This window comes from Leopardus geoffroyi, chromosome E2 (assembly GCF_018350155.1).
Source record: "Leopardus geoffroyi isolate Oge1 chromosome E2, O.geoffroyi_Oge1_pat1.0, whole genome shotgun sequence".
NCBI classification, from domain to species: domain Eukaryota; kingdom Metazoa; phylum Chordata; class Mammalia; order Carnivora; family Felidae; genus Leopardus; species Leopardus geoffroyi.
The window spans coordinates 55,582,836-55,654,924 of NC_059335.1; the positions used below are offsets into that span (position 1 = coordinate 55,582,836).

Genomic DNA, 72,089 nt, shown 5'->3' on the forward strand with positions numbered 1-72,089 from the left:
AAATAATAAGAGGGGACAGAACATTTTCCCTCTCAGGACAGCTGTGAATGGACAATTGAAGAAAAACACAAGGAAGCAGAGACTGGATACTGAGCAGGTAATGCCTAGCATCATGATTTGTATGCAGGAAAGGGAAAGTGGAAGATGTAACTGATCTCTGTATCTTGATGTCCTGTGACTTCTGCTTCATCGTTAATCAACAATGAAATTCCTGCCTTGCTGAGAGATGGGAGACAACTCCACTCTGGTAGATTCTGAAACAACAGCAATGGGTAAGCAGCTGTGGGAGGTAGGAGTGGATCCAAAGTAAAGAAGACAGCCTCTGTCTTCCCAGAAATCACTGTGTAGTAGACAGGAATATATCAAGACTTTCCCTGGAGTTATGAGGGTCAGTGATCACAAAGACATTGAAAATGAGAGAGGGGCACCCGGGTGGCTCAGCCAGTTGTGTGTCCAACTCTTGATTTTGGTTCAGGTCATGATCTCAGGGTTTATGGGATAAAGCCCCACGTTGGGCTCACACTGAATATGGAGTCTGCTTGAGATTCTGTCTCTCTCCCCCTCTGACCCCTCGCCCACTCATGTGCATGCACTCTCTCTAAAATAAATTTTTAAAAAAAGGGAAAAAAAAAGAAAATGAGTGTCAACATGAGGAATATCCTAACATCGAAAGCAAGATGATTAAAAAAATACTGTGCACATACTAATCAAAAGTAGCTTTTTTTTTTTTTTATTAGTAATAGTAGCTATGCTAATACCAGACAAATTAAACTCTAGGGGAAGAAGCATTTCATACATTATCTGTCCACGCATCCCAACTGGAGCCCAAACGTTTCTCCTCTGTGACTCCTGGGGGCTCTGACTTCTCTCACGTGCCCAGTCTACTTTGTTCACCCAACCCACACCGTGAACAGGAGGGAGTCGTGATTCAACCCCAAACCCTAGGTTTCCTCTCTCAGGTCTCACCCACTGCATTAGCAGCTCCTCCTTTTCAAGTTTCTCCTGAGCTCCTACCTTGTGTCAGGCATGGTGTGAGGCATGGGGGGAGTATCTGGGAACAGATGGATCCCTGTCGTCCTGGAAAGTAACAGTATAATGGGGGAGACAAACACGCAGCAAGTAAATGAATAGTTGTTTGATGCAAATGTGTGATCGGAGCTATTAAGTGTGAGTGTCCAGGGAGCTCCAAACACCTATTGCAAAGCGTTCTTGATTTTAGCTGTTTCCTATCAGGGCTCTAACCACCAAGCCAAGCACCACTGACTCTTATGAAAAGAAGCCCATAAAGGATACAACCCTTGACAGTGGGGCCCAGGAGATGGGAGAGGGTAACAGCTCTTCCCTGAATAACTGCCTGACATTTCAGGCTGCCCGAGTCACTCTAACTCAGATGTCTGCTGCTCCTAGACCCTCAAGAAGTGACTCTAATTCCTATCTGCCACCTGTTGGGGATACATGATGCTGCCCAGCTTGATCTCAAAGCCAGCATCGGTGTAGGGGCTCAGCACCCAGGTCCACAAGCCCTGGGCTGCAGGTATGTGCCTGTGTTCTGGCCTGAGGCAAGAAGCCAAGATCAGTTCCATCCAGGAATTGGTTTTGTAGTCCCAAGACGCAAGCCAGGTAGCAGAGGGCCAAGAAGGGGTGAGGGCATCTCTGACCAAAGCTGGGTGGATGATGGAACTTGGGCAGCAGGGGCTGTGACTGGTTTTACACTTTGCTGAACATGAGATAAGAGGCCTCTCTGAAAACCGGCTCATGCCTTTAGGCTGCCTTCTTTGAAGCCTACTCAGGGAAGCCTGTAGAACTTTGCCATCACCTTCTGGGACCTCAGGACCCTTAATCCAGTCAAAGCCGGTGTCCCTTCCTGTCATCCCCAGGCTAAGTTTCAGGGTGGATACTGGCCTCTATGGGGGCCTTTTATAAATTAGTAAACAATCTAACATTGGCTCCTAGATAGACACAGTCCCAAGAAGCCATAGCTTGTTGAAGGGACTGAAGGTTGGATGTCAGGACCCTATTACTGTCTTAGCAGGACATACTGTGAAATGCACAACCTGCATAGGCATGCATGGTAGCCTTGCCCAGCTTGATGCTCTCCAAGGACAGTTTCCAGCCATTCCTTCCTTAGAATGCATCCTGCAATGCCCCAGTTAGTATCAGACTCAAGAGGATGAGCAAGTGGCAGCTGGAGAAGACAATGCAGCAATCAGCTTTGACTCTACCTCCCTGTAAGGTCATCTGCTCTCAGGGCAGCAAAAATGATTTCAGATAGTGAACAGCAATTCATCAGGTAAGGAATAACTGCACAGACTCTGGTGAGACACCCAGAAGGCAGGACAAGCAAGTCTGGGGATTCTAAAGCCCAAACTAACAGCCAAGAGTGTTTGCTCTTACCTCTTGCCTTGCTACCCTCAACATCTTGCAAGAGGCAGCCTGGTGAGCATTTCCGGTAAAAAAGGACAAGGAGATGGGGATGGGAAGACAAGGTGAGAATGAGTGGAGCAAGGTGCTGGGGGTGCTTGGAGGGTATGGGGCAAACATCGAGGGGAAGGGGCTCAGTGAGGATAGAAGCGCGAGCGGGCATGGCGGCTGCAGGGGGTTGCAGAGCAGGGGGACAAGGACTTGTGGCCGGGCAACATTATACTCTTTGCAACTTGAAGTCAGCACAATCCAGAATGCTAAATGGGCTGAAGGTCTAGAGTGGTTATGGAGAACCTTTCTGAGGAGGAATCATTTGGGCTGAGAACAAATGTTGAAGAGGAATTACATGTGATCATTTCTAACAGAGATTTTAAAAATTGAGTGTTTTGTGTATGATGAACACACACACACACGCATATGGTTCAATGAATTTTGAGAAATGAACACATCTGTGTAGCCTGCACTAACGAGTGTAGGACTCAAGATTCACTTTCATCCATATGGGTGGATATCCCAACGTTCCCACACCATTTGTTGAAATGGCTTTACCTTCCCCACAGAATTGCTGTGACACCTTTGTAAGAAAATCATTGACCATATAGATACGGGTCTATTCCTGGACTCTCTTCTATTCCATTGATCTATTTTTCTAACCTGTGCCAATGCTATACAATTTTTCTTTCTTTTTAAAATATTTATTTATTTATTTATTTATTTATTTATTTATTTATTTTCACTGCTTTATTTTTTGAGAGAGGGAGAGAGAGAGACCGTAAGCAGGGGAGGGGCAGAGAGAGGGGGACAGAGGATCTGAAGCCGGCTCCATGCTGACAGGGTGATAGCAGCAAGCCTGATGTGGAGTTCAAACTCACGAACCATGAGATCACCACTGGAGCCGAAGTTGGCTGCTCAACTAACTGAACCACCCGGGAGTCCCTTTTTTTTTTTAATTTTTAAAAATTTTTATTGTTTATTTATTTATTTATTTGAGAGAGACAGAGAGAGAGAGAGAGGGAGAGAGAGAGAGAGTTCACATGAGTGGGGGAGGGGCCCAGCAAGTGAGGGAGAGAGAATCCCAAGCAGGCTCTGCACTGTCAATGCAGAGAGACTGACACAGGGCTCGATTCCACAAACTGTGAGATCATGGCCTGAACTGAATCCTAGAGTCAGATGCTTAACTGACTGAGCCACCCAGGTGCCCCTAGTTTTTATTTATTTTTCTTTTTTGCTTCTTATTGGACTGTTTTCTTTTTTTACCTGTTTTTAACAGGACTATATTCTATTTCAATTCCTTCGACGGTTACTTAAAATTTTATCATGTACACTTAATGTTCTATTAAAAACATAATATTTACATGAATTTGTATTTCTAGTTTTTTTCTCGAATAAGATAAGGATCTTAGCATAATTTAACTTTCCTAAAAATGTTGCCTTCCAATTTTTCACGCTATTTTTTTCTATAAAAACCAGATAATTAGACTTTTTCAATCAATGCATTTTTAAATTTTATAAATAATTACACAACTTACAATCAATGCATATTTATATTTTCTAATGAATTTTTGCTGATTTTTGTCCTCACAAATTCTTCTTGCATGACAACAACTTTGTCTTCATTTTCCTAAGTTCATTCCTTAATATTTCTTTCATGGATGGTCTGTGAAGAATAATAGCTCTTCATTTCTAGGTATGTGAAAAAAAATTTCAATCCAGAATTGTATACCTAAATGAATGTCATCAAGAGTGATTCCATTTCTTCTTCTTCTTTTTTTTTTTTTTTAATTTTTAAAATTTTTTGAGAAGGGGGAGAGGGGCAGAAGCAGAGGGAGAGAGACAATCTTGAGCAGGCTTCACATACAGTATAGAGCCTGACATGGGGTTTGATCTCATAACCATGAGATCATGACCTGAGCCAAAATCAAGAGTTGGATACTTAACCGACTGAGACACCCAGGTGCCCAAGTGTGATTCCATTTCTAAACTTGAGTTCAAAGTCTACCTCCCAGAGGATTCATCTTGTCCAGATCCTCACATGAACTACAGTTTTTTTTTGTGTGTGTGTTTTTGAAGACATTCTTTTTTTCTTTAGAGAAGTTTTAGGTTCACAGCAAAATTGAAGGAAAGGCACAGAGATTTCATATATGTCCCTCTTTTCCATATTTGCACAGTGTCTCCCTCTATCAACATTCTCCTCTAGAGGGGAATATTTTTCACAGTTGATGAACCTGCATTGACACATCATAATCACCTGAAGTCCACAGTTGACTTTAGGGTTCACTCTTGGTGTTGTACATTCTGTAGGTTTGGAAAATATCTAATGACATGTAGCTATCACTGTCATATCATACATTGTCTCTGCCCTAAAAATCTCCTGTGTCCCATCAATTTGTTCCTTGCCTCCTCCCCCAAACCACTGATCTTTTTATTGTCCCCATAGTTGTGCCTTTTCTAGATTGTAATATAGATGGAATACAGTATGTAGCCTTTCCAGGCTTTCCTTCTTACACTTAGAAATATGCATTTAAGTTTCCTCTATGTATTTTCATGGCGTCATTGCTCATTTCTTTTTAACGCTGGATAGTATTCCATTGTCTGGCTGTACCCCAGTTTATTTATCCATTCAACTACTGAGGGACACCTTGGCTACTTCCAAATTTTGGAAATTATGAATAAAATGCCTATAAACATCCACGTGGAGGTTTATATGTGGACATGTTTTCAACTCTTTCGGGTAAATACCAAGGAGTGTGATTGCTGGATCATACAGTAAGAGTATGTTTAATCTTAAAAAATTTTTTATTCTTTGAGTATACTGACACACAATGTTACGTTAGTTTCAGGTGTACAACATACTGATTCAACATCTCTATATGTTACCATATGCTCACCACAGGTGTAGCTACCATCTATCACCATACAACCCTATTACAATACAGAGTAAGTTTAATTTTATAAGAAGGTGCCAAGCCATCTTCCAAGGTGGCCATACCATTTTGCATTCCTGGGCCACATGGTTTTGATTTCTGCTTATTACTGAGGCTAAGTTCCCCTAGTGGCCACTGGAACATTTCACCTCTTGTTTTTAGGTTTGGCTATATGTTTTTAAACTTGGGGGAATATCCTGTATCTGTTTAGTCCTCCATCTTGAGCAGACATGTTTATAGAGTTGGGAACAAGCACCACGCAGGCAGAGAAAACAGCATGTACATAAACCCTACTTGGGGAAAAAGGAGAGGCAGAACTCATGAGGTGAGATCCAGCATCAGGTCCAGATTACACAGGGCCAGGATAAGGACTTTGGGGTTTATTCTCGGTGTAATGGGAAGCCATAGAAACATTTTCAACTCAAACATGATCAATTCCCAGATTTAAAAATTAATTTGGCATTTATTGCTGGCTTTCTTGTTCACTTTACTTATCCAGCTTCTGAGTGCCCTTGATTTTACTTTCATATACATATGTGTGCTTCCACAACCTCCAAGCATTTACATTTTGAGAATGCCTTGCACAATATAAATAAAAGTTTCCAGCACTAGTCTGCAAAAAGAAACCATATCAAAGCACTGCCTTAATTCTGGGTTACAGATTGCATGACTCATAGGAAGTGAAAATGTAATTTGCATTAGATTTGACCAAGTTTTGTTAAAGTCATTATTCCACAAATGCATTGTGAGCAAAAGAGGGAGATGGAGTAGGGAACCTACAGATTAAAAGAAATTTAAAGAAGTATCAACCAGTCACAATATATAGACTTATCTATCAGCCATCTAGCATCTATCAGCCATCTATCATCTATCAGCCATCTATCAATCATCTGTTTGTCTGCCTGCCTGTGTATCTATACCTACATCATCAGTAACACTTTAATTTTCAAATGCTGGTTCAGAGATGCTATCTTAGTTTGAGTTCCCCAGAAGCAGACCCTTGGATGAGGATTCAAGTGCAAGCAGTTTATTTTGGGGGTGCAGGAAAATCTTGTAGGGGAGTGAAGAGAAAGCAAAACAGCCAATAAGTTGCCTTATCAAGCAAGTCAGCACTGAGGACAACTGGAGCTAACGTTCTGGGAAAATTCTCCAAAATGGTGTTAAACACATACCTCACTTACTTCCACATGGTGCCTCCTAAGTGGTGATGGGGTGTCTTGATACTAACTCTGATCAGTGGTTAGTTGAGGCTGCTCCCGAAGGAAGCAAAGTCTGAACTCTCCAGCACAGTACTTCCGTGCTGTGCCCAGGCAGAATGCGGAAGGACATTTTCCTACAACTTTGGGAATGGTTTGGCACAGAGATATGGAACGTGCAGTTGGAAGCTGGCTGGGGCACCATGACATGAGGACTTGAGGGAAAGGGGCAGGGCCCAGTTTGCTCCTTATACCACTCGGACCTGCTTGTGCTCTGCATTAATTCCCTCCATCACGTCAATGCTTCTTCACGGTGGTGGCCAGTCACAGTGTACAGAATGAAAACTTTCAGTCGGAGGATTAGTGAAACTAATTATAGTCCTTGCTGCTGCAGTTGGGTCTGATGTTCTAATAAACATTCATTATTTCCCTCCTCCACCAACCGTTCTAGATTCCCCTCTCACTTGGCAGTGCTTCTGGTGATCTAGGTCGCTTTTCTAGCGAGGTAACAGAGACCTTCATCTCTGAAAATTGCAAACCTTTGCTTATCGTGCCCTTGTTGGGTAACAGTGCATGCAGTTCCCGTTTATGGTTTTCCAGGGACATGGAGGTACCATGAAGAGCCCCCAGTGAATTCCTGGGGTACCGTACATACTGCCTGTCCCCATTCTGCAGCAGCAACCTTAGAAGGATCTCGTGGGATAGTCCGTATGAATTACTCCTGCTGGTAGAGTGACTCTTTCCTTAGCCCGCTGGCATTATGCTGTACCTCACTCTTCTCCTGATGGTGTGAGATGACACGCCTACGCAATGAGACGGAGTGAGCAGAGGCATTGTGGTTTAGTATTAGGTTCCTACTGACCTTCTGACTACACGTCAGAAGGATCATCTGCTTCCAGACTGCTGACGACAACAGGTAACAGAGAAGGGGCACCACTGGACCTCTGTATAGACTACAATGATCTGTTTTACCTGCCGACAGCGTGTCAAACAAAAACCTATATGGTGAAGAATTGGTCCCAAACTTTTAAGGGAGCTATTTTTAGAATCTTCAACTTGAAGCTAATCTCTTCCTGGGCCCCTTCTCAGGAAGTTCAGTGAAGAAAGAGCTTTCCATTTTCCCTCCTCCCTCTCTTTCTTATGAAAGTATTTACTCTTCATCAAGGAAATGAAGAGTGAGTTTATACTGGAATTTTTATACTCAGAGTGGATTTAATATGAACTGGAGTTTTGAGAATAAGACAATTCTTTTTTTTTTTTTTAACTTTTTATTTTATCTTCAAGCCCAACGCAAAGCTCGAATTCACAACCTCAAGATCAAAAGTCACACGTTCCACCAACTGACCCAGTCGGGTGTCCCAAGACAGTACTAATTTTAATACTTTTAAGTATTAAAGCCAATAAACGTTTGGTGTGCATAATTCATATTCACGAGAGAGCTTCTCTTAGCTTCCTAATTATTAGTCATTCCACCTTTGGAATTATTGGTTATTTATTTTAGTGACTTTGTATGTTGGAATCACTTCATCTATGAGAAGCAAGCCCAGGGAGACTTCAGGCATTGCTTAGTTTTGCTCTTCTGTTCTCAGGTATAAACTTGGGCAACACTGAAATTGTGATTTGCAAATTGCTGTCAATTCATAAGTGCTGGAGGTTGTTTTGAAGCCCTCTGCTGTCATCCAACTCTTAGGCTCCAGCCTTTTTTTTCCCATTGAGGCTGCTGACCTAGTGGTCTCCTGCCCCATTCTTCCTGGAGGCCCTGGGGTACTTCTGCCACTTTTGGTAGAGACAACAGTAGCAACCACAGAATTGTGGATCAAGGGATCCAGGCCATAATCGGTGGAGAAATTTTTCTGAAAGAGGCTGCAGCGTTACCACAGTCCCCGTGTGAGGATGGGCCAGCCAGCAGCCCAACATTCTGGGATTATTTTCTTCCCAGAAAATTCCTCTCCAGAAATATCTACATTGTAATTTATCCCATTTACCAGATTTCTCCTGGCTAGGTCACAGAAACGTTGCCCCCCACCCCCACCCCAAACCTTGTCATCCAATTCACAAGGGTGGGGTGGGCAGGAGGGAATCACGGGTATTCAAGAAAAGCTTCTCAGCCACACTAGCAGCCAGAGAAATGCAGATAAGACAGAGATGCCACAAAGGTGCACGTGAAGATTGGCAAACGTTTTACAGCTGGTATTTGTTACATATTGCTACATAACGAACTACCCCCAAACGTAGTGACGGTGCCCTTAAAATTCTGGGAATCCCTCTTATAACAAAGCGGGTCTAGGAGACACCCTCCTGACCTCTTATGACACCTCAAAATCAGAAAATGGTCTCACAGCTATACCCTTGAGGGATTCCCTCAAAATTTATCCTGAGACCAAATTTTACTGACAACACTGCAGATTTGATCTTTGCAACTTCTTACTTGGAGAACCTTCTGCTTGCTAGAAAGACCAGCCTGGCTGTCAACATTTCTTTAAACTGTGCTGTAGAACTAATCAGTTCCTTCTGTCATTTATCTTGATCTTGTAATTCAACAGAGGCAGCCAGAAGCAGCCATCTGTCCCTTTTAACATTCTGCCTGGAACTTTCCTGGCCAGATCTTCCTAGATGTGGTGGGTCTTGGAGTTCATTTCTGGGAAGAACCAGCCTCAGATGCCTTGTATCTTACATTTGCCAGAAGTGAGTAGAATGTGGTACCTGGATTAAATAAGGGAGCAAGCGGTACATCAGAAACTGTTTTAGATTTAGGACCTGCTAGGGAAAATAGTGAATTCTACTTCATTACTCTTGAGGCTTGAAGATTGTGAGCTTGCAAACATATGCTTGCAGATAGAATTATCTTGCAAAAAACAATGTCGTATGCAAAATCTTTGAGGTGTCCAGTATTTGTCAGATGGACTCTGTGGAGAGTCACTAAAAATGTTTATGTGAGGTTGGGAAGCAGGAGAATATTTTCATTCAATTAACTATTATCTATTAAGCACCTATTTTTTTTATAAATCCCCACATGAAGAACGTGGGGTTGGAACCAAAGAGTGAGGCATAGTCCCTGCTTTCGAACTGGGTAAGATTTTATAGGATATGATTTAAAGGAGTATGTGATCACATATGGTTATTTCCCAAGTAAGCACTCATTAAATAATTGCTTTTTCGGGGCGCCTGGGTGTCTCCGTTGGTTAAACGTCTGACTTCAGCTCAGGTCATGATCTCAGTTTATGAGTTTGAGCCCTGCATTGGGCTTTCTGCTGTCAGCACAGAGCCTGCTTTGGATCCTGTGTCTCCCTTTCTCTCCGTCCCTCCCCCTCTTGCTCGATCTCAAAAAGAAGCATTTTTAAAAAAAAATGGTTTTTCAATTTTTTCTTGTTACCATATATCCATTCTTCCTTAATACAGAATCACTAATACCCAGAATATCCTATTTACGAAATAAATCATTCTTGTTGGAAACTGATGGTTAATGTGAATTTAACTCCTCTATCATCTGTAAAAAGGAAATTTATGAAAAAGGAAGTAACTTAAAATGTTGTAGTACAATGAGAGAGGGACTATGTATGGGTAGTACAGTATGATTCTGAAAGACACTGGAAAAAAGTATGGACTTATTCTGGGGTCAGGCTATTTTCTGCCTGTTTCCCAATTCCGTTCTTTTGCTTTCCCCTGCAGAGTGACATCAGACAAAGAGCACGGGCTTTGGGGTCAACAGATCTGCATTCAAATCCCAGATCTAGCACTTAAAAGCAGTGTGGCACTGAATGGGCTACTGTAATGTCTCCTGTTTCTTCATGGGTAAAGAAGAGATGATTCTTTACAATCCTAGCCCATAATTCAGTGCCCAGCCAAGTGTAAGAACTCACTATTTGTTCAACGGCACATCAGACCCAACTGCAGTTTTCTGGGCACGTGGCTGGCATCTAAGGACAGCCAGCCCCTTGGCAGTGCTGTCATGCTGGTTATTCATTTGGAGAACATTCACCAGAACTGCTTCTACCTTACTTTATTTTCCTCCAGGTAACATGTTAGTCCAACCATTATCAGCTCTCTTCTAGACTAAATACCTGATAGGATCTCCGATGCTCAAGCACGCATTTGTGCTTCACACTCTTGCTGTAGTTCAGGTTTTCTGTTATCATTGCATTCAGAATCTGGATGCCATGAATTACAGGTCTGTGGGCTGAACTGCAGACTTGTTCCTATGTTATTCTTCATTTCTGACTTGTGGCCATCCCCATGAGGTTTAAATGAAGACTCAGAGGTAGGAGCAGAGAGGTGTCAGGTTTGAGGACAGAATCCATTTGACATGGATGTTAATGTGATGAAGTGACCATCTGGTATAATGATCAGGGCAGAGGTCAGAGAGGGGGACGTGGGTGTGAGAGCCTGCTATGAATGGGAGAGAAGCCAGTGGAAGTCATAGTCTGCCAATATTTGTCAGATAATCCTATTTTATTACCTGAATGGTCTTGTTTGATCCTGTTACAGTTTTGCAACAGCACAGGGTTACCCCTGCCACTCACGGGCAGGCAGAGTTTTCTCCCATCCATACAATGCTGATGGAATAGACACCAGAGATACCAGCTCGAGATACCATTCAGATTAAATAAATACGCCTTAAGGAAAACACTGTGACTTTGTACAAGAGAATCTCCCTAGATTCTCCTAATTTTACAATTAACATCCTAAAACCCTGTGCATTTTCTTTCTTGGGGCCAGTGAAAACTCAAGGCCCCACAGAAAAGAAGCAAAATATGTCAATATGTTGGAAAAAAATCTCTAGGATACACAAGCCAGCTGTTGGTTTGGAAAGTGGTGTCCTCTCAGTGCCAATGACTTCTTTGTCCAAACAGAGCTTACCAGGGTATATTTACGGGTTAATGATTTTCATAATAATTAAAATAAAAAGTTGATGATTGCTTTTGACCCATACAAGACAAGTTCTTACAGTTCAACCTAACACATTACCATATTCTAAGTTAATGGCTGTTTTTTTCAACGTTTATTTATTTTTGGGACAGAGAGAGACAGAGCATGAACGGGGGAGGGGCAGAGAGAGAGGGAGACACAGAATCGGAAACAGGCTCCAGGCTCTGAGCCATCAGCCCAGAGCCCGACGCAGGGCTCGAACTCCCGGACCGCGAGATCGTGACCTGGCTGAAGTCGGACGTTTAACCGACTGCACCACCCGGGCGCCCCAATGGCTGTTTTTTTCAAGTTAGTATTTGGATTAAAGTTCCAATACTGAATTAGACTAAAATAATTAATTGAAAGCATAAGAGACAAGAAAAAGTATATGAAAACTTAATTTATTAGAGAATAATTTTTTTTTATTAAGTAAAAGCTTTAAACAAAAACCAGTAATTCCACAAACCAACAATGACTCGGTAGCATGCAAGTACTGTAGGCTGGAGAGGCACGTTTGCTCTTGATGAATCTATACATAATAAACCCTCATTATGTGTGATTCCAGAATATATGTATACATTGGCTTGGCATGATTCATAATTTAAAGTAAAATAGAAACATAAGGGCAACTTAAACACTGGTTTAATTTATACGTGCCAATTCAAGGTCAGTGACAAGAGAGCTCCATTAAAAAAAAAATCTGAAGTCACAAAGTCTTTAGGAAGCAGCCACATCCCTATGTACATTTGAAATTCGAAGGCTAAAAATCCATTCTTGATGAACACCATGAAGCAAAGGATGTATAACATCCACCACATATCTGTTTCAAAAATGGCATGTTTCCAAAATTATCCACCTCTTTACATGTAAACATCACAGTTTGAATAACTACAGAGAAGCCATCAGAATGAGTTCCACAATACACTAACCCTCATGAGGCACCCCTGAGCTCTGTCTTAAAGCATCCACTTCAATCCTGGGGCTTTAAGAACATCTTCTTTACTTTAACTGTTGGTTTTATGTGTCCATTTTCATCTTCTTCATAGTTGACCCGGTCTCTTTTTTTGGCAAACTTTTTTCCAATTGTCCCCACCAAGGTTTCATATCTGTTAAGACGGTATGCAGCACAAGTTTAATTAAATCCACAAACAAATAAGATAGGAATCAAGTCTTGTCAAGAATATCAAACTAAATATTCAGTGAATTATAACAAATATTCAATGATTATAAAAAAAATCAAAGCTGTGATCAAAATAAACGGATTTAAAATTTATAAACTTTTCTATGGATGATTAAATTCTTCACTGTGTTTTGTTTTTGCACTATCCTGAATAAACTGAGATGTATATTTTAAAATGTGTATTAGAAGCAGTACCCGTCATGAGCCCTCAACTGGCAGTGTGTGACAGGCATGAACCTGCCTGAGCCCAATCTAGAGAAAGGAGAAAGTCATCTTCCTGCTAGGGCACTCCAAGGAAGACAGTGGGGAAGAAGAGAACCCACGTGAGAGCCAAAGAATGCCGGACCCAGATTATAATGTGGTTCCAAGGTGACCGTTACCTTCTAGCCATTTCTTCATCTGATACATCGAGCTCCACTGTTTCACCTTCAACTTCCTCTGTTTTGTTCTTGGAGTTCATCTGAAGCATTAATTTCTGAAAAATGCAACAGCACTATCAGGGCTGGAACAGGCTTATTAAAGAAACTGGTATCAATTATATTTGAAGGTAGAGAAACAGAAGTCACAGAATCTACAGGAGTCACCAAAATTTATAGGGAATTCTCTGTAATACTTTACTCCACAATGTGCTAACAGAAGTCGGGTCTGAATGAAGAAAATAGTAAGACAAAAAGCGCCACTAGATTAGACTTCCTGCTAATAAGTTTAAATTGTATTTTAGATCATAAATCTTTTTTTTTTTTTTTTTTTGAAAGAGAGTGTGCACATGAGTGGTAGAGTAGGGTAGAAGGAGAGAGAGAGAATCTTAAGCAGGCTCCATGCTCAGTGTGGACGAAGCCTGATGTGGGGCTCAATCCCAGGACCCTGGGATCGTGCCCTGAGCTGAAATCAAGAGTCAGATGCTTAACAGACTGAGCCACCCAGGTGCCCTTGATCGTAAATCTTATTAGTTACTTATATCTAAAGCAGGCACACTGCCAACATGTTCTAGTGAGCAGGGGAAAGAAAAAAGCAAACTTTCAAATTTCCTCCAAAGGGGAATGAATGGAAGAATACTACACTCAAGAGTAATACTAAATGCAATCTTTAAAAATATTTTTTTAAGCTTATTAATTTACTTTGAGAGAAAGAGAGAGAGAGAGAGAGCGGATTCCAAGAAGGCCCCATGCTGTCAGCACAGGGATGGATGCAGGGCTCAAACTCATGAACCATGAGATCACGCCCTGAGCTGAAACTAAGAGCCAGATGCTTAACCAACTGAGCCACCCAGGTGCCCCTAAATGCAGTTTTTGGAGGGGGGGGGGCGGGCAGCACATTACTGGATGGAAGAACTGGGAGGCTGGCTCTGATATCCCCGGAAGGACCAGCTTCACTCTGGAACAAGAGGGTGGATAATGCATACATGATGTCCACGTGTCACGGATCTCTCCTCCATTCTTTTTCTCACATTAACCTTTTCTTGATAGTTACCCCCTGAGAAATTTTTTTTTTTTTTTAATGTACAATACCTTCTTTACAACAAAGGCAGGACAAGGAAGGGACAGCAGAAGAGAAACCAGATTCAGGTGCTTTTCCAACATTTATAGGACTGAAAAGAAAATAATCCTGGGAACAGAAGCTCTGTGAGGGCACAGACTTTGGTTCTCTGCTGCACTCCAATGCCTCAAGAGGGCTGATGAACCACAGGTACAGAATAAATATTTACCGAATAAATGAACTCCATGCTAGGTGCCAGTAAAGACACATGCAACATTAAAAATGTGTTCTAAGTACATCCCGCTTATAATGAAGTAAGTGCTCTCAAGTTGGTACCTTTTCATAACCAGGTGTATACTTAAATTTTCTCATGTTTCATAACAGCTCAGATCTGTAAGCCAAACAGTTCAAAACATTTTCCCAGAGAGAATGTATTCTGTGTTTCAGAGTACCAGTCCTGAAAGCCATTTTCTAAGAGGCTCCCACATCGGAACCCAAGGGCCAGGCCAGCTTCTTTTCTAACTGTACAAGACATACTGTGGAGTGCTTGCCTACCCCCAGCCCCAGTCCCTGGACATCGAACACTCATAATCTTTGCTTCCCCCGCCTCCCCCTTTACCCCACTGCCCTCTTTCTCTTCCTCTAAATCTTTAAGCAGGCCAAGGCAAGGAAATTACATATTAAAAACAAACACTTTTAGTGTTGATTTTGTGTAAGGTAAATATAACATCTTAATTATCATGCATCCTCAAAAAACGGAAAAAAAAGAAAACCTACAATCTGTGAATAAAGATTTAGCTAATCTGGCGATTAGCCTGGTGAACTCTGGTTCTTTTCAGGCATCCTTATAGAGTGGTTTTCAACCAGGGGTAGTTTTGTTCACCAAGGGACCTTTGCAATGCCTGGATACATTTTTGGTTGTCACAAGTGGGCCATGTGTGTGCACGTGCACACTACTGATATCTAGTGGGGAGAGGCCAGGGATGCTGCTAAACATCTCAAAATACACAGATAGCTACAAAGAATCATCTGGCTCCAGATGTCAGTGGTGGCAGGGCTGAGAAGCCCTGGCTTCACGTGATACTCATCAAACTAAAAATTTACATCATAAACCTCCATTTGGTTGGCCAAGTACCTGACACGATGGCTTCTGGTACATGTGCCAGAATGCTAATAAATATTTGTTAAATGCATGTCTGTGCTTCTCTACAAAACTGAGGCATGGAAATTCAAATCAACAGCTCATAAGGTGAATATTTACTTTTCAAACAAACTTTCCAAAGGATTCATTTAAAACTCTATTTACAAGCTCAGATTAAAACCTGTCCATTAAAAAGTCAAATTACTCGATTCTTAAGGAACGTTTTCCATTGGAAAAGATATGTTTCTAGATGCAAGAAAACAATTTTTCATAATAGCATCGCATGAATAAAACCTGGACGTTCTTGTAAAAGCCCGGAGTTGAGATTCTAACACTCATGGAAGCGCTGTCAGGGAGCGCGTGCTGCTGTATTAAATTATCTACTCAACTCCACCACAACGTGAGGCAGCAACACTGCAATTTCTTTAAATAGCTACAGCGGTATTTCAAGACTTGTTATTTTCTATACAATGAGAAGAAATGCTACCCAGTGGGAAAAAACCTAAACCCAATTATTAGCAGAAAGAATTCAATTGGAAAATTTTAAAATGGGAAGCAATTATATTTAATACCTCAACCTCAGGATTAAATCCTCTGAATGACATTCTTCCATAGAGAAGGTCTTCACATAACAAGAAGCTCTGCTCTTCTATTATGAAACACCTAAGCAGGAAAATAAGCCTGTGTTAATGGCATGTCTTCTTAGAACAAAGCACAGCAAATAAAAGTCAGGATTTCAAATGAAAAATCGATCTTCCGGTTCTTAGCAGAATCAAGTAAAAGTCAGGTAAGACTTCTATTTTTTTTTAAATTTTTTTAACATTTATGTATTTATTATTGAGAGACAGAGAGAGACATAGCGTGAACAGGGGAGGGGCAGAGAGAGAGGGAGACACAGAATCCTACACAGGCTCCAGGCTGTGAGCTGTCAGCACAGAGCCCGACGCGGGGCTCGAACCCACAAACCGCGAGATCAGGACCTGAGCCGAAGTTGGACGCTTAACTGACTGAGCCACCCAGGCACCCCAGTAAGGTAAGACTTCTAAAGTAGGGGTAGAAATAAAAACTGATGACCTTCGCCAGCAAAGCCATTAGAAGACAAGAGCTGGAGGCTGCAGGCACAGCCTTGCCTAAACACATTTAATTGGCATAAATACCTACACAACATAGAGACCTAGACTATTTATGATAAACCTGCATTTTCCGGGGGCATCTGGGTGGCTCAGCCGGTTGAGCGTCCGACTTCAGCCCAGGTCATGATCTCGCAGTCCGTGAGTTCAAGCCCCATGTCGGGCTCTGTGCTGACAGCTCGGAGCCCAGAGCCTGTTTCGGATTCTGTGTCTCCCTCTCTCTCTGACCCTCCCCTGTTCATGCTCTGTATCTCTCTGTCTCAAAAATAAACATTAAAAAAAAAAAACCCTGAATTTTCCAAATCTGAAGCAGTTTCCCTGATGTTTACATCCCCAACCCCACCAACTTCTTACTAAGTTCTGATTAAATACCCTGAAATCAGAGTCCTGGCCAGCTTTAAGAGAGCGTATTAGCTGGAGCTCTTAGCTGTAAACAACGACTGACTTGAGCAGAGAAGGAATTTATTGAAAGGATACCAGGTATCTCACACAATCTCTGGGATAGGTGGATGAGCAGGAATGGAAAATAGGCAGAAATAAAGGTAGCTAAGTCCTCAACCCCCAACTGAAACATGGTAAAATCTATCCTGGTAAAAATGCTGCTGCACCTCAGGGGGCTAATCTCTGGACAGCAGAGGGCACTGGGTGGCAACTTGTGTTGCCCTGGAAGGAGGATGCAGATGTGTTTCACACTCCAAAAGGGCTTCCTCTGAGTCACCAGTTTATTACCCCAGTCCCAGGTAAGCATATCTGACTACAGCCTGAAACCATAAAGGGATCAAATATAAAGAACACTGGGAAAGTAAATACCTGGCCATTTTGGCTTCTTTGGCGGAAAGCAGGCCCTCCTTGTCAAGATTCACTCACTTAGCCAACACCTATTAAGCCAAACTGTGTGCCAGGCAGTGTTCTAGAAGCTGGGGGGACAGCCATGAGTAAGTCTCTGCTCTCAAGGAGGTCACATTCGAGAGTGGTGCCAGATGATAAAGATTTATATTATACAGTGGAAAAAGATGAAGGTTCACTCCTGTCCTTAAGAGAGCAGCTGGTATCAAACTAGTCCTCTGACTTTAGCCAACGATAAAATAGGACCAAGTAGGAAACGAACAAGTCAAAGCACAGCGCTGTGATGCTTGAGAGAAAAAAAACAGATGAAGTAAGTTTTCTGACTAAAGGCAATGAATGCCCACCTTCTGACTGAAGGCAACATCTAGACTGTGGAGTGGGAGTTGGAGCCCAAACTAAGCCCGGTCTTACTGAAAGGAAAAGGGAAATTGAAGTTTGGGGATGAAGTATATGGGTCAAGAGACCAGAGATGGGGAGATATATAGAGGAATTCTGGGATCCTTTATGCAAAATTTTGCATATTTGTTTCCCTTGAATGTTTGGCCAAATACTAGACTGTACACATGCAGGTCAAGTCCAACAGTGTCAGGGGAAAAAAACAATTTCCAGGAGAAGAATTACCTGGTACATTAGTTTCCTAGGACTGCTATAAGAAATTACCACAAAATGGATGGGCTAAAGAAACAAGAAATTTATGCTCTCAATTCTGGAAGTCTGCAATCAGCCTCACTGGACCAAAATCAAGGTGTTGGCAGAGCCATCCATGCTCCCTCCAGAGACTGCAGAGAATTCATTCCTTCTTTCTCCAGCTTTCTTTTGACAGCCAGCAGTCTGTGGCTTATGATCACTGTAACCTCTGCCTTCTCTTCTGTCTCCCTTTTATAAAGATACACATGATTGCATTTAGGGCCCACCCAGAAAATCCAGGATAATCTCCCCATCTAGAGATCTTTAACTTAATCACACCAGTAAAGTCAACTTTGCCACATAAGCTAACATAGGTTCCAGGGACGAGGACGTGAATTTTATTTGGCGGGCCATTTTCTAGCTTACCATCCCTGAGAAAGAAAATTTACCCTAAAATTGTACGTTGAACAAATACAAGATTTGCACAAAGGAGGGAAATGTTTCAGTTGTGTCTATCTAGAGTGGGGGGACCAAGCTGAATATCCTGTGACATCGAAAAGAAAGGTCACCCTTCAGGAGTAGGACTCATCTAGCAAGACAGTCAAGGCCATAAAACCTACTCTAACAAAAACAGGGACCAAGCTGATTGGAATGTAAATCAATTGCCTAATGGAACAAATTCAACACTTTATTAAGGAAGGCAACAAATTCCAGGTACTCAACAATGTAATACATAATGTGAGGCCACAGTAAAAAGTTGCTAAACATGTAAAGAAGTAGGAAAATGTGACCCATCAACAGGAGAAAAACAAATAAATAGAAAAAAAGAGATGATGGAATTAGTACAAAAAGGACTTTAAAACAGTTATATTAAGTATGTTCAAGGATTTAAAGGAACACAGAAATGTAATGAAGACACAAATAAGGAACATGAATTAAAATATGAAAATTATGAAAACTTCTCAAATAGAAATTTTACAACAGAAAATACAGTATTTGATGTGAAAAATCAGAATTGTCCTCTATCTATTAAAGAAACTAAATTCATTATTATGAGAGAAAACTCCAGATCCAGATGGCTTCACTGGTGAATTTTATCAAAAATTTAAGGAAGAAACAATACCAATTTTACTCAAACTAAGAAATGAGAGAAGAAAGAAGGGACACTTCCAAACTCATGTTATGGCCCAAACTACAGGCATTGTAAGAAACCTACAGTGGAATATCCTTTATGAATATGAATGCAGAAATCATTATTAAAATATTGGCAAATTCAAAGAACTATATATACAAAACATATGAATACCAAGGGGTGATTTGTTTCAGAAACATAAGGTTGTTGTGAAACTGAAATCTCAAGATAATTCCCATGTTAACAGAGGAATGAAGAAAAACCGTATGATCAACTCATTAAAAAATCATTCGACAAAACACAACATCATTTACAAAAGTCTTCAGGAAACTAGGAAGAGAAAGGAAAATCTCTCATGCTGGTAAAGGACATTTAGGAAAACATACAGCATTTTATATACTTAACAGTAAAATAGTTAATACTTTCTCCCTAAGATCAGAAACAATGCAAGGATGTCCATTCTTATCATTGTACTGGAGATGCTAGCCAACAACAAAGGAAGAAAAGGAAATAAAAGTTTTAATTTTCTTCTCTGTAGATGACAACTGCATATGGAGATAATCTCAAGAAATCTACACAAAACCACTAGAGTTGGTGAATGAATTTAGCACAGTACAGAATACAAGATCTATATACAACATTTCTACGTACATAAATACAACAAACAATTTTGGGAAAAAGGCTATTTGCAATAGGAATTAAAAATATGAAATACATAGGGATATATTTAAGGATATATACACAAAACCTCTCCACTCCAAACTACTAGCAATTACTGATGGATATTAAATAATAGCTAAATAAATGGGTATATCATGTGTATGGACTGAAGAACACAATTTTGTTAAGATACCAATTTTCCTCAGATTGATTTACAGAATCAATGCAATGCCAATCAAAATCCTATTTTTTGGAGGAAGAAGGGAATCACGGAAAGAAATTAGTAAGCTGATTCTAATATTTATATGAGAATACAAAGGATGCAGACTAGCCAAAACAATCTTGAAAATAATAAAAGAAAACTTGCGCTGATTTTAAGACTTCGAGACTGCAAGATTCAAGATTGCAATCCATAGTAATCAAGCTGATAGGATAGAAAAACTTATGGTGCAAAAGAATTGAGTCCAGAAAAAGACCCATACTAATACAGCATATTGCTTTTGACCACAGCATCAAAACAATGAGTAAAGAAAAATATTTTCTTTAAATAAATGGTACTGGGACCATTGATTTTCTATAGAAAACCAAAACAAAAACAGACTTTGATTTCTACCTCACACCACACAAAATCACACACACATAAAAATCAAAGACAGATCATACATAAAAATGTAAAAGCTAAAATTACAAACATTCTACAAGCAAACATAGAAACTATATTTGCAAACTTGGTACAGGCAAAGATTCACTAGACAGGATGCAGAAAGAACTAACTATAAAAGGCAAAAAAATAAATGAAACAAAACAAAAGCTACTGTTCATCAAAGACAACATTAATAAATAGGCAAGCCCACAAACTGGGAGAAAATATTCCCAATACATACATCTGTTAAAGGATCTGTATTCAAAATATAAAGAACTCCTATCTCTACAGAAGTATGTAAGTTTTACCAAAAAAACAAAACCCTACATAATGATATGCATGCTGAAGTGTTCAGAGAGAAAATGTCTGCAACTTACTCTGAAATACACTAAAAATAAAATGGATTGACAGATGTATAGAGGGATGAATAAATATGTAATAGAAGATAGTAGAAAAAAATGTAACTATTTCATTTTTAAAAATGGGCAAAAGAACTGAATAGGGACTTCACAAAGGGAGATAAAGAAATGGCCAATAAGCACATAAGAGTTCTTTAACATCAGTCACCAGGAAAATGCAAATTAAAAAGCATAATGAGACACCACTAGAATGACAGAATAGGTAAAAAGAAAAAGATAACCTCAAATGTTGGCAGGACTGGAAAAATCAGAACTCTTACACTTCTTTAGTTAAAGTGTAAAATGGTGCAATCACTGTGGAACACGGTCTGAGAGTTTCTCATAAAGTTAAATATATATGCCAACCTTACAACCCAACAATTCCACCTTTACCGAAGACAAATTTTAAGCAGAAAGAGTTGGGGGTCCCCAGAAAAAGAAAGACAAAATCACAGCTTTCGTGATACCAGAGAAGTCATTCTAGGCCCCCAGCTATTTTGGGTGATCAATGCCCTACTTGCTCAAGCACACTTCTTCTAGCAGAACTTCCTAGGAGGTGTCAGAATTACAAAGAAATGCGAAATTCTCAGTAAAGATTTTAAAGGAACAAAGAGAAACCAAAAACACACACTCTACCAGGCCAGGAAATAGCCTAACTAGAGACAATAAACCACTTGTAAAACTCCCTGTGCTGTTTCAAAAGTAAGAAAGGCCCAGTATCAGGAGCCCAAGACCACCCATCCAGTTTATACTAGCTGTGGGAGCATGCCCATTAGTCCCTTCCCCTCTCCCGACAGTTCCCTTGGCCTCCCTACAGTGTTAGTCTCCACCCTCGGAGGAGCACAAGCTTCATTCACAAACATAGGATACATGTACAGGCATGTTTTCTAAGTACGCCTGCACTGCCTCATGTCTGCCTTTACATGCAATGACAAAGTTCCCCTTTCTGAATATTCATCCTAACCCTAAGTAAAAGAAACCCACTTGCCCCTACTTGGGAGAGTCATGGCTTTGGAGGTCATTCCCTGTGATCTCTTTACTTGCTGCAAATAAAGTCTGCTTTGGGGACAACTCCATCTGGTGTAGTCCTGATCTGTAACTCAGCAAGGAGCGAACTCACGTTAGTTGTAGTTTTGTCGTTTGGCTACAAAATGAAAATAGGACTCTATGCCAAGTTTGGAAGGCAATGAAGAAGAAAATGTGAAGACAGCTGGGGAAGAGCGGCTAGATAAAGGTCCTGAGAAGGCAGTGTTAAGTGACTTGTCTGAGAAACAGGGAGGAGGCCTCCGTGAGGGAGAAGGAGTGACAGAAGGGAATGCTGGTAGGAAGTCAGTATTATTTTCACATTGACAGTAAGATGTTGTTTTCTTCACTGTGTTGACCCTTACACACAGGGTGCAAAAGCAATTATGAGTAAAAGTTCACCTTAGCATGAATTAAAGTCGTGATACCATACTACACTAGTAGTCATTGCATTATTCACTGTTGGTTTTCAAAGTCTTTAAAAAGGGAAAGAAGCCAATAAGAATGTTCTTGATAAAACAGTAAAAAATTTATCTTCATTAATCTCAGTCTTCAACAATATTCTGCATACAAAATAGTAAATATATATTATATATGCACATATATATGTATATATAATACATAACATATATGTGTATATATATTATATATGCACATATATATGTATATATAATACATAACATATATGTGTATATATATATGTCACTTCAAAGGAACAACTGACAATACTTGTTGCCAGTAACAAAATTCAAGCTTTCAAGCAAAAATTAGAATTTTGAATAGCTTGTGTATGGCATCTTGGGTTTGATAGCTTCTCAATACTTAAAAGATTTTTCTGATGAAACCGATGGTAATATTAATGAATGTTTTTTGAAATCATACAATGAAATGAGTTAACATTTAGAAAATCTATACAACTCACCGAACTAGCAGTTTCCAAATGAGAAATGCATGATGTTATGAAATCATGCATGGATAAAAGGTCTATTCAAAATGTAAGGTAGACTAATGATTATGAAAAATTTATTGATGCTTTGAGACTCCATGCTGCAGTTAACTGTAAAGAAACTATTTATTGGGTTTTGGAGTAGCGTCGAAGAATTACCTGGAAAAGCTATTATAATACTCCTCTCTTTTCAATTACATCATCTGTGTGAGGGTGGATTTTCTTTATATCCCTCAACCAAACCAACAGACTACAATAGGTTGAATGCGAGGGTTAAGAGAAATCACCCAGAGAATCCACACATCTTCTATCATGCCAGACACTGAAAGATTTGCAAAAATGTAAAACAGTGCCATTCTTCTCACTAATTTTTTTTTATCTTGGAAAACAGTTATGTTTTCATGAAAAATATGTTATTTGTGCTAACATGTTAATGAGGCTACCTGTAGAGTGAGCATTTAAAAAATTTCATTTTAATTTCTTACACAGTAAATATCGACATGAAATAAACTACACAAATGGAATCTCTTCAGGGGTTCCAAATAATTTTACAAAATGTCAATGGTCCTTGAGCCCAAAACTTTGAGAACCTCTGTTCTTTGGGTTCCTCTCTACCTGGGTCTCTAGTCCAGCCAGCACCTCACCTCCTTCAGCACCTCCCATTCCCTGAGACAGCCTAAATTCAGGCACACATTCTCCTAAATTTTTGTTCAGCCTTTTCCACAAATGTGAGATTCCTTCTCAATTGCCTAATCTTGGTCCTTGGGCAGTGCAGCAGATAAAACCTCATCCATCTCTCAAATCAATTACCCCCCTCAGGAAAGCATCATAACTACTCTCACTTCAGACAAAAGAAAGAAGCAGGGGCCAGGAATGGATTCACAGCAGGACCACTGCTCCCTCAGAGGGCCTTTCCCAGGGGTTTCCATTAACACAACAGCTTTAATATAAAAAGGGACACAGATGTTATCTACAAGCATAGTTTCAATAATTAGGAAAATTAATAGAGTTAGCAAAAAATTAAATATTCTAAAACTTAACTATAAGCATTCTGTATTTTAATATCCTAATTTTTATTAATGAGGACCCATAATTTTATTTATTATTTTTTTAACGTTTATTTATTTTTGAGACAGAGAGAGACAGAGCATGAATGGGGGAGGGTCAGAGAGAGGGAGACACAGAATCGGAAACAGGCTCCGGGCTCTGAGCGGTCAGCACAGAGCCTGACGCGGGGCTCGAACTCACGGACTGCGAGATCATGACCTGAGCCGAAGTCAGCCGCTTAACCGACTGAGCCACCCAGGCGCCCCTATAATTTTACGGACTGCGAGATCATGACCTGAGCCGAAGTCAGCCGCTTAACCGACTGAACCACCCAGGCGCCCCTATAATTTTAGAGTCAAAACACATCCAGGATATTACTGATTTCATCTATTTTTATAGATGAAAAGTACTCAAAAAAACAGACTTGCCCTAAATCCACAAATAACATGCATGGCAAAGCAGGGGAAAAACACCCGGTAGGGAAACAATTCTCTATGGGTCTCTCCTGTGAATGAGGCGTTAATTGCCCTTTTGCTCTGGAACATCTTTTCAGGGATGTGTGTATAGTGAGTGGCTTTGAAAGGCAGAGCTACTGTCTTCCTTCAGAGCAAAGTGCAGACTTGCTTAATGTCCAGTATAATAATGTCTCTCTTGGGGCCAAGGGTAAGTTGGCTTGTATTCCAGTATCAAAGATAACAGGAGTCCTAAGTTCAGGACTTCTCAGCTGTGATGCAAAACTACTGTGGGTACCACAAACAGGTGGGCTTCACCACATCATCCCCCACGGGATCTGGGGAGCAAGCAGGAAATGACACAAAACAGATACCCACACTGTGTGTTGTGCTGTGAGCAATGAAGTCCTTGCGTCTGACCCAAGAGTCTTGTACCTTCCACCAGCATCCGTGAAACTGTGGCAAGCTAACCTGTTAGTTTACAGTATGATCTCAGCTCTCACAGTTCCTAACATTCATTAGGCCACAATATGCAACCACAAGAAGCATGGTAGCCAAATACATACTTTAAAGCAACATCCTGTGGCAAAAAAGCAATTAAACTGGCTATTCTCTGCACTGGGGTACATCCTTTGGAGAAAATCAATATGGCAAAAATACAGTGAAATCTCTGATCTGGTAAATTCTTCTAGGAATTTATACCAAGCATCTTCTGTCAGGTTCCCTGGAAAGAGACTCTGAGACAGAGTTGTGTGCAGAAGTATTACTGGCCGGTGCTGTTTGGGAGATGCCCCTCTACGGAAATAAGGACGGCAGGAGAAGGTGACCGGCAATGTGGTTACACTAAGGCCTCAGCCCTTACGAACAGCTCTGGACTTCGGAAGGTCCTGTGGTTGTTCTAAGTTGAAGCAAAGCAACCAGATCCTTAATCCGCTACACAGCTTAGGCATTGGCCAGGGGTATCCCTTAAGGGGAGGTGTGGACTGAATAGCCCTAAATGTCATCACTGAATTGTAGCGATATGGCTGACATTACAAATGGCATCCTCTAGACTTCTAGAGCAAAGTCCCCAATTCCACAGATAGCAGGGACCCTCTGGAGTAATTCAGATGATACCACCACGGAAGGATTCGCAAATACAAAAGAGCAAGAAGGAATGGGCGGATTCCATAACAATCAAGTATAAGGAAATACATGTGCCACCAGAGTTTACTGTGCTTTATAGGACTGACCTGCTGTGGTGAGTGCATCACATATATTATCTATTTACTTCTCATAAGGTATGATACTATTATCACACCCAATATACAAAGGACATAAGATGAGTTAAGTAACTTGCCTGAGGTCACAAGTAAGTAAGTGGCAGAGCTGGGCATCAAACACAGGTCTGCCCCTTTGCAGAGTCCATGCGCTTAATTAACCAATCCATTCCACTGGCTCCCTACTTGGGATAAAAATACACATCCTGAGGACATTCATCCATTTTCCTCTCCACATTTATTTCTCATTATCTTCCCCTACTCCGTATCTTGGGAGGCTGATATGAATGTTATACATGGAAGAGGTCCTTTGCAGTCTGGAACCAGGCTTCCTTCCTGTGGGACTACCTCAGACTGGCTGTGCCATCTTATGAGGGTAGCAGCTCTTGTAAGATGCACTCGCCACATGGCCTGTCTTCCGATTCAGTAACCACTCCCTCCCCTCGATCCTCTGGGCCTGGAGTGGAAATTATTCCCATCACACAAGCTATGATGAATGCACTGTCCCTGGTGGCTTCCCTGTGTCCTGCCCATACCTGTTACACTCTCCTCAAATTACCCAATTTGACAGTGTCATCTTTTCCTGACAACAACTTGACCCAATACACGCATCTATACACAAAACAGGTGCAGAATGATGGCAGAAGCTTATTATTTACCATTAGGGTCTGACTCTTTGTATCCCCTGCAAAATACGTATGTTGAAATCTTAACTCCCAAGATGATATTAGGAAGTGAGGCCTTTCAGAAGTGGCCAGAGGATGGGGCCCTCATAAATGGGATTAGCACCTTACAAAGGAGACTCCACAGAAACCCCTAGCCCCTTTCACCAGGTGAGGACATGGTGAGAAGGCACTAGCTATGAACCAAGGAAATGGCCATCACCAAAATATGACCACATCTTGATTATGGATTTCCAACATCCAGAAATGTGAGAAATAACATTTCTATTATTTATAAGCTACCCAGTCTATGGTGTTTTGTTATAATAGCTTGAAAGGATGGAGACATTTACCTCCTAGGAAAGGAACCTAAAGGTAATTTTTCTGGGAATAATATGCTGGGGGGATGGGGTGGGGGGGAAGAATACTGAAAACCGGATAGAAACCATCCTGCCTTTCAATAAAAGTAAGTAACAAAATATCTGGAATACTTTGTGTAAGTTTAGTCAAGGTATAAAATTAAATTACAGCTTCTTACCAGTAATGGTCCCTTCCTATGCCACCCTGCCCGCAAATCTGCACAGCCCCTGGCATTATCTTCCCCTCCTTCACTGCCATATTGCTTCCTGTGAGAAGCAGTGGAAAGAAGCAAACAGAGAAGCAAGCAGAAAAACAAAGTACCTTCCTTCCATATCTCCTGGGGGGGACATGCTTTCTGTCTTTAAAGAAGGACACCTAGCCTTCCAGAAAAGATCCAGAGAAGGTCAGCCAAATTAACAAGCAAATTTTAACATGTTAAAAATGAAAAAAATTATTAGGTAAAGAAAATAAAAACTTAAATGGCCTGAATCAGCAACATCTTCAATCATCGGACAAAGTTTAAATAAAACTACTGTCCCATAGAGCTTACTAAGGTTAAAAAAAAAAAGCAACTAGAAGAAATGAGAGTTTTAAGAAGAATTTAGATAAAATCAATGAATGATATGAATCTATCGCTCCTTCATTGAAAATTATTTATCAAGCACCAACTAGGAGGAACAATCTAGCATGTTATCCCAGCATTAGCCATGACCAGCTGGTGGGCTCTGGGCAAGCTATTCTCTCTTAAGCTTCAGATGCCTCAGCTATAAAAGGGATGGAATCAGAGTAGCCAGCTCCTAAGTCGGCTCTGAGGATTAAATAATTAAGAGATATAAAGTGCTTAGCTCAATTCCTGATACATGCTAGAGACTCAATAAATGTTAGCTAAGATGATTGGTATTAACAGCAGTAAAAATTAAAAAAAAATAAATAAAGGAAACAAACCTAAAACTCTTGAATTGCTTTTAAGAAGCTCAGCCTGATGAAGAACTCTATTACTCACACAGAACTGGAAAGCCCTAAAGTACACACCTTCAAACTTAATCTTCAAACTTAATATGACAGGGAGCACAGGGCCAGAGTCTTATAAAGGCGCCCCGGTTATTACCAGAGACAAGCGGGTTAGATTCATCTATTCAATATAGAAAAAGAATAATGTTATAAATGAGGGCCAGTAAAAATGTATAAATCCAAGTAGAACTTATATAGATTTAATAATTTTAGAAAACTATTTGCAAAGCTAACTCAAGAAACCGAACAGGTATTATTTTACAGGCTTTGTGTCACTGGAATGAAGATGTCATATTTGCAAGGATTTCCCTCTGAATGCCCAAAGCATCACTGATATAATTTCTAATAAACCTACTCCTTTTCTTTAAGCTCTGGCAAATCCAAATACCAGTGCTCTTCACTAATGATTTTCTTTTCTTCCTCTTCTAGTTGTCTCTTGGTCTCTGAGTCCAGTCCCCTTTGCATGAACTGTCAAAACAAAACAAAATCAGTGTCAGCAACTGGTTTTCCCAAGTTAGAGTGGAGGAAAACACAGATAACTTTATTCTTCCACATGCTTTCCCTCGTTTCTTCAAGAATCCCATCTCAGGGGTGAGGGTGGAGGTGGTGTGACCAAAGTAGCTTAGCTCTGCCCTAGACGGCATCACACCAGACTAGCAGGGAGCTGACTAGAGCACACAAAAAAGTATGTGGACTTCCTACAGAAGACTTCAGAAAGATCTTTACCACACTTTAGTTTGTCTAATTTAGTAAAACGAGCAATAAAAAACTGTATTCAATCAGTGCCCCTAAATATTTCAGTTTTACATAGTGGCCAGTGGGGAAAGGCTAAGACAAAAGACAGATCATGACAGGCAGGTGGAGACAGAAAGTGAGAGGGGCCAAAAGAAGGTGAGAGACTCAGTACTTTCTGAATCTCTCACCGACTCATGGAGCCCACTGGTCTTCATACCTGCTGATCTTAGTGTGGAATGGCCTTTCTCATGCTCCTCCACCTGCCCAACTCCTGGCCCTTCTGGTATAGGAAAAACTACTCCATCCTGTGAAATTATCTCTGATACCTGTAAGCAAAATCGGGATTTCTCTCCCAGATGCTTCATATGAGCCCTCAAATAGTCTCACCACATTTTAATTCCTTGAGCATCTGCCTCTTCTGGAGACCTTGAGGGCTGGGACTTTGTCTAGATTTTCTCCTTCCTCACTTTTAGCATGATGAATGATGCATAGTAGGGGCTCTGTAAACACAGACCAAAGCAAAGCTGTATCTATAAGCCTGCTCTTCACATATCTCTATCCTCTGAAAGGCTGCTCATCTCTACGGCTGCTCTTTATTCTAAAACGTGCAAAAGTACAATTCAAAATGGGCCAGTAGAGAAACCCACAGTCCAGCTGCTGGTCTCTTCCCACAACAACTACATTTCCTCAGGGGAACCAGTGAACACACTAAGAGGTTGATCACAGCAAAACGATAATGTATTAATAAGGGAAAAAAATAAATTTAGAAAACATCCAGGAGCCTCCACCTCTAGCAGTTAGGTTTAGACTTCCATTGGTTTCCACTTATCCCTATTTGTTTCTTTTGTCCAAGCTCTATATTACTTTTCCCTTCATTCCAACCTTCCCCCAAACATAAGCATTTTTAGGTATAAGGGCTTTGTCAATGAATGCTAAATGAAATGACGAAACTTGAAAAACATTTACAAATAAAATACAGTGATAACATCCAGTTCTGCTGAGGACGTAGTGAGGCTGAATCACTCATACTATTGCTGGTGAGAATATGAAATGGTACAGTCTCTGTGGAAAACAGCTTGACAGTTTCGTACCAAAGTAAACATGCACTTACCATATGACCCAGCAATTGCCCTCTTGGGCATTTTATCTCAGAGAAATGAAAACTTATGTTCACTCAAAACCTTATACAGGTATATTCACGGCAGCTCTACTTGTTAATAGCCAAGAACTGAAAACAACCAAAATATTCTTCAACAGGTGAATGGTTAAGTCCTAAGGTACTTCCAATGCATGCAATACTACTCAGTAATAAAAAAGGAAGGAACTATTGATATACTCAACAACTTAGATGGATCTCAAGCGAATAATACTGAGTGAAAAAAGCAAATCCCAAAAGGTTACATCTTGTATGATTCCATTTACATAACATTTTTGAAATAACATAACTAGAGAAATGGAAAACAGACTCATGGTTGCCAGAGCTTAGGGAAAGAAGAGACCGGGTTGGCTACAAAGGGACAGCTTCAGGGAATCTCATGGTAATGCAACAGTTTTGTATCTTGAATGTGGAAGTAATTACATAAATCTGCTCGTGATAAACTGTATGGAAATCTCTCCCTCTCTCTCTCTCTCTCTCTCTCTCTCTCACACACACACACACACACACACACACACACACACACACACACACACACGGAAAACAGTAAAATGAAATAGACTCTGTGGATTGTACCACTGTCAATTTCCTGGCTTTGTACCGTACTCTAGCGATATAAGACAGGGAACAGAAGAGTACAAAGGCTCTCCCTATACATTTTTTGCAACTTCCTGTGAATCCATCATTATTTTATTTACTTCATTTAAAAAAATTTTTTAACGTAAATTTTTGAGAGAGAGACACACAGAGTGCAAGCAGGGGAGGAGCAGAGAGAAAGGGAGACACAGAATCTGAAACAGGCTCTAGGCTCTGAGCTGTCAGCACAGAGCCTGATGCGGGCTTGAACCCACAAACTGTGAGATCATGACCAGAGCCGAAGTTGGACGCTCAACTGACTGAGCCAGCCAGGTGCCCCTTTCATAATTTTAAATAAATGTAAAAGAAATGCTTGCACTCTAAAGTGTTTTGTAGTCTTCCTTTCTCCTTTTACCTGTGTCTATAGCCTCACCACAGGAAAGAACTGGCAGTTTCTGGAATGCATATTCTGTGCTTCCCAGTCCTCTGTCTCCGCTACTCAACATCATGTTTCCATTGTCTACTCAGCAAAATATCAACTTGTAAAGTCCCAGAGCACATGTCCTTTGAGTCTTCCCTGACTGTGTTTAGCCAAGCTCTTCACCGACTTGTTCCCATAAAAGAGTACCTTTCCCTATGTCTAAAAGCCTTATAAACACTAGCTTATTGTTCATTTTGCTTCTTCTGTGTCTCCCAAAAGACTGAGATTCTGAATAGCAGATCATGTCTCTTATTATAACTAGGACTCTGGCTGCCCTTGGCACTCAGGAAGAGTTCAATAAAGGTTCTCTGAATGTAAGTCTGGACTTGCTTTATTTCTTCAGACTCTCTTTCCTGGGTGGTTCTCTTTAAACCCAGATGCCTCATTTCATCTTATATTCTTGGTAATACAACTCACCAATCCTGCCCAACTGCTTTTTTATCTCCTATTTTTAGTCAAGTAGTATTTATGGCATACAAAATAGCTATCTATATATGTGTGCTCTGTGCACATGGCAAGGCTAGAACACCCTGTGAATATAAAATCAAGCAACTCGATTTAGGTAGCAATCCAATTCTCCTGACTCCACAGCATCTAAGAACACTCTATAAAGCTTAGTGATTTCGGGGCGCCTGGGTGGCGCAGTCGGTTAAGCGTCCGACTTCAGCCAGGTCACGATCTCGCGGTCCGTGAGTTCGAGCCCCGCGTCGGGCTCTGGGCTGATGGCTCAGAGCCTGGAGCCTGTTTCCGATTCTGTGTCTCCCTCTCTCTCTGCCCCTCCCCCGTTCATGCTCTGTCTCTCTCTGTCCCAAAAATAAATAAACGTTGAAAAAAAAAAAAAAAATTAAAGCTTAGTGATTTGGCTTTACGCACAACAGAGGACCTAGAGCTGGTACCACAAACTATAGTCCTTAGGCTGGATGTCTGGTGGTGTAAATAAAGTTTTAGTGGGACAAAGATATGCTCATTTGGTTCTGAGTTGCAATGGCAGAGGTGGGTAGTTACAATAGTGAGTGGCCCAGAAGCCTAAAGTATTTTTCATCCGTCCCTTTACAGAAGTAGTTCAGCAACTCCTGTCTTAAGAGTCCAATAGAGCTAAAATGACACTGAGAACTGCCAACTATATCCTTCACTTTCTACTTCCCCCATCATCTCCAGCTCCTAACAGCTGACCAAGTCAGAGGATTTCAAGTACACCTGAAAACAACTGTATTAGTATTAAATCCTCAACTCTTTTATTCTTGCTCTATACTTTGCTCTGGCTGAACAGCTACACTGGATACAGCAACCTAATGCACCTGCTCCATTCATTCTTGTAGGAATGGATGTGCATTATACTCCACTCTGTGCATAGTATCTCCTGCTGTCCTGCCAAAAAGCTCTTTTTCATCAATGATTGAAGCTGATAACTCAACTAGAAAATATCTGTAACCTTCTCCCCCCTCTTCTTTGCTTCCAATGTCCTGTTGAGTCTTTCCCAACCACTAGGGTAGGGGTTGATACTTTTTTAAGGTAACTTCTTCCTTCCTAACTCTTGAGTCAGATCTTTGGTCAAAGTCTTACTCAGCGTATCTTCATTTGATGTACCTGCTTTGCCAATCCACTCCACTGCTCTGATTATAAACGAGAAGTCTAAGAAGACTCTGTTGGGTAAAAATTCAAAATTTGCTAATATGTATGAAAAAAGAACTTCAGAAATTATAAGTGATATGACTTACCCTCCACCCTCACTCATCCTATCCATCCCTAGTCATACCCTAGCTCAACCCATTCGAATCTGGCACATGCAACATTTACTCTTCAATCTTTCGAAACATTATTTATGCCTTGCTTCCTTTTTTCTGGAAATTACTGTTTAAGCATGATATCTAACACTGCGCAGTAGGGTTCAGAGACAAGCAGTATGGAATAGTAGTTATGAGCAGGGGATGTGGAGCCAGACTGCCTGGGTTTGGTCCTGTCTATACTACTTATTAGCTGTGTAACCTTAGGCAAGTTACTTACTTCTCTTTTTCAGTGCTTCAGCTATAATAGAGGAATAATAACTAAACCTACTTCACAGAATTATTATGTGGATTTCATGGGTTGATACATGCACTTAGAACAGTTGTCTGAACACAGAGCAGAAAGTATAAATCTTTGTTATTATTCAAGTTTGAAGGCCTGGTTGTTTCCCGTTTTAGTTCCTGTATTCATTTTATCTACACTTGTATTTTTTTTTTTTCTCTCTTCCACTTTGAAATCATGATTTAAAAAAAAAATTTTTTTTTTTTATATTGATTTATTTTTGACAGAGAGAGAGAGAGACACAGCGCATGAACGGGGGAGGGGCAGAGAGAGAGGGAGACACAGAATCTGAAACAGGCTCCAGGCTCTGAGCTGTCAGCACAGAGCCCCACGCCGGGCTCAAACTCACAGACGACGAGATCAAGACCTGAGCTGAAGTCAGACGCTCAACCGACTGAGCCACTCAGGGGCCCCTAAAATCATGTGATTGTTAAACTGATTCAATTTCGAATCTAAAATCAATTTCGCTTAAAGCTGACATTCACCCCAACTGTTATAATTCTCTCCATTCCCGCTGCCATTGCAACCAGATCATCAGAGCTTCTTGTTTGGTCTTTCCGACTGCAATTTTGTCCCTTGTCAGGTCTTTCTTTCACCAATGTAGTCTCTACAGGGCAGTTAAGGTAACTTTGAAAAGTAAGAAGCACAGCTAAGATACCGCTCCCCCTGCTCAAAAGCTTCCTCATCATGTTCACAAGATAAAGGGAAAAAATCCTTAATCTGGCCTAAAATTCTTCACGTTATGGCCACTGGCTACTTTTCCAGGCCCACATTTTGCTACTTGTCTTCCAAGCACATCGAGTTATTTTTAGTTCTTGGAAACCTCAACAGATGTTGTGGTCTGCGTCTCAGTCTTCTGAAGTCGCTTTCCCCTCGGTTTGTGCTGCCATGCCCCACCCTCCCACCGACCCTTCAGTCTCTTCCTAAGGGCCCGTTCCTGTCCAAGCGCAAGTAAGTTCCCAGGGCTCCCGGGGCTCTGAGCATCACCTCACTTAGTGCTGCGCCACCCTGCTTTCTTACGTCTCTGTCCTATCTGTCCGCGCGCTTTATGAGGGAAGCCGCCGGATTTATAACCTAATTCCCCGTGCCTAAGGCAGAGCCAGCGCTAAGTGAATGAATGAACGTCCGAACTGGAGGCCCTCCGTGGCCTCCCCAGTGGCCCCGCGCGCCCGCCACCTCGGCCCCGGCCGGGTCGCCAATCCCAGGCACCCCTGTCGCCCGGCCCGCCTCCCCGGCGTCCCCACACCTTCATGCGCAGCAGGTTCTTGGACAACTTCGTCTTGCGCTCCGCCGCCATGTTGGCTCCTGCTCCGGGCCGCGGGCCACCACCTGCCTCCGCCGCGCACGCGCACTGCTGCCTGCGTCGCGGCGCCGTCTTACGCAGCTCGCGTCGTCCCGCCCCGTGGTTCCGCCCCGTTTCTCGCGCTCCGGCGCGTCCCCGGAATCTCCGCGCGTCGCCTCAGGGAGCGCTCGCCTCACGGAGGAGCTCGGGGTAAGGACACGGCTAGCGGTGCCGGGGTGAGAGGGACTTGACACGGGGAAGGAGACGTCTGAGGGCCTGGAGGAGGCCCGAGCGCCGGCCGCTGCGGCTTCAGCCGGGCTCTTCGGAGCGGCCTGCGGCGGCCGGTGGCCGAATATCGCCGCTCTTCACGGACTCCGTCCTGCCGCGCGTCGCCGACTCAGTCGGGCCGGCGAGACCTTTGAGACGCTTGCCCCACCGTCCCGGCTGGACCGAGTCTATCACGTATACCACTTCCTCCCACGTTCACGGTCACCCCGTGCGGGGGCTGGGTAAACTGAGGCACGGGGAGACCGCCTAGCTGGCCCAGAGTCGGAGGGAGGGAGGGAGGCAGGCGTGTGCAGACCCCGCCCCCCACATCCGGCTTCGGCAACGCGTGGGAAACTGCGCGGGTGTGCGCGTCTTCGAACCCGAACGAACCTTCTGTGGAAGCACCGGGCGTGAAAGCGAAGGCGCGAGGACAGGGCGGCCACCTGTCTTAAAGGATTGGAGAGACGGTGGCCTCGGCGCTGGGTGGCCCGCCCGGGGCGAGCCCCACACCGTTCGCAGGTGCCGCGCGCTGGAACGCACCCGGCCTGACAATACCATTTCGGCGGGCAGCCCACGCGACGCCGGGTCCTCCGCGCTGGGTACTTTACGTGCGCGACTTCACCTAATCCTCACGAAGAAAATGTCGTCGTCGGGTCGGTAGGGAACGTGAGGCCCGGAGACGTTCAGGGACTTAACCAGAGTTCACACAGCCAGGAAGTGTTAGAGCCGAGATTCTGGAAACTGGGGGAAAAGAGGCCCCCCCCCTCCCCCTCCCCCCCGCAGGTTTTTTCAGCGGGGTCAGCAAAGCCATCCTAACATGGTAAGTGGTTACAGAAACTCAACCGTGACGAAGTGCGCGACTCTGGGCTACAGCCGTGGATGAAGACACAAGACCTCCCTTCCCTAGAGCCGCCCTGAGGGGGTGTGCCGCGGAAGGAAGAAAACGACGATGTGATGGCGTGACTTTGAGGGTTACTGTAGGTCAAGTGGCCCAGGATGGCTCTCGTCAGATGATAGTGCTATAAGGATTAAAAGTTGAGGAAAGCCTGTTCCGTGAAGAGTTGGAGATAGAGTGTTCTAAGAGGAGACCACAACAGTAAAGGTCCTGAAGTGAGAACAAGACAGGAGTTGTCGTAATTTACCCAGTGGAAACAGCAGAGGTAATCATGTTAGGGGTCGAATTGTGTCCCTCCAAAACTAATCAAGAGTTTGGTCTTGGAATGGGACTGCGTTTGGATATACAGGGCCTCTGAAGAGGCGATAAAGTTACCGTGCGGCCCTTAGGGTAGGTCGTAATCCAACCTGACCGGTGTCCCTGTTAGAAGAAATTTGGACACCCTAAGAGACCCCAGGGTTGCATGCGTCCGGAGGGAACACCGTGTGAGGACACAGAAGATGGCCATTTGCACACAAGGAGAATGGCCTCAGAGAAAATCACTTCTGCTGACGCCTTGGTCTTGAACTTCTAGCCTCCAAAACTGTGAGAAAATAAAGTTTTGTTTAAGCCACCCAGTCTGTACAACTTCATTGTAGTAGCTGGAGCAAACTCATAGGCCACATAATTAATGACATAACAATTGTGATAAGAACCCTGTAAGAAAAATATGGGGTTCATGAGAGTATGACAAAGGCACCTAAGCCTTCCTGGCCTGGTAAAGCAGAGACTCTTAAAGGTGTGATGTTAAAGTTGAGATCTGCAAGAGGAGGAGCTGGCCCCGGGGGAAAGCCTTCCAGTCCGTCTTAGTTTTGTGCTACCATCACTCCCACACATCCATGGAACACATTTGTGGGCCTGCTGACTACTGACTCCCATCTCGTTCATGTTTCCTTAGTGACCTATCTTGGGGTTACATATTCCAGGCCCCTTGGAGATGAACATACGTACCTTAGAAATGCCCACCAAGGCTGGGATGCTTGGGAGAGGCTTGTTTCGGCCTCCCATGAATCTCTTAAAGATAATATAACCTCTCCGCCCCACTTTTCAAAAAATGTTTATTTATTTATTTTGAGACAGAGCGAGCATATGTGTGTGCGGGGAGAGGCAGAGAGAATCCCAAGCAGGCTCCGTGCTAGGAGTGCAGAGCTCAAACTCCCCACCTGTGAGATCATGACCTGAGCTGAAATCATGAGTCAGACGCTTAACCGACTGAGCCACCCAGGCGCCCCTCTTTCTCTTTTTGATACAGGTGGTGCCAACAGATCCTCTTAAGGATTATCTGTCAGCTGTGTGCAAGCTGTTTGAGGTGCATTTGAACCCTTTCATGTCAGTACATTGCTCTTCGGCATGTCCCTTCCCTTTATAAATTCGGTAGACTAAGGTCTGGATTTTGCAGAGAATAACTGTGCAGCTGCTGTGGGTCATCTTCTGCCCGATTCCACCTTGTCAGTAAGTTACTTTGAATAAAACTCTGTGAACTGTATGAAGTGGCCTGCTTTGTTTTCCAGTCTCAAAGTGCCTTCTCGGTTTGGGGGGGTATACTTTACTGTCTCTCTTCCACCTTATAACGTTTCGCAGAACTGAAATTCTGTACCCATTAAACACTCTCCATTCCCTCCTCTCCTGTAACCACTATTGTATTTTTTATCTCTGATTTTGACTTCTGTTCAGAATTTTGAAAGTTCTTGAGAGCAGAGGTGAAGAAGTGACCCAGTCTCCTGTCTGCATCCAGGAAACAATGCTGACTCTGAACTAGATCTTGAAGAATGAGCACATGTCTTGACAGCTTAAGAGGAAAACAGTTCCTGGCAGAAATAAGAGCATATATACATCAGCTAAGGGTGCTAGGAGCTCCACACCTTCCCTATGGACTTCTGTTGCACACTGGATTCTGATTCATTTTCATAAAACATTGTCTTCATCATGCCGCTCTCCTGCTCCAAATTTTATAGTAACTGTTATTGTCTGAGAGATAAAGGTCAGATTCTTCAACCTGACACTCAAATTTCTACATTTTTATTTGACAGTGAAAATACATATAATTAAACTAGTCCCCAAAGTCTCTTCCCACCTATCAAAATGTAATGAGAAGTGATTTAAGAGTAATAGTGTAATTTTAACTTTGAATTAAACCACCTGACTGGGAAGGTAACCCCTGGATCGCTCTATGTTCCTAAGTTCTGGAATACAGAGGATAAGTCTCACACTCAGTATGTGTTAACCTGTTTTAGTTACAAACCTAAGGAAATGTCATTTTGGGGAAGAGATTTCTATAGGTCTTCACACAATTCTGAATCCTTTCATCATGGAATTTGTTTGAAGTGTGAAAACTTCTCATTTCTTCCAATTACTGGATCCATCAAGAAAAGGTCCCTTGTCTTTGCTCTTGTATGTAGCAGATATTATCTAAGGCTGTACAGCCCAATGTAGTAAGCCTACTTATATAGCTACTGAGCACTTGAAATGTGGCTGTTGTGACCGAGGAACTGAATATTTAATTTTAGTTAAATTTGAAAACTAACTGTAAAATATTTTCTCATTATACACATTTTATTGTTTTGGAAGGACTGCATTTCACTTTAACCTTGGAAAATTTAGTGTCCCAAGTTTAGGTGAGCTATACATGTAAAATACATGTTGTATTTCAAAGACTTGGAACAACAAGACAAAATGCAAAATATCTTAATGTTGTTTTTCAGATTGATGACATGTTGAAATAATAGTTTGGATGCTTTTGGTTTAAATAAAATCTAGCATTAAACTTAATTTCATTTGTTTCTTTTTTAATGAGGCTGTGATAAAATGTAAAATTACGTGGCTCACATTTCTCCCTCTCTGTTTCTCTATTTTTGTTTTTTTGTTTGTTTTGCATGTACCAAAAATTGATAATGGCTTATTAAATAAAATGGGAATTTAGCAGAATGATACTGGGTAGTCCCTAGAAGTAATAACAGCCTGAGAACAAGGCCAAGTTAAAAGGTCAGAAACTAGGGCAGCCCAAGGGTCTCAGAAGCAGGAATTAACTTAGTGCCCCCGCAAGAATGACAGACACCAACAGATTTCTCTGCTGTCAGGGCATTCAAGATGTCAAAGTCTAGGAGAGCGTCAAGGCCTCGTTTATAGTCCTTGCAGGACTATACAGAATGGAGGAGGGTAATTCTTTAAAGAAAATTTGGGTGCTGTAACCCGAAGAGATAATGTTTGTAACAGCCAAAACAGCAGTGTTAAGGACAAACACCTGTTTGAGGCAGGAAGGAAGAGGGTTCTATTGATGTAGCCCTGAAGGACAAAGAATTCAGTTGGGAAACTCACATCCAGCATCAAATCTACCCTTCCTCATGTGCTCCTTCTTACTGCTCACCTGTTTAATAATTAAGGTGTTTATTGGCCGCCTTTTATATGCAAATTGTGACTAGGTCAATGGGCCAAAAAAATCTCATTATTATAATACATCCTTTCTGTTCTTACATTTAGTTGCTTGCCAAGTCCTCTATCAATTACTTACTTGTGGTTATCTTGGTTAAATTAGAATTTACTGCTTAAAGTTACCTTATAAGACATCCAGGTAGGTAGTTCCTAAACATTGGTCAGATGGGGTTATAGAATGATCAGGAAAAATTACAACATTTCAAAACCAAAAATCATTCCTTATTCCTGGATGGTTCTAATGATCAGGCAGGTTTTGGAAACTGCTGAGTTAGACGAATCTCCTAACTGTGTATACCAAATTGCATCAACTCAGAATTCAGGTTTGTGAACTTTGCATTTAGCTTTCTTTTTATCGTGCCCTAGTCATCCTTTCTTTTCCATTGTTACGAACCTATCCCTGGACTTACTGGCTAAATCTTACTACTTTATGATTGTGTGATAGCCATAGACTCATATTTTTTCTACCTCCTGTCTTTTTCACTCTTTAACAAATATTTTTGAGCATCTGCTTTGCTCCTGGCCCTTTGGTTGGTTCTAGGGAAACCACTCCTCCCCTGAGGACATGCCACAGACAAGATACAGGTCCTTAATACTGAGAAAGATGGGTTATGGCAGGGAAACGAATCTGGATTTGAGAACCTTGGAGAGCCTTTCTTGTGGAAGTGACATCTAAGCTGAGACCTCAGAGCGGGTTAAGAATATGCCAGACAAACAAGGAAAAGGGCCAGGAGTGAAGGAGTGTTTCAGTCAGGTGGAAAGGGGTTTGAATGATGCTTATTGTGTAAGTGACAAGTCTGGAGAGGCAAGGGCCAGATGTCTAAAGATCATATGTTAATTTGGTAGAATTTTTAAAGATGCTGTGAAGCTAGTGTCTTAAGCAGGAGAATGACACTTCAAAATTGTACAATAGAGTTATGTCATTCTTGAGATCACTCTTGCTGAAAGTGGAGTAGGGAAATGGAAGTAAAAACAAAACAAGGCAGGGAGAAAGCCTGATCCTTAAGTCATCTCAAATATTCTCAAGATTATTACTAATTTCTTCTAGGTTAATTTCTTTAAGTAGTTAATCCTATTGATTTTAGTAAAGGCCAGTGGTCAAGGCTTCCTCTGTCTTCTAGCCTTGTCTAGCCTTGTCTTCTAGCCTTCTAGCCTTGTTTCCTAGCTTTTTAGCCTTGTCTTGTATACCTCAATTTAGTGTCTTCTAGCCAAACAGATCTAGACAGTGTGCCTATACACATTCCACATTTACCCACCGTGTAAATAGTCATACTGCCTTTTATTTCTGGAATGATGCCTGGAATGCCTTTCAACTTTTCAAATCTTGCCCATCTCTGAACCCAATTCAGATTTTGCCCTCCTCTTACATCAACTGAAAATGATGATTTCCTTTTTCTTTCCAAATGCTGATAGGGCTGTTTTATAGTTTCAGTTATTGTTACCTAACATGATTGCAGGTGCTGGGGGATAGTTCTGAGTTTTATAGTTACCTGAATCTTTCACAGCTTCAAGCAGTTAATATACTTAATAAATACTTATTGAATGAATAAGTGAAAAACTGCTCTTTAAAATAGGCGAAACAGCATTTTTAAAAAATATTCACATTCTTTAATGTGTAAGCCCCAGAATACCTAACCAATTATATCTAGCTGAATTGACATTAAAAAAATTTTTTTTTCATTTTGCAAAACAAAAAAATAATTGAAAGGCCAAGGATGTGGTAATGAAACCAGCTTATTTTCCTGTACTAATTCTATTCAAAATATTCTATTCAGTTAAAAGATACGATATCTTTGGAGTTTCTGTGGAAGTTTCCAAAGGAGCCAGTTGCCATGGGGATTATGAAGAGGAAAAAATTAAAAAAATATGACCAATTTATACAAATGAAACCAGTATGTCCAAACTTGGAAGACTTTTGTAAAGGACAGAAGAAGTTCTCAGAAAGAAAAAGAATGTGGAAATAAAATGTTAGGGGAACATGCTATGATTGTGGAAGTCAAGCCACAGCTAAGATGGGCATTTATTTTTCCCCAAGGGGAAATTGTGCGTTGACTAATAATAAGGAGGAACAAAGGAAAGGTCTTAAAGCAGAGGGCTGGAGAGACTAAATAGTCTTCTTTTTTACCCATGGCAGGTTCTTCTTCCTCATAAAAAAGAGAACTCTGGTTACAGGAGTCCAAGTCTGTAGTTGAAAAGGAGGCTGTTGGGAATTTGAACCAAACCAAATCATTGGCTCTCACTGTTTTATATCCCCTACCACTCTTAAGAATATGAGTCCTTTTTTATTTTACAAAAATAAAAAGCCCATTATTTTTTTTACAAGGATAGTTAATGTTTGTAGCCTTTCTGTTATTATTTGTAAATTTTGCAGACATTATAATGAGTTTTGCCTTTTGGAGGAATATTTCCTGTCACAACTTTAAAAGTAGAAAACAAGTACCTACTCTCCTACATTATTACCTGTTTGCTCTTGAGTATGCCTGAAAAATCGATGGCAGGCGCATTCAGCACTGTACCCTCACCTAGATGGCATTGGTTGATGGAGAGTGAATCCTTAATTCTGATGCTGCTTGTGAGTCTTTCTCTGGTGTTCTTGTCACAGTTGGAAATTCCTGGCCTAGAGGACATGAACAAGGCAGGGCAGGGGGTTTTGTTTCAAAAGTGAACAATTAAAAGAAAAAAATGAAGTTCTGTTTTTGAATCCCTTTAAAGTATAAAAGACGAGAACTATCAATGATGTTTGTGATAAAAAGGAAAAGAATTAGATATTAGATTCCTTTGATTAAAAAAACTCCATTAGTTTTCCAAATTACAATGTATTAAAAAAGTAATATATTTCACTGTAGCCAATACAGAAATACAGACATGTATTAAGAAAAAGTCACAGGGCACCTTGGTGGCTCAGTCGATTAAGTGTCCGACTTCAGCTCAGGTCATGTTCTCATGGTTCATGGGTTCAAGCCCCACATTGGGCTCTGTGCTGACAGCTCACAGCCTGGAGTCTGCTTCAGATTCTGTATTTCCCTTGCTCTCTGCCCCTCCCCTGCTCATATTCTGTCTCTTTCTGTCTCTCAAAAATAAATAAAAATGTTGAAAAAAGAAAAAAAAAAAAGCCTTAGCTACTTTACTCCCCCAACTCCCATTGCTCAGAGGCAAATTCGGTTACATCCTTTGGCTTTAAAAGTTGGCAATAAAAACAAAACAACAAAAAACCTTTAAAAAAAACTTTGTATCTTTTGAATTGTTTTAAGAAAGAGATGTGGTTTTGATAGTAAGAAGGCATTGCAAAGTGTTATAATCTCTTTTCTTTGTCAGATATGCTTGCAGCTGTTTGTTTCATTGTTTTTCTCAGTTTCTGGAGAAGATTTGGCCATGACCTACTACCACCATTGGGTGACAGCCTGAATTGGAACCCCTTAAGAAGTGAGTTCATCCTTGTCATTGGGTGATGTGCATTTCACCTTACAAATGATAACTTTGTACAGATGTTTTTAAATGAAGTGTTGAATAAAAATTTCCTCTTGTTTCGAACAAGAATGTGTGAGACAGAGAGCGAGAGAACACAGCAAAGGATATTCATAGTGACCAGATGTCTGGAAGAAAATCCTCTTTTCCATTAAGCCATTTTGCTCTTGCACATCTATTTGCAACAGCTCAAGAGCCACCAAACCCTCTTAACTCTGTGAGGATCAAATGAGATAACATATGTGAAAACACCTTACCAAATGCACAAAACTGTGTAGATGTGAAAGATGGTTATTCTTACAGCACAAATGCAGGCTGCTTTTATAGCCACTTTTATTGGCATGGTTGCTTTTTAAATGGAGTATTCTGTATGAATTAGCAAACACAAACTAAAATCTATATAAAATAAATTGCATGTCTCTATTTAAGTTCGTTTAAACCCAAATGTAAGATCTCATACTTCTGGGCTGGCAGGAATGAACTAAATTTATTAGTGCTGTCCTGTTTCAAATGTGCAAATGTTCAGGGTCTTAAATGCTGCTGCGAAGCATAGTTAAAAATCTCTCTGGTTACTGATCATTAGGTCTCACTGGACCCTATGGAGATGGCCATTGTTCAGCCAGCTTGGTGCTTTTTTGAATGTATGTATATATGTATGTATGTATTTAGAAAGAATGAATCCGAAGCAGGCTCCACGTTGTCAGCTCAGAGCCCAATGTGGGACTCAATTCCATGAACAGTGATATCATGACCTGAGCTGAAATCAAGACTCAAATGCTCAGCTGACTCAGCCACCCAGGCACCACCAGCTTGGTCCTTTTAGATTCTTCTTCACTGTTTCTAGTCCATGCTTGGTGCTCAAAAATCTTTGAAAGGACTGGGGGCCAAGTGTCAACCTCTCTGGGTGCACCACATAGACTTCCTTGCCTTTCTAGGTTCTGGGTCTCACTGGGCCTTTGGAACCGTGACCTCTTTCCAATATTGAGAAAACATTTCCTCTTTCCTTTTTCTGCCCTAGAAGTTACTTTGGCTATCCCATCCGCCTCCAGGCCACATAGATATACCTCTTTAGTCAGTGTCAGCTTTGACAAAAGTCTGGAAGAGCTGTAGAATCCATGCAACTTCTGCTCTTTGCCCTGTTAGATATTAAGGGCTTGGTTGCCTTCTTGGAAATGTTGTAGTGTGTCTAGAGTAAACACAAACTAAAAACTCAAAAAATTATTATGCTCCTCCAGCAAAATAAAGACTTTCTCTTGGCTTCAGCAGTGCTTGTATGTATCCTTGTGTCTGGGTGAGTAGAGCATACATTATCTTCTTGATTTCTTGATTCTACATAGAGTCTTAGAGGACTGTTTTCCTGTTTTCATTCAGTTGCAATAATTCCAATATAACAGAAAAAGGAGAACACTTCCTCATTAACTCTAAAAAGCAATAATTATAATATTTTATAATTTATACTTGTTGATAAATACCTCCCATAACATTAGTGAACATTGCTTCTCTGGGCTGGTTATTGTATTTGGATTTTTATAGTAACATTCAAACTACAAAGAAGCTGAGTTACTTTGTGTTTGTGCTGCTTAGGGGATAGGTATTAGGAATGATTAGTTTTGCTGATTAAATTATCTAATCAGAAATTAATTGCTGTGAATTGAATACATAGTTTGGCACTTAATACATTTTAAGGATAGAAAATGTTTTAAAGTTTTTTATTATGGAAAACTTCAAAAACGTTCAAAGGTACAGAGACTAGCCTAACATTCATGTACTCGCCAATCAGCTTTATTGTCAACTCATGGCCAATTTCGTTTTACTTATGTCCCCCTAATTTCCGTGTTTCCACCCCTCTTCCAATTATTTTGAAGTGAATTCTAGGCATCCTATAATTTATCTGTAAAAAATTCAGTAGGTATCTCTAAGTGGTAAGGATTTCAAAAAGAAAAAAACACACAGCATAATCGCAATACTGTCATCACTCTTAAAAGTTAATGATGAAAGAACACTTTATTCTTTTTTTATTTGTATTATTTGTTTTTCAAAATTTAATATTAAATTTTATGTCAACAGTAAGTCTAAACATATTAACGTATCCTGAAAGATATCCAGGATATGTTGGGAAGTGAAAGAGCAAGTAATAGAATAATTTTTATAACATGGTTCAATTTCTATTTTAAAAATTATATCTATTTTTGTTTAAGCAAAAATTAGAAACATACTTCAAGCCAAGAACTGTTGTTACCTTTTTTTATTTAAAAAACATTTTTTTGTGTTTATTTTTGAGAGAGAGAGCAAGCAAGCAGGGGATGGGCAGAGAGAGAGGGAGACCCAGAATCCAAAGCGGGCTCCAGGCTCTGAGCTGTCCGTACAGAGCCTGACACGGGAGTCAAACTCACAAACTGTGAGATCATGACCTGAGCTGATGTCGGATGCTTAACCAACTGAGCCACCCAGATGCCCCTGTTGTTACTTTTTAAAGTAAGAATAATCAGAGTTGGTATTGGGGATGAGAAAAGGGCTCTCACTTTTAACCTATTCTTAAGTGGTTTTTATTGTTAAAAAATGTGTATTAGTTTTGGAAGTAAATTTTGAAAAAATAACTTATGAAAGGAAAAACTTAAACAAATTAACATGAGAGACAGTTTCAGGTATGTCCTGTCCAGATACTGTCTCTCAAGTTGAATAATCTTACTCCTGGGTTAATAAGAGTAGCAGTTACCAGGCACATTCACAGGTCCTTCCAATCTGATTACTTATTTCTCACCATAACTCTTTGAGGTGAGCATTCCCATTTCACAGATGGAGACGCACAATCTAGAGCAGTTAACTAACCTGCCAGAAGTTTAGAAGAGGCTGACCAGGCTTAGGAACCTAGATCCTGGGGCTCCCCTGCCCATGCTTTCATTACTTCTATGAAACATTCCACTTCCCTTGGTTTTGAAGTTCTCACTTCACAGAATGAATTTTATTATTTCACTTCGTTCTGGTTTGACTCTTTTTTTAAAGTTCCATATTAGCTTTAACTGCTCTATTTTACTATAAACTCAATGCTCAGGCAAGGTAGAAGAGTAATACCTCTCATTTTCCGCCGTGTCCATAGAATCTGGCCCTGAAGGACTAAAGGGAGAAACAACACAAAAAGAACTTCATGCTTTTCTGGTTTAAGAAAAACATTTAAATGACAGGCAGATGGTTCTTGTCATTAGTGCCTTTCTGTGCAGTTCTCCAGCTGCCTAACCTTTCTTTCTTGGTGGAAAATGTCATAAAGCTCTTCTTAATTTATCTATTCTATAAACATAAGACAAAGAGATTACAAGTGTGTGAGAATAGAAATGCCCAGCACTTTTATTTGTAGTACATTCCAAATCATAAATGTAAACAAGCTGTAATTATCTTTTTAAAAAAGTTGTTATAGATTAGTTCCTTCATACTTAGCAAACTTGCTGTGTGCCCAAAAGAAAACTGTCTTTAACCCAAATACATTTGATCCTTACAAAATTTTGCTAAAATTATTCAAGTGATTATTTAAGGTGAGTAGTTTGAGATTTTCTACCCTTTGAACTCCTTTCCTGTAGCCATCCCATCAAGGGTCATAGGAACTCCAGAGTCTAGGTTGAGAAAATGCTCCTCACAAGACAGAGTCTTCCAGAACTTAGGCCACTTGATGTCTCTCTTTACACACAATGAAAAAGTATAGCAAGTAGGAACTACTTCACTGACAGCAGGAAGATACTGTCCAATCCTGCTTGTATTATAAAAATAAGATTACAGGGGCACTCAGGTGGCTCAGTTGGTTAAACGTCTGACTCTTGGTTTCGGCTCAGGCCATGATCTCACGGTTCATGGGATCAAGCCCCCCTTCAGGTTCTACTCTGACAGCGTGGAGCCTGCTTGGGATTCTCTCTTTCTCTCTCTCTGCCTCTCTCTCTTCCCCTCTCTTGCTCATGTTATCTCTATCTCTCTCAAAAAACAAAAACAAACCTAAAAATTCTGCCTTCCAGACAAGCTGAATTACAGGTCACTTTAGTGGATAGTTCACAGGGTTTTGAGAAATAAATTTAATATTGATTCTTCTGCAATGTGTAGCTGTACTCTGTGTCTCTGTGTCTGGGTTCCCCAAAGAGGATATTTGAGGAATCTCATAAGTACTAGTAATTATGTTTGGTGAGATGGTTTAAAATAATTCAGTTCTAACTCTTCTAGGAGGCTCTGACAGAGGAGAGAGTTTTTGCTCTAAGGGGGAAAGAATTTTCCACTGCCTAATGTCCAAAAATATTGTAGCATACTTTGGCAGATTTTTGGTTAATTTAGAAGCCATATGGTAGGAAACCCCACTAGCCTGCCTTCTAAATTAGGTCTCTCACCAGTGTCGGGGGCAGTTCATGAAGTTTGGTCTGATAAACTGCAACCTTGTTCCTCCAAGGAGTTGTATTTTCCTGTGACTTCTATACCATTGTTGGCTTTTTAGTTTTTTCTTCCTCTGGATCATCTTGCAGTTGATGTTAGTAGAAAGTGTCCAGACATGTGTTGTTGGTTGTATATGATAAATGTAACTTAATATAAATTATTTGGCAGAGAAGAATGTCTGTAAGGTCACAACTTTCTTGACACTTTAAGTGTTAGGGTTGGAAATTTTCTTAAAGATCTCTGCCCAACTCTCTAATTCATTAGGAAACTGGCTCTAACAAGGTCAAGAAATTACTGGCAATTGCAGGACTAGAGAGGTTGTATTGTACTATGGTTAAGTGCCTTGGCTCTGATGTCCCAGGGTCTGGGTTTGAATCCCGCCTCTGCCGCTTATGAACTATATGAGCTTGTGCAACTTACATCACCTCTCTGTGCCTCCATTTCCACATTTGAGAATGGGATGATCATAATACATAGTTTTCAGGGCTATTATGAGGATTAAATAAATGAATATGATTTAAACACTTGGCACAGTGCCTGGTACATAGTGAGTAGTGAATAAATGCTATTAGAATTAGAGCTCATGTTTCCTACCTCTCAGTTGATTGCTTTATAGTTGCACCACATTGTTTCTCCTGATATCCCTTAGAGTAAAATATTTTAATAGAGTTATTTCTCATTAGAGTTGATTAAATATTTCAGAACAGAACACATACTTAACGAATACCATCTTAACCATTTTTTTTTCCCATTTGAGAGATGGACATGTAATAAATGAAGAATTTGGAATGAAATGAAAAATTAAATGATGTATGTCTGAGTATATTCAGGTAGCCATTATATAATAAATTAGTTTTTAATACAGCTCTGATTCCTAATTTGCATAAACAATTGACCACTTTAGTGGCTCGTTAGATAAATTGAGCCCAACTAACCAATACAAATGTATCACAAATGCATATCTGGAATGTGAAACTTACTGGAAACTCATTGGAACTGAAATTTCCAGTAAGGGGAACCCTTGATTTTTTCAATAAAAGAGGAAATATCTATTCTGGGTTCATGTGGAAGGTATGGATTTAGCAATGATTTGTTCTTTGATTATAATCACTTAGTGCCTTTTAAAGAGATTTGCAGCTCTCTGTGAAGACCTACTGTTATAGCAACAGTGGCCAATCTTATATGCATGATACTGTCTACCAGTTACACTGTTAGTGCCAGCTGTATACATTAAGATGTGTGCCATGAGTTCAGCCCTATTGCTAGTCTTGTTAGGTAGTCACTTGAGGCTCTCTACTTCCCTGTCATTCTCACTAGCCTTTTTCTTCCTAGTAGAACCCTATTTTTTCTCAAATATTGGGTGGCCATGAGCTTTAGGGGAATTTGGGATTTCCCTCAGCCTTCAGGAGGAACTGAATCTTGAATAGTCCAAACCAGATATTCCAATTCTAATTATTACCCTTCCAGTGATTGATCTAGACAATTTTGGCCAATGAGAACTGGAGATAGTCTTTGAGGAGGACAGTGCTTCATGTAAAATTTATGTGTATAAGGAGACACTTCTGTCTCTGATTATTGTCATATTTATATACTGCCTGGAATTGCAGAAACCATCTTCGTACCCTGAGGAGGACCAGCCTCAGGGGACAAGCCGACATGCTTATAATTGACAGAGTGGACAGATGGAAAGGACCTGGGTCCTTCTTGATGTCTATGAATTACCAAGTGAACTCGCCCTGAAGCTGCTCTACCTCTAGACCTCTTATTTTCTAATATAACAAAAGACATTATTTAAGCCAATTTTACTCAGCTTTCTTTTTTCAACAGAAACATGCTAACTGATACAATGTAAAATCATGTAATTATAATTCTGGTCTCTTTATATTTTTTGATTGTAGTTGCCAAAATGAGCTGACGTCTGGAAATTGCTCAGTATGACCAGGCATAGCATGGGCCTTGTCCCATGGTTTCACTCGCCAATGTCCAGTCTCTTTAGAAGTGTAAGTATTTAAACTTCTATTAACCAACAACATTTCTTTATACCTTGAGTTAATGTTTTAGGTACAATTGTATAAATAGTAAATGATACGATTATTAATCTCACACGGTTCCATTTTTGTTGCAGTTTCTTTTTCCTCTTTTTAAAATTACTTATTTTGAGAGAGAGAGAGAGAGAGAGAGTGAGTGAGAGCAAGAGTTAAGAGTGCACACATGCACAAAAGAAGGGAAGGGGCAGAGGGAGAGGGAGAGAGAGAGAATCCTAAACAGGCACTGCGTTGTCAGCACAGAGTCTGATGTGGGGCTTGATCTCACTCACAAACAGTGATATCATGACTTGAGCTGAAATCAGGAGTCAGACACTTAACTCACTGAGCTGCCCAGGCACCCTTCTTTTTCTCTTTTAAGTTCTTTGGTTACCCTCAGTACACTGAAGGGGCACAGTACACTGGAGCACAGCCCACTGAAGGGGGCCAACATGAATGGAGGATCAGCTCAGTCAGAGCAAGCAATGCTGTCGACCTTTTGTGACCTTCACACAGCCATCTCCTTTGGGCTGACATACTGTTTTCCTAACAAAAATGCTAAATTTAGATGTCTTAAAAATGAACTTCCCTCCTTTTTTTAAAGTCTTGAGCACAGAATCGTGCAATAGCAGCTGAAATTTAGAAGACTGAACATATGTGAATTGGGATTCGTGTTGTGATAAATGAAACGAAAAATTAATTTGACGTATATTTCAGTTATATTTAATTTTTCTGCTAGGTGATTATTAAACATAGATGTTAATTCATGTAAATCACCAGGGTTACAGTTTATAGGTGCCTTATAAAATGAATGCAGTTGGATAATGATTAAGCCTATAGGGAGGTCTTACCACCATTAGAAAATCATTTTCGGGGCGCCTGGGTGGCTCAGTTGGTTAAGCATCTGACTTCGGCTCAGGTCACGATCTCGCGGTCCGTGAGTTGGAGCCCTGCGTCGGGTTCTGCGCTGACTGCTCAGAGCCTGGAGCCTGTTTCCGATTCTGTGTCTCCCTCTCTCTCTGCCCCTCCCCCGTTCATGCTCTGTCTCTCTCTGTCTCAAAAATAAATAAACGTTTAAAAAAAAAAAAAAAGAAAATCATTTTCAGTTAATTTCACTCCCGAATAAGTTGCTACCATCCCTGGCCTTACCAGGTACAGTTGCTGACATAATAGTATCTCCCTTGACTGTGAGCGTAATTCTTTGAATGTTGTGGTTTCATCAGATTTGTCATCGGACCTGTTAGGGACCAAAACATGAATGTAGAGGATGGGGGCTCAGTTAAGGGTGACACTAGGCAGTCAGGGATTTCCGTCTAAGCAAAGCAAACTGTGAATGAACTGAACAGATGGCCTGTTCAGAGAGACCCTTAGCAAAGTCCCCAGGTGAGTCCTTAGCCCTTGACATCTTACGTAGTGATCTCTTCATCAATTGGTAATAAATAAATAGACTGTGATCACTGTTTTTAATCAAAGAACTAAGACCTATTTTCTTTTCTGGTAGACAGGCTACATCTACATTGAGGAGGAAAATAAGAAATATCTACAAAAAGCTTTAAAAATACTCGTGTAATGCCTATTAATTTACAACACCTGCCTGCCAGCACTTTTTAGTTGATACATCTGTAGAGAGAGAATGGCAAGGAACCTGTTCTTTCCTGGTCCATATAAGACAGAACAAAGATGTAACAGGATGTTGCTATGTGTTTCTGATTTCTGCCCATAAACAAGTAAAACCTTTTTTAGGATTCTGTCTATTTGCTGCTTGCTTCCTCCAACTCATTCCTACAGAAACTCACCAGTAGGGGTGAAACTCCTTTCCACTCTCCACTCCCTAATTGAACAGTGCAAGTTTGGTATGATAAAAGAAAAAAAAAAATCTCACCTTTAGTCAGAATGCTGGAAGTGGTATGATTAATATTGAGATATTTTTGGCATTGGATTTTATAGGAAATAAAAAGTGCATGATATCCTTTTATGAGTCTCTATCTCCTGGCATCCTGAAATTTCCTCCCCATCACAATATAAAGAATTAAAGTACAGTTTTATGTTGGAGATAAGAAACCTCCCTAATTTTGGAGAATCCTTGGACAAGACCTACAAATTCTGTCTTTAATGGCCTTCATAAGGCCCGCAGCCCTCAGATTAATGTTGAGTCACTAGCTCTTTTGGGGAGTAAGAATGTGAATATTGGTGAAGCCACAATGGTTGTGTAGCTATTGTGCCAGACTCTATAAGCTTGATTGCTTTTATGTATCTTTTTTTTTTTAAGTTTATTTGTTTTGAGAGAGAGTGAGTGTGAGTGAGTGGTGTAGGGACAGAGAGAGAGAAAGAGAGAGAATCCCAAGCAGGCTCTGTGCTATCAGTGCTGAGCTGACCTGGGGCTCGATCTCATAACCGTGAGATCATGACTTGAGCTGGTATCAGTAGGTGGATGCTTAACCAACTGAGCCACCCAGGCACCCTGCTTTTATGTATCTAATAAAAAGTGAAATAATGAAGTCTTTTTGAAAATTGTTGTATGTTTCATTTGTATTAAGGAGTACCAAGAAAATTGTGTGTGTGTGTGTGTGTGTGTGTGTGTGTGAGAAAAATCATAGGGCAGAGTTGTGGTCACTTCGTCAGCCCCTCTGTCCTTTGGGAACAGCTCCTTCAAGTGCTGAAAAGTTGTTTTTTTTTTTTTTAAGTTTATTTATTTTGACAGAGAGCATGAAGGGGGAGGGGGGCGGTGGCGGGAGAGAGAGACAGAGAGAGAACCCCAAGCAGGTTCTGTGCTGCCAGTGCAGTACAGAGTCTGATGCAGGGCTCGATCCTGTGAACTGTGCAATCTTGACCTGAGCCAAAACCAAGAGTAGGATGCTTCACTAATTGAGCCACCCAGTCGCCCTGTCAGTGCTGAAAGCTTTTAAGTTCTGTTTCATTTTAATAAGGGAGGTGTAGTTCTAATGTAACACACACAGCCCTATCTAATTATATAATAGATCACATTTGTTTTGACATTTAAGGTATTCTTCACATGTTTTGCAAGCATTTTTTGGTCCAGTTTCTACCATATATTGTGAGTCCTTTGCATGAACATATTTTCTATATTCTAATTCTTTGTTTTCTTGTATGTGACACCCACTGCAGATTGCAGGGATTCAGTAAATCCTGGTAACTTGCCAGTTTTAGCTAGTAGATAAGATAGTTCTTTCAAGGTTACAAAAACTTTAGCAATTAACAGCAGAAGTGGTCTTAAGCTCTTTTCTTTCTTTTTTAATGAAGATATTTTTATAGGGGTATATTACAGACATACAACATTATATTAGTTTTAGGCATACAACATAATGATTTGATGTTTATACATATTGTAAAATAATCACAATAAGACTAGTTAATATCCATCACCATACATACTTATAGGGTTTTGGTTTTGTTTTGAGGGTTTTTGTTGTTGTTATGAGAACTTTTAAGATTTACTCTTTTTAGCATTTTAAAGTATGCAATACATTATTAAGTAGTATTATAGTCAGTATTTAAGCTCTTAAGGAATACATTTAGGGAAAGATGTGTATACATTTCTGTTGATTTGGTAGCATTCTTCCTATGATTTACACTTCTTAAAAACTTTTTTTTTCTGTTTAAACTTATTTTAGAGAGAGAGAGTGAAACAGGGGAAGGGCAGAGAGGGTGGGAGGGAGAGAGAGAGAGAGAGAGAGACAGAGAGAGAAGGAGAATCTTAAGCAGGCTCCACACTCAGCAGCTCAGCACAGAGCCTGACACAGGGCTGGATCCCATGACTCTGGGACATGAACTGAACCCAAATCAAAAGTCAGATGCTCAACTGACTGAGCCACCCAGGTGCCCTGATTTACACTTCTTAAAGAAAGTGATAGGGACACCTGAGTGGCTCAGTCTGTTAAGTGTCTGGCTCTTGATTTTGGCTCAGGTCATGATCTGGGGGCTCATGAGTTCCAGCCCCAGGGCTTGGGGCTGACAGCGTGGAAACTGCTTGGAATTCTGTCTCTCCCTCTCTCTGCCCCTCCCCAGCTCACGTGCTTTCTCTCTCTCTCAAAATAAATAAATAAACCTAAAAAAAATGGTTAAAAAAAGGTAACAATAGATATAATTTAAGTACTTTAGCTACTGTCATTGTCTAATCTATTAAGCACATAATTGCTCCGTGTATGCTTTTAAAAATACATCCCGTTTGACCATATCTTACTTCATATTTATTTTGTTTTTGAACAACCTTTCATTGTTAGTTCAAATGATAGTTTTCCTGCCCAGTCAAGTAGATGTTAAGTACAGGAGGGAGGCTGGGTCTCTGGAGTATCGAGATTTCTCTTTTCCGCTGGCTCCTTTGATCCATTGTTTGCCTTCTATCTCTAGAGTACCCACCTGACCCACAATTAGCATTTGGTAGCAACCGTGGGACCATAGTTTCAGAGATATTTAGCGACCCAAGGCTGCAGCTGAAGCAAGAAGTAAACACACCAAAAATAGATCTGCCTTGGTTAATGAAGATCACAGATGGAAATACTTTTTTTTTCTTTCCTGTGGACATGGTGGGATTTTAGAACCGATGCTATTAATCAATCTGTCCTAAAACAGAAACAGTTGCAAATATGTAATATAGAGTATCAGTGGAATAGAAAACAAACCTTTAACTAAGCCTGATTTTTTTTGAAGTTGGAAAATGTTGCCAGCCTGTTTTTTATGTAATTGAAAATGTTTAGAAGCTTTCCTGAAGAGTTGATTAATATATCGGAATCAAAAAAGGCAATTTTGGGTCTAATTTTGTTTGTTTACTGTGTAGTACAGGATTCTTGGCTTTGAAATTCTGCCATGCAGGGTGAAAAATGACTGTCAGTGTGAAACAAAGTAGTCTATTGAAAAGAACATTGTGTCTAATAGGGAACAGCTGATACCAGCCCAGTGCATGCTCTCTGGAATTACAATATCTCAATCAGTCTGATTGGTGCCTGTGGATAAAGGAGAGTCCATATTTGGCCAACTGTGGCAGGGGTTGGGGGTAGGGATGTAGTCTCCCCACCCACCCCCACCTCTTGCTGCGAGAATCCCACTATGGGCAGTTGATGGGGAGGCACTCTGGTCTAGGCTGGAGGAATTAGGATAGTTTGGGACCTTGAAAGGCTTCATAAACTGCAGTATCCCCACAAAGGTCGACATGACATTGTGAGGGATGGGTTGCATAGTTTCTGTAGGAGGGCCTGGAATTTTACTCTGGTCCCAGAAGCTTTTCTGAGGATGTCTTGATATTCTGAATCTGAATGAACTAAAATAGGTAGTTGTATTTTGGTACTTAGCTTTTGGAGGAAGAGGCTATGGTTCAAGAAAACTGCCAGAAAAATAATGAGTGAACTCTTAACTAAGAGTTTCTGCCTATTTGGTTAAAACAGCACTACTCAAAAAAAAAAAAAAAAAAAAAAAAAACCAAAACAAAAAAAACCCCAAAAAAACCAAAAACAAAACAAAATAAAAACCCAGGATTACTCAAAGAGACAAAAATGCCTGTCCTAGAGTGATTTTACATCCTTTCTCAGGCAAGTGCCAATTTCAAATATTTTCCCATTATTTCAATCATTGACATCTTGCAGAAACTCCATATTTTTGTGGCTAATAGTACTATGCTTGCTAGATGGTCTTTCAAACTCAAAAGCAACACAGAAGTGTTTTTTAGAATCTCAGGTCTTGGTTTGGGGTTCAGAAAATAAGGTCACTGTATGAGGTTGGACTGAAAATCAATCCACACCAAAGGGGTGTTTCTCATGCCTTTGGGTAGATACTAAAGTATCTGGGCCAGGTTGTCACATAACTGCTGCTTGAGTATCTCCCCTGATAGATTGGGAGCTCATAGCTCAGAAGGCATCTAATTATAAGTAAGTATTGCATCTGTAGCCAGACCTGTTTCCTATAACCTTACTCCTCAGGGGCAACAGAGAATGTCCTCCCTCTGGTTTTGTTGTGATGGTTCTTCAGATATGCGGGGAACTACTTTAACCCGCAACCTGCCCCCCCCCCCCCACTCCCCTACCAGTCAATCCTCTTTCAGACCAAGTTTCACCATGCCCTTTAATCTTTTCACTCATAACAAGATTATCACTATCCTAGGGCTTTAACACTACTTTGGCTGTGATTTTCCTGATCTGGCTTGTGCAGAGTAAAACTGGATTCCCACTCCCCTTTAAAAGACTCTGATAATGCAGTTCAACATATTTTTAGTTCATTTGACAACCATAGCTTAATGTGGGTTCATACTGAGCTTGTGATCCATTGATGCCTCTTGGTCTATTTCAAATAAATGACTGTTTCCTCCTGACCCTCACCCCCACTGCACCTCCACCATATGTACCTGGGCATTTGATTCTTAAAATTGGCATATGGGACTTTACCTTTATACGTACTATGTGTATTTATATTTTGAATTCTGACCTGCCATTCAAATCCATCAAATTCTTGTAAAATCTCGATTTTTCATCAAATGTGCTGTTTTTTTTTCTGCCAGCTGCAAATTTACGGAGCTTTTCCATGTCTTCATATGTGTATCATAGTATTGTAAAGAAGCATGCACTTTGTAGTGAGCCAGATCTTGGTTTTTAACCCAGCTTTGTGTACTTGATGCCTGATGTTGGCATGTTACTTAAACCCCCCAAGCCCAGTTTACTCCTATGAAAATGAAGAAGACAGTATTTTCTTTAGGTTTGTTGTGAGCATTTATAATAACACAAGTGTCTATCATGTAGTAGGTGATGGTGTTAGTAATAATAAATGTTTTATTGACATGGACTCAGAATCGATTCTCTTATTTTCTTTATCCTTATCTGGGTCAGAGTTAATATTTTGGATAGGGCCAAGGACAGGGTTGTGTAGCCTCTAGATACCATTCTCCATGTTGACATCCATTGATTGGACAAATATTATTGAGTGATACATATTTATTGAGCTCAACTATGTTTATGTACTATTCTAGTGATTAGGGTCACAGTGGCAAAAAAAAAAAAAAAAAAAAAATACGGTAAAGTCCCTGTCCTTATGAAGCTAGCATTCAAAAGGACAGGGCTACCACATAACGTAGGGACATCATTCACAGAGAATTTGTTGGCTGTGCAAGAGGAAGAAACAGACATACAGAGATACACACACACACATATGTATCATACATAGTATATATAATACAATATTTAGATAATGGTAAGAGCGAAAGTATATGTTATCAGAGAATGGCAAGAACTGTGTAGAAAGATAAAACAAGGGACTCAGAGTTTAATAGAGGGCAAATGCTATCTTATATCAGATAGGTTGGAAAAAACCTCTCTAAGAAGGCAACATTGGGGAGAGTCCTTGTGGAGGGAGGAAGTGAGCTATGCATGAAGGGAAAGGTTCTAGTCACAAGGGCATTGATTCATTAATTCAAGCGTTTTTGGTATGAATGGTCAACCAGGTATTTATTTCTTTAAACATACTGTCTTATCCACCAGGTCCCAAGAATATTAAGATATTTTTTTTCTAAATATGCTTGCCCTCATTCATATAAATGTCAGATGGGTCTGACATTGTTTGGGGGCTATGGGGAGGCACAGCATTTGTATTTCCTTGTCCATATGAAGGCCTCTCTGCCTCTGGTGTTTCTCTCTGAGTAAATGTGCAAGTTCATAAGGTGTAAAGCAAAGAGGACCCATCAGTCATCCCGATCCTCTGAATTGACCCTTGTGGTGCACAGGGTGATAGAAGCCTCATCCAGGTTGCTCTCACATCCCTAGCTATGGGTGCAGCACCCCACGTTCACCTGTCCTTATACCTGTGAAAAAGAGGCATGTAGGATCTTTATTATTTCCCCCCAGGGAATCCATCCTGGTTCCTCATGAGCACAACTTCCTTTTCTAAGGACTCATACATCATCTGTCTCACCATTTTAGAATATTACCATGTTTCACACTCAAGCTTGCACATCTATAGATCACAGAATAACACTTTTCTCTGCTCATTTTGAGAAAGTGGAATACTATTTTTCTAACCCCATTGCCCCCAGTACCTTTTCTCTTCTCTATGATTTCTTAAAGATTACTGACAGGGACTCTTAGATTACATCTGCAAAGTCTCTCCCACACTCTGGGATGTAATTTGTTTAGGCCTGGAGACTTGAACTCATTTAAAACAGCAAGATGGTCTCCTGCTATCACTTTAGTTATCTCATACTTCACTTTCTTCTAAACTACATTTATTCAGCCCTCCTGAGCTTAAAGATCACTCTCCTTGATACCAAAGATGGAAATACAACAGAAGTTGTGATCTATGACTTTCTCTTTGTTGTTTGTTAATGTTATATCATCTGTCCCAAGAAGTGAGTGTGTTTTTAAGGTTCATCTCTTTTACTTTGATTGTAGCTGATAAGGGGTGTGTGTGCTTCCAGGTTTGTGGATGAAAGCCTTAAGCGTGTTTCACATAGGCATATTTCACAAGAGGACATTGAGGGATTACCCTCCTATCATGTTATTTCAGCTTAATACTCCTGTGCACATTTTTCTCTTGTTAGTATGCAGTCGTAAGTGAGGGCTCGAGCCACAACCAAGGGCAAATCCTGGCTGTTGCACTTACTATAGCAGTGAGACCATGGACAGGTCCGTTAGCCTCTCAGCATCTGAGTTGCCTTGTCTGTAAAGTGGAGATAATAATGCTTACCTGATAGAATTTGAGCGTAAATGATTTAATACAAGGGGCTTAGAGTAGTATCTGGCACACCTTCACCATCATCATTTCTAATGTATTCCCATCATCTTTCAAATATATTTTAAAAATTCTGATCTAATCAGAGAGTTCCTCATGAACCACAGTTTGTCCTGTGGTTAGGGCACGTTCAATCCAATTTTTCATATGTTGTATCTCTTTGTGTACCCCATGTCAAACAGTGAGAATTGGTATAGACAATGATGATGTGAGGCTCTCAAAGACCACGAATTAACAAAGAAAGATGAAATTACATTTAGTGTACTTATGGCAGGAGCAAAATAAATGGACGCATTTTTATAAAGACTCCGATTTGAGTCTGGTTTGAAATAAAAAAGAACTTTCTTCTCAATCAGAGAATCCAAGTAGCCAGTGCACCCATTTCCAAGCCTTCTGGCTTAGTTTGAATGATAAAGGAAGACTTATCCCAGATGAGGCCAAACAAATCTGTAATACCTCATTGGAATTGTAAAATATTATTTCATAGCAGTGTGAAAAGGTAAATTTGCAATCACCAAGGGAACCCTGAGCCTCTCAGATCTTTGGACCATATTAGGGCCTTTGGAATCTTTGATAGAAACTGGTTGGTTGCTGTATGGGAGGATTCTTTATCCTCCTGCCTTTATGTTTTCAAAATGGATTTTCTTTGGCACGACAACCGTTGCATTCTTGGCCTTCTCTGATTGGAGAAAGAACTAACATACTTAGGCTTTTCTTCCTTGGAGCTCTCCTTTCTACAGGATACTGACTCCTGGTAGAAACTTATAGAAGCAGCCACTGCTTGGGTGGGGGAGGTCCTACAGTAGTGTAGTGATGACTATGATTGGTGGGTCAATCTGCCTAACTGAGAAGCAGTATTAGCAAGTCTTTTCTGTCCAGACCTCAAGCCAAATTCTCTAATTAGTTTTATCAGTAATAATAATAAAGCTGACACTTTGATTTCTGTTTGTCTCCTCTGTCTTGTTTCTCAAGAGATTCTTAAGAAGAGGCAAGAGGGATGTTATTTATTGATTCTTTCATATCTCAAACAATGCAAACAGTAAGAGTGAAGGTAAGCAATATTCGTTAGCTCCCTTCTTTACATGTAACCAAGGTGTGAGCCAAAACAGTCTTTTTTTTTAATTTTTTTAATGTTTATTTTTGAGACAGAGAAAGACAGAGCATGAGCGGAAGAGAGTAGAGAGAGAGAGGGAGACACAGAATCCGAAGCAGGCTCCAGGCTCCGAGCTGGTAGCCAGAGCCCGATGCGGGGCTCAAACTCACAAACTGCGAGATCATGACCTGAGCCGAAGTCGGACACCCAACTGACTGAGCCACCCAGGTGCCCCTGAACCAAGACAGTCTTTAGGCAACCTGTACAAAAATTATCTGATTGACTTCCCCCTAGGTAAATCTGCCCTTATTTCTGTCTTTCATTGGGGTCAAACAAATAAATAAATCTGGAAACTCATGATGGAAAAAGAGCTATTGGCAGCAACTAGGTGGAGGGAAAAGCTAGAAGGAATTGATTGGAAAATGACTCTCAGGATTGGGGCGGACCTCCTGTTATTTAGAATAGAAAGTAGCAGAGTGTCAGTGCCCTGGGGCCAACAGGAAGTTTGAGCAAGATCAAGAGCACAGGTAATAAAGGTGCAGAGAAGCTAGGATGAGAAATTTCTTAAAATTGTTGTCTTGTACAACAGTCCATGCTGTTCCTAGATATGTTTATAGTTCCCCCTTAACAGCTGCATACCACATTTTATTCTTGCTGAGCCAGAGAGAGCTATGGAGTCAACTAGAAGGTAGAAAGAAAGCAAAATGTGGCCTGGATGTATAGGAGATGAGACATAGATATAGATGTTGAGAACCCCAAAAGTAGAACCAGGTTTAGAAACTGGTTAATGAGCACAATTGGAACAGATTAGCTAGAAGAGAAGATGTGCCAGGCAGGACCTTCCAGGAGTAGAAGGAAATGAGCAAAGGAGAAATTAGAGTTCTCAAGCTGAAGAGCCAAGGAGAACTCTGGGGAACCACAAAGTTAATACCAGGAAAGCTTGAAGATAGTAAGTACTCTTTGGGATTCGGATGGAAGATTGGTTTTCCAAGGGACCAAATACCAGAGTGGACTCTAAATCCAAAATTCGTGAAATACTTACTCATCGATTGCTCTGTGACTGTCACAGTACTGGGCACTCGTGAATGAACAGTAGGCAATATGACCTACTCTTTTTCCTTTTTTTTGACTCACTTCTTGCTTTTTTTATTTTTGAGAGAAAGTGCATGAGTGGGAGGGAGGGGCAGAAGGAGAGAGAGAATCTTAAGCAGGCTCCATACGGAGTATGGAGCCCGACGTGGGGCTCAGTCCCTTGACCCTGGGATCATTACCTGAGCTGAAATCAAGAATTGGTCTCTCAACCCACTGAGCCACCCAGGCTCCCCTGTGATATGCCCTACTCTTGCTCACATGGGGCTTACAATCTAAGGGGAGGTAGAGCCAATTAAAAAGAAAAAGTGGCAGGTGCTACCTGGTGCAGGGCGCCATGGCAATACAGAGGCTGTACCTGACCTAGCAGCTGGGAGTTCCATCTAAACTGAGACCTTCCTGAAGGACAAGTCAGAGGTAGGCAATCAAGGAAGAGCATTCCAAGCAAAGTGGGTAGGATGTGACAGGGCCTTGGGGTGGCCAAGAAAGAATTAGGCATTCAGAAACCTGCAGGTGGGTTGAAATCAACCACTCCAAGTGCTTTTTTTTTCTTTAATGTTTTTTTATTTTGAGAGTGAGAGAGTGAGCACAAGCCGGGAGAGAGGGAGGAAGGAAGAGAGAGAGAGAGAGAGAGAGAGAGGGAATCCCAAGCAGGCTCTGTGCTGTCAGCCCTAAGCCTGACGAGGGGCTCAATCCCATGAACCATGAAATCATGACCTGAGCTGAAACCAAGAGTCGGAGGCTTAACCAACTCAGTCAACAAGGTGCCCTCAGGTACTTTTTGTAGATAATCACTTTGCCTGGAGTTTGAATCTGAAGAAAAGATGAAAATGGGCCTTAGCAAGGTCACCAGGTAGAAAATGTCCCTTGGTGTCTGTTCCTTGGGGTGCCAGCAATAGAGCAATAAAAAGTAGCCTTGAGAGGGGCCCAGGTGAGTGGAATGGGTGCTGTGAGGTTCTCTGGAAGCCGAGGCAATGGGCAGGGCGGGGGGGCACCATGCTGCCAGATGCAGAAGAAAAGAAGAATACTGCCTAGGAAAGTGGACCTTGTGCATAGCCAGGAGGAAGAAAAAGACAATTTAGTTTTATATGTTACATTTTAATAATAGTCATTTGTAACTGCATAATGAAATTTGTGAACAAAAGTTCATTTCCAGAAGAATAATCTCTAACTGATATGCAATGCCTCAGTAGGATTTGGCCAGGTTTTAATTTTAGCTTGAATAAATAATGTAAGATACTAGGCTGGGTGAGATAAAAGGAAATCTTCGTACTTTCATCTCTCCATGATGGAAATAATAACTACTTTATTTCAAAACAAGTTTCCAATTAGTTTCTGTGAAATATTATTATCCCCTTTTTCCAGATACTGTAGCTCATTTTGAAACTTAATTTTGATAATATATAAACATTTTTTAAACTTACTCTACAGGAATGACAGTTATATTTGGAGAGAGGAACGCTGTTGGGCTGGAACTATATTATTTGGGACCGTTCTAAATAATAGTAAAAATAACAAAAGAGAATTAGTCAAAATGTAATCTCTTTCATGACTATTCATGACCTGGCATGGATTTCTCTTTAGACCATATCCTTTAAGGTTGTTCCATGGACTTTTTTCTTCAAGACTAGTAACATGTCACTTAAGGTTATATACTCTCTTGTCCCCTTTTAAAAAGCTAATATTATTTAAATAATCAATGAGCTCATTCAGTAAACACCTGAGTACTAACTGTGTGCCAGACCCTGGGCCAGGTGCTGGGGCTTATGTAGTGAATCTGGTAAATATGACATTTGCCTTTGTGGTGCTTACTCTAGGGCTACCTGAGAAATTCTGAGGACACTGTGGGGGAGAGGTCTTATAGAAATAAAGACCCACGTTTTAATTTGTATTTTAAGTCAGGACCTAACCATTATCAATGAATCATTCCAGATGGGTAAACTGAGGCACAGATTATTCGGGCTCAACCTGTTAGTAATAAAGCGGTGACTTCAGTTGAAAAGTTGGTCCCCTGTTGAGTCCTTCACTCCCTAGGCCCCATGAGCTCACTTTCCTACAATTGCCGTGTACTGTTCACTCTGTTTTTCTTCCCTCAATGTAGAAAGGCAGACTGGTGACACTATTTTTCAGATGAAGAAAACAAGGCAGGGGGAGTTTTACCCAAGGCCACTTATCACTTTTATGGAGGAGCCAGCATCACAACTCCTACCCTTTGAGTTTCCAGGCCGTTGCCTAGCTACCAAACCTCCCTGCCTCTTCCACTGCACAGCAGCCGAGCAGGCGCTTAATAATCATAATTGATGGTGCTGGCTAAAAGGGAGAGCTCAGAGTGATTCTGGGGAGTTTGTTTTTACATACCAATGAATTTTCTTCTTCTTGTGGTCAATAACCTATACCCATTTGTTTTAGATAGCATCCCTGTCTTAGTCCACAATGAAGCTTTCTTATCTACACTGATGATTTCTCTTTTCTCTCTTTCTCAACTATTCTTTCTGGGGGAATCTAGTTGCTGTTTACAGGTATCACACATTTTAAAGAAATATTTGTCTTAAAACAAAACAAAACAAAACAAAACAAAACAAAAAACAATGTCTGGCTTCCCACAGAAGAGCCTCGCTATAGCAGTTTTAAGGAATAGAATGCAGTTCAGTGAAAGTTAAATAAATTCCACCAGAAAGTAACACTTCTTAAAGTATTAGCTCCAATAGTTATTTAACTATGTTAAAAATATTTGAGCACCTGTTTGTTCCAGATACCATCGTGAATATAAAAGATAACTTTGTTTATCCTTTCAGTGATGATTTATTGAGTGCCGGACATGTGCAAAATACCATGCATATGCTGGGGATTCTGTACTTGTCCTTATGTTGCAGATAGTCCAGGGAGGAGAGTCAGACAGTCTGAGAGGATCACATGAGTAGACGATTGCAACTTTCACATGTGCCTCAAAGAAGGAGCACATGATGCTGTGAGTGCCCATGATGGTGGCTTTAGCAGTCAGGGAAGTGGTACTCCAGTTGAGCTGTGATGAATAAGCAGAGGGAACTAGACAAATAGGGAAGGAAAGAGCATTCCAGGCAGAGGAAACACATTCAAAGGCCCTGTGGTGGGTGAGAACATGTGGAGTCCAGGAACTGTAAGACTAGCATGGTTTGAGTAAAATAAGAGGTTGAGAGGAAGCTGGAAAGGCAGGTAGAGGCCAGACTGTGCATGGTATCAGATGCTTGTACTGTGTTACCTCATGGCCTCAGCCTGCTTTCAGCCAAGGCTATGTGGATCGTGCCATGCAAGCTCCCACCAATTCTGTGCTGACCTCATTCCAAGTGTGCCTGGGGCTTCGCTGGTCCCCAGGCCTACTTCCCTTATAGGAGACCACTGGCAGTCACATGTGAGCAAGTCTCAAGTGCCAGGGAATTAGCACCTACAGGCACCCCCCCCCCCCCCCCCCGCCCCAGCCATTGGTGGATGAAAGCCTATAGGTGAATGCTTCTCCCCTTTGTCTCTGGGGGCAATTCTGAAATGCATTCCCCACACTCCCTCAGAAGTTCCCTTTGGATTGATCACAGCTGCTCACAGGGTGGTCCACTTGCTCATTCATTTCCTCCCTTTCCCTAAACCATGACTCCTGTTCCTTGGGGTCACTTCCCAAATGAAAAAGCACAGGCAAGCTTTTGTGTTCTGTTGTTTGGGTGGGGGGGGGGGGGGAGCCAGAGAAAGATGCCATGTGAAGGAACTTGGAATTTTGTCTTTGTCTTAAAAGCTGTGGAAAATGATTGTTTTAACAGGATGGTGAATTAGCACTTTTGCACTTCAAAGAGATCATTTTGGCTGCAGTGTGGAAAATGGATTGGAGGAAGGCCAGGGTAGGTGAGGGTGGAATAGTTCATGCACTGTAATAGTCTAGGCAAACATAGTTGGAACAATAAAGATGGAGAGAAATAGATTTCAAAAATATTTAGGGCCCCTGATTGACAGGACTTGGTGACAGATTGGCTATGGCAAGTGAAGGAGAAGGAGGTATTTGAAATGACTCCTAGGTGTCTGACTTTCTTAGCTGAATGGATGATGATGTGCTTCCCTCAGATGGGAGACTCTGGAAGGTCAGGTGTAGGCGAGGGAGTACTAGTACTAGTTAAGGTTTTGTATGAACCTAATAGAAGCTGGCTTAAACAAAAGGGGGATTAGTTGGCTAACAGAAATGGGAAAAAAAAAAAAAGGTAGACTGGCTTTAGGCAGGACTTGTTTAGGGACCAAACAATGTGACAAGGATCAGTCTCTCAGCTTTGCTTCCCTTGGGTACCTTTGGCTGCTTAGGGGGGAAGCAAGATGACCACATTCTCATATGACCAGGTACAGGAAGAGGGCTTTTCTCTCCAGGAGCCAGCTAAAGCATCATGGTGACTCATTTGCTCTGATTGGATTATATGCCCACAGGCCAAGAGACACCCTGTTTAGGGGGATAGGATATGTGGATTGGTGTAATCACTGCTTACCCCTGGTTGTGGATGAGGGTGGGGTCAGTCTCATGGAAACTCATTTGGCCCAGAGTGGGAGGGCTGAAGTCCTTGAAGGAGTCCTGAAGTCCCCTGCTGTTAAGAAGGGGAAAATTGGTGCTAGGAAAGTAACCAACAGTTCTCAATACCACGGAGAAAGTTCCTGAGTTTTGTTCTGAACATGTGTTTGAGGTACCTTTAAAGATCTTCTAAAGACAATGGATGCAGGGAGTTAATTCAGAGGAGAGTTCTGGGATGGATGTAGCTTGGGAATAATTTGCATAAAAGTATCCCTGAAACTGAGGGAATGGATAAAATTAACTAGGAGAGGAATACATACTGAGAGGAGAAGAGGACCACGGACCAGAGATCAAGTGTGAAAGCATTCCAACATTGAGTTGGAATTCTCCTAGGTCAAGGGTAATTAATCTGAAAATAAGGAATAAACAAAGAGGTAGGAAGAAATCTTGGAGCACTGACTTATTTAATAAATAATGAATGTGACACATAATAGCTGCCTCCTTGGAATTCACAGTCCAGTAACCAGACTTGAGTTCAACATTGATGTAGAGAGAACTTCAATTTCCACAAGTTAACAGTTGTATTAGAGGCTTAAACCCCCAGCACATCCAGTGGGAGCACAGAGAAGAGAATGGCTAATTGTTCTTGGGAGGGTAAAGGGATCACGTGAGAATCTTAAGAGATGAACAAGATTTTGCCATTTGGAGAAGGAAAAAGTTCAGGTCCAAGTTCAACTTACATAGAAGAGTCGGGAAGGAATCAGAAGTAAGGGATGACAACCAAAGCCATGAGAAATTTAGGAAATAGGCAAGGACCTAGTAAATCTGTTGGCTAAGGAGGAAAAGCTGGGGGTATCATTTGGTTATGTTTTGGGATGGCTACTTATCTGTGAGCTTCACTGTATCACTCTATCACTGCAAAACCCAACTTTACTGGCTTTTATCCTGGACTGGCTGGTTGGTTGACATATTAATGTTGGTTTTGTTTGTTTGTTTGCTTGGCATTAGAAAGACTCTAAATCTAAAAGGTTTTTATAGTGGATTTTGACTAATTGCTTTCTATTCCAAAGTGAAGACAGAAATAAATGATTACCTTTCAACAAAGGCAATTTCACTTAAATATTAGGAAGTGTTTTCTTATCAGTGAATTTATTTTACTTGTCTGCATCAGCCTTACAACTTATAGACTCAGTCAACGATCATAACAGCCAAAGAAAGGAGGCTGTACAATAAACAAACAAACAGAAAACCAAATAAATAAAATCGGTAAGTTGACTGGGGATGGAAGAGTTAAGAAAATTACATATGGAGCAGTAACCATAACATTTCCAACTAACTAAGGCATGTTTCTGAAGGAAGTATGATTTAGGGATCTGATTAGCCAGAAGAGCTTGGGGATGGGGCACGCTTTCCAGGCATTTCAGGCAGAGGGTAGCTGTGACAGGCACAATAATGCTCTCAAAGATGTCCACATCCTTATTCCTAGAAACTGTGAATATATTACCTTACATGGCAAGGAACAATTCAGGTTGCAGATGACATTAAGCTTGTTAATCAGCTGACTTGAAGAGAGGGAGATTGTTCTGGATTATTCTGGTGGGTCTCATTTAAATTTTTTTTTTTTTAATTTTTTTTTTTTCAACGTTTATTTATTTTTGGGACAGAGAGAGACAGAGCATGAACGGGGGAGGGGCAGAGAGAGAGGGAGACACAGAATCTGAAACAGGCTCCAGGCTCTGAGCTATCAGCACAGAGCCCGACGCGGGGCTCGAACTCACGGACCGCGAGATCGTGACCTGGCTGAAGTCGGACGCTTAACCGACTGCGCCACCCAGGCGCCCCTAAATTTTTTTTTTTAACATTCATTCATTTTTGAGAGACAGACAGACAGAGTATGAGCCGGGGAGGGGCAGAGAGAGAGGGAGACACGGAATCTGAAGCAGACTCCAGGCTGTGAGCTGTCAGCAGAGAGCTCCACGCAGGGCTCGATCTCATGGACTGCGAGATCATAACCTGAGCCGAAGTCAGACGCTCAACCAACTGAGCTACCCAGGTGTTCCGTGGTGGGTCTCATTTTAAATCATAAGGATCCTTTAAAGTAGAGGAAGGCAGAAGAGGAAGTCAGAGAAAGATGTGAAGATGCTTTGCTGCTGGTTTTGAAGTTGGAGGTAGGGGCCATGAACAAAGGAATGCAGGCAGCCTCTAGAAGCTGGGAAAAGGCAAGGAAGCACATTCTCCTCTGGAGTCTCCAGAAAGGAGGGTTCTAACTCTGCTAACATCTCAACTGTAGCCCAGTAAGAGCCATTTTGGACTTCTGAGCTACAGAACTGTAAGATAATACACTTGTGTATTTTTTAAAATTTTGGTTTTAAAACTTTATTTGATTATGAAAAAAATGTGCATTGCAAGAATTAAAATCATTTGAACAACAATAACAACAACAAATGGCACTCTGATTAAACTATATTTTACAGCCTGCAGGATACCTTGGGCCAGCTTGGTTTTCACTAGAGATTTCTCTGCCAGCCTGCCACCCACCCCCCCACCCCTCCCAGCTTCTTTCTTCACCAACATGCAAGTTCTTTTCCTTCCTTGTCAGCCAGAGAGGCCCATTGGAGAGGCAAGTTCAGCCTTCCTTGCCAGTAGTTCTTTGACTTGAAAAGGGGGCAGCACAGTCATTTAAACTGGATCCAACCTCTTGGCTTCTTACAAAGTTAAACAGCTCAAAGAAAGAAGATAAGAAGACAATGCTTGTGGAACAGACAGTATGTATTGGCTTGCACGCCTCATTACAATTCACCTGCTGTTGGCTCCCATTCAGTGGTTTCTTCTGAAGGCAGTGGATTTTTCTCTTGCATTTTATCTTCTTCAGTTTCTATGTATCGAATTTCTCAATCTCAGCCATATGGGGTTTGTCAGACATAGTTGTAGAGGAAGCTGAGTGAGACATGTGAGCTGGCAAAGTCCGATCTGTGCAGTGGCCACTGAGTCTGAATTTGTATGGTTTTAAGCCAAGTGGCTGAAATAGTCTAATGGATGAAAGACATAGAGTTGGTTTGCTTCTGGAATAGACAGAAGCCAGTTGGCAATAGGGGAGGCCATGCACTCAAGATGTTATTATTACCTCTCTTTGATTAATTAAAAAAAAATTTTTAATTTGGGATAATTTCAGACTTTTAGAAAAGTTACAAAAATAGTGTAAAGAATGCTTGTGTATCCTTCACATAACTACCTAAATTATAACAATTTAACATATTTGCTTTATAATTTTCTCTCTCTACATAAATAAATATATACATGAAACATATAACTACAATGTATAGTATATAAATATAGTAAATATTCTCTCTAATATTTCACTGTGTGGATATTTTATATTATGTATTATATATAATTTATTGAACTGTTTGAGTAAATTGAAGATATGGTGTCCCTCTCTTCCCCAAATACTTCAATGTGTGATTCCTGAAAAATATAACCACTGTACAGTGAGCAAAATCAATAAATTAAAAATGACACAGCATTATTAGGTGATGTAAAAGCCTATTTAAGTGTTGCCAATTGCCTCATTCATGTCTTTACAACAAAGAGAATATTTGTTTTTCAGATCCAGGATCTAACCCAGGATCATGTGTTGCATTTGGATCTCATATTGTTTGTCTCCTTCAGTCTGGAGCAGTAATTCAGGTTCTCTCTGTTTCTCATGATTTCCACATTTTTAAAGAGTACAGCCAATCATTTTGTAGACTGTCCCTCAGTATGGGTTATGTAATGGTCTTTTGTGATTAAGATTCAGGTTATGCTTTTTGGCAGGAGCTTTCAGCATTGGTACTGTGTCCTTCTCTGTGCATGATATCAGGAGGTACTTGCTGAAGATAATATTGCCAGCTTCACTGTAAAGTTACTATCATTCTCTTTATATTTAATAAGTGTCTTGGGGAGGTATTTTGAGACAATACAAGTATGTTGTTTCTCATTAATACTTTCACTTGCTCATTTTAGCATCCATGATTCTTGTCTGAAACAAGTAATTCTATGGTGGCTGCCATTTAGAGATTCTCCAATTATTTAAACTTTAAATCTATGAGTCTAACAGGTGGGATTTTTTTATTTTTTTATTTTTTTAATTTATATCCAAGTTAGTTAGCATATAGTACAACAATGATTTCAGGAGTAGCCCGTGTATTTAGCCCATCCCCCTTCCCATAACCCCTCCAGTAATAAGAGGTGGGATTTTTAAAACATAACCCCAATACCTTCATCTCATCTAAAACCAAATGAACAATAATTCATTAATTTCCCAATTATCTTACAAATTTTAAAAGCTCTTTATTTTGAGATAATTTTAGACTTACAGAAGGATTTCAAAAGCAGTGTAGAGGGTTTCTATATGCCAGTAATTTTCTGTTAAATCTGTACATCACATTTGGAAGAATTGACAATTTAATAATACTGAGTCTTCTAGTCTATAAATGTGATTATTTGGATCTGCACACATTCTGTTATATATTATAACATGAATGACATATATAGAACTAAATTTCATTTTTGGAGTGCTACTAAAAATGGTATTTAAAAAAAATTGAATTCTAATTTGTCACTGCAAGTGTGCAGAATTGACTTTGTATCCTGCAGAGGTGCCAAACTCATATACAAGCTCTAAGAGATATGTCTGGTGTATATTTTGGGATTTTCTATATAGACCATCATGTCATATGTGAATGGAGATGATTTTCTTTCTTCCTCTCCAATTTGTAAGCCTTTGATTTCCTTTTGTTGTTTTATTGCACTGGCTAGAATATGCCCAGTATGATGCATTCAGTATGGTGTTGAATAGGAGTGGTGAGAGAGGACATTCCTGGTTTGATCTAAATGGGAAAGCATTGAGTTTTGGGCCAATTGGTTGTCCTGAGACCTCATTTTCCAATGGGTTTGAAAAAAAAATTGCATTTGAAGATTTGTAGTTTCTGGCATTTTAAGAATATATTTTTTAAGTTTATTTATTTTGAGAGAGAGAGAGAGAGGCAGAGAGAGGGAGAGATGGAGAATCCCAAGCAAGCTCCACACTATCAGCACAGAGCTCAACATGGGGCTTGAACTCACAAACCTCAAGATCATGATCTGAGCCAAAATCAGTAGTCAAATGCTCAACTGACTGAGCCACCCAGGTGCCCTTGGCTTTTTCCTTTTTGGTTGTACTAAGTGTGGGACTGATGTTCATTCTAGCTGTCTATATCCCCAAGTGGAAACTGGAGGCTCCACACGTTTTTTTCTCACAACTGTTTGTTTGAGTCAGAATCCAAATGAGATGTATATAACCTAATGTTGATATGTTCCTTAAGTCTCTTTTGATGTATATTTTGTTCTTCTTTTCCTGTCTATTTGTTCTTCTTGCTATTTTTTTTCTGTTATTGTTGTCAAAGACACTGGGTTGTCTATTTTATAATGTTTCCCATAGTCTGAATTTTGCTGATTACATCCCCGTGGTATGGCTTAATATAGTCCTCTGCCCACTGTTTTCCCTGTAAATTGGTAGTTAGATCTTGAGGCTTTATCAGAATCGGGTTTGTTTTTCCTTGAAAATTCATAATCTGGGTATTTCTTGTGTGTGTGTGTGTGTGTGTATGATTTATCAGCTATTGATGTTAGCTGCCCACCTCTCTATATTAGGGCTTTCAAAATGCCTTTCTTTTGGGGTACCTGGGTGGCTCAGTCGGTTGGGCGTCTGGCTTTGGCTCAGGTGATGATCTCGTGGTCTGTGAGTTCGAGTCCTGTGTCAGACTCTGTGCTGACAGCTCAGGGCTTGGAGCCTGCTTCAACTTCTGTGTCTCCCTCTCTCTCTCCCTCTCCCCTGCCCACACTCTGTGTCACTCTCTCAATAATAAAGAAACATTAAAAAATAAATAAAATAAAATTCCTTTCTTTTACTGTAATGAAGATTATAGTAAAAATTTGTAATGAAGTTGAAGAAAATGGGGCTCAGAAAGGTTAAGTGACTTTCCTAAGTCAGCATGTCCAGTTAGTAAAAGTTGTAGCCTGGAACCTGTGTTTTGGGAATGCAAGCCCTATATGCTTTCTATAAGCATATTGCCTTTCCAGACATTGCATTATTAAGCAGTAGGAAGATCACTTTTCCATCCTGAGGTACATGAGGCATATTCATGTCTTTTAGAAGATTGAATTCTCTTTTGCTTAGAGGCATAGGACCATACCAAATGATTATTCAAAAAAATATTCCCCTCAAGTTCTGGGTTACATCCCTTTTTATGGATACAATTAATTTTTTTTTTCATGCTAGTTCTAGTGTCTGGAATGGTGTCTAAACTCCACTCTGAATCCTGAGCACATTTGGGCTTCTGCTTGCTACTCCAGTGCTACAGAAGAAAAGACAACATGAACAGATGTAGATTAAGTACTACAAAGCAATTTGTTTCTTTTTTATACTGCATTCAAGACTTGCTACTAAAATTTCTCCTCCACTTGGAAAGAGAGAGGGGGGAGGAAGGAGAGAGGGAAGGGATAATGTTGCAGTTGGTTTTTATCTACCACCTAAATTTTTCATGAGTTTGTATCTAAGGTGATATAGCATCTCTCTTTGGGGGGCAGGCAATTCCATGAATTATTGGCTAGTGTTTTGTGGAGACAACTGAGAAAAAGACATTTTTAACTCTGTAAAAATAGATTTTTCATGTTCAAATCAACCAAGGACAGACATCTATCTTGACCTGAGCATTCACTTTTCAACACAAGTGGATGTACGCAGATACCCATCCTGTATCATCTGATGCATGACTGTGATGTTCCTGAGCTTATTTTCCTAAAGAGGACATGAGCTTCCCATCCTGCAAGTATTTCCTGGTATCACTGTATTATTAAATCTATAATAATAGGGATTATTATTGAAATAACTTTCAGTCTATTTCAAATCCAATTTTTGAATTAAGGAAGGATGAACTTGGCTTTGCCTTTTAACCACAGGGTTCTGGGAATTCCTAAGCAGAGGGAAGGCTCCACCTCCTCTGCTTTCTCCTACACAGACTCAGAAACTCTTCGGTGAGGATGGACTTTTTGGCCTATATTAAACATTTTGCTCTGTGTTGGGACAAATGGAAGTATTGGGATCATGATGGGCATAGGAGAAAATGGAGCAGAAACCCAAAGAACATACCTAACTTTGGAAACAGTGTTAAGAGTCCATTGCAAGGACCACAGTGAACAGATATAAAAGTAGGAGTTAAATTTAGCTCCCTACAACTTTTGGAATATTAAGGTAATATGGAGTTGTAGTGATTATCTGGTTCAATCCATTTTGGGGAGTTGACTTACCTAAAGTCACAAAATTGCCACCGGCCAAACAGACATTGAAGTTTTGTTCTCTTGAGCTGTTCCTTGAACTTCTCTTCCTTCAGCATCTGAATTCAGAAAACCTGGGCATGGGGTCTGGCCCTCTTGTTAACTTCATCTGTGATCTTGTGCAAATCACTCATTGTCACTGAAACTCATTTTCCCCATCTGAAAACTGTGGATAATGATACCTTTCAGGCTGTAGTTGACTAAATGGATTTGGAAGCCCTTTGTAGAAGTAAAGCACGTAGAGGAGTTAGTAGAGCTGTGGAATCAAGCTGACTCTAGTTGGATCCACTCATATTCCTTAGGAAATTTCATGCTGTATCTAGACTTCTTCCTGAACACCTTGGGTGTGAATTCAAAGCCCATTAACATGCCATGCAATAAGAGGTGGTCAGCCACTTCACCTCAGTAACATCATCCCCAAGAACCCACTTATAGTCTGGAAGGAATCTGACTCTTGGGAGTTGCTGTAAAGATTATGTGGGCATCCTTTAGCATCTTCTTTCTGCTGTGAAAAAATATATATAGTTAATAGATTTCACTACTGTCTATAGGAGTGTTCACTAGGGATCTTTGGAAAGAGTAATCTTCACATTTAGAAGTATTTTCTCATTATGGATAATGGGATGATGAGGTGAAAAATGATCTTGGCTACTTAGGATTCTAAAAAGCCTTCGGACTGAATAATGTTTGGTGAATTAGACATAATGAAAGCAAAGAAATAACTCATTTACTACAAGGTCCACTTAGTTATTTAATCACTTTTACTGTCATACAAATATGCATTCCCATGCAAAGTGGTGAAAAAGTTAGTAATGGCATAAAATGCAGTTGTATAATGACAGCTCTCTTATATAAAGGGAGAGCTTCATTCTGGACAGTTCTGTGATTGAGCCAAGACTCCTTGTGGCATGGACCTTGTAGAGGAGCAGTGATTGGAATCCCTCACCTTGTCCCTAGATTATTATACATTGTTGAACAGAGAGGCATAAAATTGGCAAGTTAGACCTGGATTTTGTTTGTGCTGAAATGAGATCATTAGCGTGAAAATACTTTGGGAG

At 40.7% G+C, this 72,089-nt stretch overlaps 1 protein-coding gene, 3 long non-coding RNA genes and 1 pseudogene across 4 annotated transcripts; 2 read left to right on the plus strand and 3 right to left on the minus strand.

Annotated features, from left to right (window-relative positions):
* The first annotated feature begins 11,425 nt into the window (after window positions 1–11,425).
* On the plus strand, window positions 11,426–11,980 carry LOC123578333. The gene is made up of 2 exons (XR_006702320.1): window positions 11,426–11,538; window positions 11,757–11,980. It is a non-coding gene; the product is annotated as an uncharacterized LOC123578333 (long non-coding RNA).
* Window positions 11,832–33,835, minus strand: MPHOSPH6 (M-phase phosphoprotein 6). Its single transcript, XM_045441268.1, has 5 exons — window positions 33,701–33,835; window positions 27,795–27,907; window positions 15,816–15,906; window positions 13,007–13,101; window positions 11,832–12,552 (listed from the first exon to the last, which is right to left on the minus strand). The coding sequence occupies exons 1-5, from the start codon at window positions 33,749–33,751 to the stop codon at window positions 12,417–12,419; spliced, it is 486 nt and encodes a 161-aa protein (XP_045297224.1). The 5' UTR covers window positions 33,752–33,835; the 3' UTR covers window positions 11,832–12,416.
* On the minus strand, window positions 31,311–33,035 carry LOC123578334. Its single transcript, XR_006702321.1, has 2 exons — window positions 32,940–33,035; window positions 31,311–32,030 (listed from the first exon to the last, which is right to left on the minus strand). It is a non-coding gene; the product is annotated as an uncharacterized LOC123578334 (long non-coding RNA).
* A 40-nt stretch (window positions 33,836–33,875) lies between the features above and the next one.
* On the plus strand, window positions 33,876–36,423 carry LOC123578332. The gene is made up of 2 exons (XR_006702319.1): window positions 33,876–33,946; window positions 36,190–36,423. It is a non-coding gene; the product is annotated as an uncharacterized LOC123578332 (long non-coding RNA).
* A 30,014-nt stretch (window positions 36,424–66,437) lies between these two features.
* On the minus strand, window positions 66,438–66,653 carry LOC123578331 (annotated as a pseudogene).
* Window positions 66,654–72,089: the final 5,436 nt, after the last annotated feature.

Coding starts and splice junctions, on each gene's coding strand:
- MPHOSPH6 (XM_045441268.1), bottom strand. CDS start 33,751: ATGGCGGCGGAGCGCAAGACGAAGTTGTCCAAGAACCTGCTGCGCATG. Junction 27,908..33,700: donor AGAACCTGCTGCGCATGAAG/GTGTGGGGACGC, acceptor TTGTTTTGACAG/TTCATGCAAAGGGGACTGGA. Junction 13,102..15,815: donor GATTTAATCCTGAGGTTGAG/GTATTAAATATA, acceptor TGCATTTTTCAG/AAATTAATGCTTCAGATGAA.